Source organism: Boleophthalmus pectinirostris, unplaced genomic scaffold (genome assembly GCF_026225935.1).
Source record: "Boleophthalmus pectinirostris isolate CB_2022bp ecotype Guang Dong unplaced genomic scaffold, ASM2622593v1 HiC_scaffold_10, whole genome shotgun sequence".
NCBI classification, from domain to species: Eukaryota; Metazoa; Chordata; class Actinopteri; order Gobiiformes; family Gobiidae; genus Boleophthalmus; species Boleophthalmus pectinirostris.
The window spans coordinates 24,598,651-24,670,739 of NW_026570971.1; the positions used below are offsets into that span (position 1 = coordinate 24,598,651).

The 72,089-nt window shown below is 37.8% G+C and overlaps 3 protein-coding genes across 6 annotated transcripts; 1 reads left to right on the forward strand and 2 right to left on the reverse strand.

The window, feature by feature from the left end:
* The first annotated feature begins 4,298 nt into the window (after positions 1-4,298).
* On the forward strand, positions 4,299-8,611 carry emx1 (empty spiracles homeobox 1). The gene is made up of 3 exons (XM_020921655.2): positions 4,299-4,669; positions 5,520-5,704; positions 7,503-8,611. The coding sequence occupies exons 1-3, from the start codon at positions 4,333-4,335 to the stop codon at positions 7,668-7,670; spliced, it is 690 nt and encodes a 229-aa protein (XP_020777314.1). The 5' UTR covers positions 4,299-4,332; the 3' UTR covers positions 7,671-8,611.
* Positions 8,612-11,816: 3,205 nt separating this feature from the next.
* Positions 11,817-38,660, reverse strand: sfxn5a (sideroflexin 5a). Of its 2 annotated transcripts, XM_055161179.1 has the most exons (15): positions 38,381-38,660; positions 35,245-35,313; positions 33,493-33,570; positions 33,395-33,421; positions 32,530-32,584; positions 31,327-31,352; positions 31,211-31,264; positions 30,387-30,443; positions 29,262-29,327; positions 27,055-27,145; positions 24,355-24,427; positions 22,101-22,212; positions 21,495-21,580; positions 17,519-17,636; positions 11,817-15,318 (listed from the first exon to the last, which is right to left on the reverse strand). In XM_055161179.1, the coding sequence occupies exons 1-15, from the start codon at positions 38,426-38,428 to the stop codon at positions 15,241-15,243; spliced, it is 1,038 nt and encodes a 345-aa protein (XP_055017154.1). In that variant the 5' UTR covers positions 38,429-38,660; the 3' UTR covers positions 11,817-15,240. The 2 variants fall into 2 exon arrangements, with proteins under 2 accessions (XP_055017154.1, XP_020777312.1); XM_020921653.2 differs by lacking the exon at positions 24,355-24,427 and having other exon boundaries at positions 11,818-15,318; positions 22,101-22,216.
* A 472-nt stretch (positions 38,661-39,132) lies between these two features.
* Positions 39,133-59,969, reverse strand: rab11fip5a (RAB11 family interacting protein 5a (class I)). 3 transcript variants are annotated; one of them, XM_055157176.1, is made up of 7 exons: positions 59,700-59,969; positions 58,986-59,622; positions 48,454-48,965; positions 47,893-48,367; positions 44,227-46,866; positions 42,921-43,059; positions 39,133-41,723 (listed from the first exon to the last, which is right to left on the reverse strand). In XM_055157176.1, exons 2-7 carry the CDS (start codon positions 59,333-59,335, stop codon positions 41,466-41,468), a joined length of 4,374 nt encoding a protein of 1,457 aa, XP_055013151.1. In that variant the 5' UTR covers positions 59,336-59,622; positions 59,700-59,969; the 3' UTR covers positions 39,133-41,465. The 3 variants fall into 3 exon arrangements, with proteins under 3 accessions (XP_055013151.1, XP_055013158.1, XP_055013153.1); XM_055157183.1 differs by lacking the exon at positions 44,227-46,866 and having other exon boundaries at positions 59,700-59,957; XM_055157178.1 differs by lacking the exon at positions 59,700-59,969 and having other exon boundaries at positions 58,986-59,676.
* Between the last annotated feature and the right edge of the window lie 12,120 nt (positions 59,970-72,089).

Genomic DNA, 72,089 nt, shown 5'->3' on the forward strand with positions numbered 1-72,089 from the left:
CGCATGAATGGGCCGCGTTTGGGGCACAAAGGATCCTGACACGGGCTCTGCTGCTGTGAGAAGCCCTCATCCTGGCGTTTGGACAATTTCTCTGAAAAAGAAAAGAAAGGTATCAGAGGAAAGTGCCCCTGCCTTTATAATAAACGGAAATAACACTGCCGGTTCACACGCCGTTAAGCAACGTAAGGCAGGTAGTCTATATCCAGAGGGCGCGAGGCTGTAAGCTAGAGAAAGCTGATGTGGGAGATGTTTCTTCTATTTTTAGTTAATTACTCATTAACCCTTAGACACAAGCAGCAATACAGCTATACACACAACCCAGAATAAACTAATCCTGTATCTACTCGCAAACATGAACCAAACACCAGACACCTTACAGTCTTAATTTGAATAGACTTACCTTCATATGGGCTATAAACCCAGTCAGGTTGTGCATTTTGGACCAGACTCTAGTATCTATGATGCTGGCATATGGGGGTGGGGGGTGGGGAACAAAAAAAACTCACTTTCTTGTAGTTAATTAGCAAGTGTGGTTCGGTGCGTGGGTGTGGGGGATGTTTGTTTATGCGTAGAGGGCGCGCTGGAGGAGCGGGAATCTGTACAGGTGGCTAAGCTACAGCACTTCTCACGCAGGTGGCACAAACGCATAGACGTGCTACTTTCTCCATCTCGTTATAATGGGGTGAATTTTTCCAACTATTTAAGTGGAACAGATTAGCTGAGCACACAACGCTAATGTGAAACAAAATGACCAATTAGTTTATTAATGAATAAAGAGCTCGGAACCAGCCCACTTAAAACAGAACCTCTTAAAGTAGCACCTTTGGACAATGGCCTCAAGAAGCCACCCACGGTATAAGAGTCACGCCATCACGTTAAATACATTTAAAACAGATGATTATATGGACTGTTCAGGCTCCTGCAAATGGAACATTTGAAGAACATGCACAACAACAACAACAACAAGACAGAGGGTGTTTAATGTTTCAGGCTACGTACTGTGAACTGTGACCTCTGAACTACGTTACTGACATGACTACACGTTTAATTTGCATATATGCAGTTGCACAAAGTCACCACTGGAGGAGAGCATTGGCCAACAAGACGGCAATGGCCACAAGGATGCAGCTCAAGAGGGAAAAGTAGGCTATTCTTATTTTAAATTGGTTGCAGCATTCTCTCTGTCAGAAGTATTTTAAACTTATCAGAGTAGTACAAGAAATGTTTCTCAGAGTTAATGTAATATTTGTACAGGGCTACTGATTTAGCCATTGGCCTATGGTATCTGAAGTGCACAATTCAACGTATTGTGCAAGATCTGTAAGGGCCTAGTATGTATCACACTCAAAAGTAATAGAGCACATAGTCTAAATAAGTAAATAAATACAGAATGGAAGGAATGTTAAGCTCTTTGCAGTTTATACTGATTATTACCACAAGAGGGCGCCATTTATTTGAACGTTGACTTAGACTGCTGCTGTTTTGCAAATACCACATAAGGAATAATGACCTATAGATGCACAAAGATACGTTATAAAGATCCTTTAAACATCAAAACCCTATAGAACATGATGAGTGATCGCACAGTGAAGAATATTTGGTACTTCTGATTCTTTGCTGTCTGATTTAACAAGATTATGTTTCAAACAAGTATTTTGTTTGTGCCAAATATGTGCTAGTTTGATTGATGACTGGACACGGATATTTGCCATGTTTCTGCCAGCCTGCCCCAGGGCAGCTGTAAAGGGGACCAGAGCCACTGAGAAGTAAATATTGGACTTGTCTCATGTTATTGCTTAAAGTCTCATAGGTATTTTTATAAACACATTTGTTGCTCTTTGTTTTAATATTGTGAGCGGGTCACCTCTCCACAAATCTGACCTGTAACTTGGCCTGGTGGACCTATCTGTCTCCATGGAGATAGAGAGTAAAGAGTAATGCTACTGGAACATTCCAGGGAATCCATCTCTGTTGAGACTAAAGGGTTGGGGACACTAACAAAAAAGTCACACAGTTCACCTTTAAGTGCGTTTTTCGAAGGTCATAGCATGAATTTCTGATTCAGCTTATAGCCTAGAATAAAATGCAAGTAAAAAGAGCGTGGTCCAATAATTCTATTTAATCACAACGTAGCCCACTGGAAGGGAAATGATAGAAAAAGTAAGACAAAAATCGGGCATCACGTTTCCATTAAAAAAAAAACCAAAGCAATCATCCTTCTGACAACGCCCATGGTTCATGAATTTAATCAAAAAACCTCTGAATCAGTCTACGTGACAATAACAGTTGTGCGTTCAATTCAGCGACATTTAGGGGACTCTACAGGGCCTTAAGTTCCTCATAATAGCGCCATAGAAAGTTAAAGTGGAGGTGTGTTAAGGCAGCCCGAGGGAAAACAGTGCTCCGTTTTGTTGTGGTTCGTGCCGTGCCATTTGTCCATCCATTAACCAGCAGAGATCGGGTCAGTGCGTAAAGGCGCGCGGGATTCATCATTAAACAAACCGTCCTGGCCTCCCCTCGTGTCGCCACAGCGATGCACCGCGGCTTAAACATAAAACCCATCAAACGCGCTGCTGTGGGGACGGACATTCAATTTGACCAGGCAGCTTTTCATTCTCTGCTAAAGGTCGAGTCCAAATGTCCTGTTCCTTATCTCTAATTATGGCAAACACAATTGAATTAAAATAAAACCTATATATGAACAAAAGTTATGGCGCAAATATTTACTTAGTTTTAGTTGGTAATAGTTTCAGGCCAGTTATCAATATTTTAATTCAACAGAAATTAATTTACCTGTTTGTATGGTGTATGAATTAACGAAGGACAGAGTAAAAGTCAAATTCCTCTTGGACTATTTCTGAATAATTCGTAGAAAATCTTTGGAGACGTGTTTCATAGAAGTGTCTGTATTTAGGAGCCTTTAGCCTTAAAAGCCTAATAAACAACTTGTTTTAGCTCATAATTTCCATCGGTAATGATTTTCTAATGCAGCCCGCGCACAAACGACCTTATTAAAGTGGTAATGATTGACTTGGTTAGTGCGCCGTGGGATATAGTCGCAGTTTCCTCCCGCGCGACACAGGCTGCTAAACTCTCAGCTCTCGGAAAAGAGACGGACAAACTCAGTCAGGTGCCTTAAGGACGGTTATTGTTCATGCATAAAGAGCAAAAGCCAGCACGCGCTGGGGCTGTAGGCCGACAGAACATTTTTGTCGTTTTGTCTGATAACTAATTTAAACAGCAGTTTACAAAAGGATAACATCTTTTATTATTTTACCAAATTACCATACGCACTTTTGGACGGCCAAAACCGTGCGTAAAATGCGTAAATGCTCTTAAGGCGAATTCATGGTTTCAGCTTCCAGTTTTCTGGTGCCATTTTTGAAAACGTGCAACTAGCATTCAGAAGTTAATAATATTTAGTTTTGAATTGTTAATTGCCAAAACAACGGCCCTAACTATGATTCATTCTGAAAGAAGGAAGGAGATCAATATCATTAAACTTTAACAGCAATAAGCAATTTGTATAATGCAAGGCATTATTGTATATCGCCAGGCATATAGCGTATATTTTTAATTTGGCGGATAAAAACTAACTTTATTGACTGTTCATCTCCAATAGACTCTTACACAGGATGTGGCACAGTTTATTGTTTGCTATTTATGTTTGAAGAAGCCCTTGTTAATCAGCCTGCTTCTTCTGATGTGTTTAATAAAGTGTTTAATGAGGTGTAAGCGGAGGGTATTGTCTTGTGACGACACCTTTGTGTTAACGTGAGCCCGTATCATTACATAGCATTACGCTGAGGGATTTGGATAAAGGGAAGTAATGACTTATTTTACACCGAAAATAAAATACTTATGAGGCCATATAATAGCCTATAAAATGGCTCCATATGTTCCGTGCATATCTGTTTATTAGTAAAGAATTTAATTTGAGACTATAATATTTCAGTATTATTCGTTGTTGATTGGTAAAATAATACCTTATTACTCACGGTAAGACATATTTTTTATCACATTGCTTTTGTAATTTCTCGAGTATTGCTCGTTCAATGAGCACATGAAAGCTCCCGCAGTGCACCTGTTCCCTCAAATACACAGGCATTAGACGGACGCAGAGGTTTAATGAAGAGAGGCGTGTTTCCACGCTTTGCGCGTGTGGTGGGGCTATTGGCAGCTGCTCCGGTCCAATCAGCTCTCTCCGTGCGCAGCGTCAGGTGTCGTGCACAAAAACAAGCAGTGCGCATCTCGGATTCAAAGGATGTTGAGTTGAAGAGTCTGGGATGGAGGTCTGAGTCCCGGTTTACTGGAGCATTAACAGGAGACGCGATGTTTTCTTCCGCGGGAAAGCGCTGCTTCACCATCGAGTCTTTGGTAGCCAAAGACAGTCCACTGGTGGCAGAGGAGCCTCTGAGGCCCACAGCGTTACCTTACCCCTCTCAGCCCGGGCCAGAGGCGCTTATGGGCGGGTATCAGCCGCCCGCTCCGGCCCGGCCGCTGTACCAGAGCCCGGAGCTGCTGTTCCCGGAGTCTGCGGCCCATCCTCTCGCTGTGGCGCCGCATCAGCACCTGCAGCACCCGCACTTTTTCGGTTCTCAGCACCGTGACCCCCTGCACTTCTACCCTTGGGTCCTACGGAACCGCTTTTTTGGACACCGCTTCCAGGGTGAGTACCGGACACACGCCCCAAACACAGACTAAATATATTAAATATGTAGTATCTGCGTAAAACGGTAAATGTATTTTAAGACTATATCCTTTTAAATATTATTTGCCTATGTTAAAATATAAAACGATGTAAAAGTAAAATTATTAAGAACTATTTTGCGCAATGTGCGCACGCATTTGACAAGTTTGACAAACTTAAAAATAAGTAATACAGCCTCTGAAACATTGCGCAATTTACAAAATAACCTAAACAAGAATCAAACATATTTATATATATGTGAACAAAAACAAAACATATCATGTATAAATGATACTTTGTTCATACTTATTTTATTAACACCAGTAAAATTATTAGGAAATATTACACAATAATGATCCTACGCATGTGTCAAGTGCGCGGCGTGACTGTGATATTATTCACCAACTATAGATAAACAAATATACATGTTTGTGTAAATAAATATGAGGCTATAGACGAGTCACAGACGACTGAACAAGCAACGATGGCGCGCGTAAAATGCCTGTGCCGTGCGTAAAACAAACAAAACAGATTTTTCATTCATATTTTATCAATGTTAGAATTTAACACACATTTAATCGAACTTTAAGTAAACTTTGATAATATAATAATAAATTATAATATATTATTTTTCATTGTTTATTTTTGGTTGCAAAATCTACATTTGCATCATACTGATTATTAACATATTTGGCATAACAACAAAAACATTACACACTTATTTAGTGAAATACCTTCAGGTCACGTGATAAAATTATTTATGCGTGAGCATTCCCCATGTTAATAAAAATACTCGTACCTCGTCTCTGAAGTCCTTTTCTATTTTTAGGTACTGAAGTGTCCCAGGACAGCCTCCTGCTCCACGGTCCGTTCGCCAGAAAACCCAAGCGCATCCGCACGGCCTTCTCCCCCTCTCAGCTGCTGCGCCTCGAGCGTGCCTTCGAGAAGAACCACTATGTGGTGGGCGCCGAGCGGAAGCAGCTGGCCAACAGCCTGAGCCTGTCCGAGACACAGGTGAGCGGAGAGACCCGAGACATGCAGTAGAAATATGTGCAGTAATCTGTGCTATAGAAATGTGTCAAATTTAATCTGTGCAGAGATTCATGCGCAAAATAATACAAGCCAAAGACCAGACCAACCGCGTTAAACATTTTCAAATATCGAGATCATTTAAAAAAAACATAGCAAAAACCTATAATAATAATTTACAAACATATTTCTTATTATAAATAAATTAACTCTAAATGATTAGTAGCCTGTTATGTAATCAATGTAACTGTATTGCTGTTTTTTGAACAAGGATGACGATGATGAGAGATTTATTTGAGCCGTTTTTTTTTTTTTTTTGTTTTTTTTTTCCTTAAACAATTTGGCCAATGCAGGTATTGTTCCATTTAAAAATGTTCAAGCAACGTAAACTACAATCACAAAATCAGTATTAGCTTCAATTCCATAATGCAAATTTACATCTGAAATGTTCCAGGCAGAAGAGTTTAGTCCTAGCAGTAAATCCCTGTCAAACTGACATGTCCATAAAGGATCTTATAGAGCGTGTAACAAAAGAGTGTGTAAACATTATTGATGCACAGTAATAATGAGAGAGCATTATGTCCTTCATTTACACCTAATAGGCAATAAACAGTTTTCCTGAATCAGCAAAAAGAAATGTCTATATTTTTTACTTTGATAAAAGGGTCACAACTGTAGTGTGTGCACAGTGTAACAACAGTTACAGCAATAGTTTCATGGCATCAGATTTGAAATATTTTAGAAGTGTTTGACTTTACAGTCCATGTTAGTACGTAAACCCTTCGCAGCTTTCATATGAAAAGTAACAATTAAAAAACAACTATTAGCTATTACTTTCTTATATTATATCCATATTTCCATTTCAACTTCTCTGCACCTGCCACCAAACCCAATAATATAATCCCCACAACAGTTCACTTTTTGTATTTTGCTGCATAAAATGTGCAAACTTGTAAGCAAAATGTATAAGTAAAAAAAAGAAGAAGAAAAAGAAGAAAATTAATTATTAACAAGGAGAAAAAATTTACTTGCTCAATGGGTTACCTTTTTACCTTTTTAGAGGTTTTCATATAACCACAAAAGTAACTCTAAACAGTGTATATAATACCTAGGGCTGGAAGACATAAAAAAAATAAAATAATAAGAATGGAAATCTACAAAATAGAATGTCAAGTATATTGTCTATAATTAAAACAGTTAAAAATTACAGCAAAAAGAGATAGAAACGTGTAGTGTAATTGCCCAAATAGGAGTACAAAGGGATATTTATGTACTTTTGTGGTTCATTTATGGTCCATTCATGTTTTGTTTGATCCTCAACCAAGACATTTGCAGACACATTTCAGCACATTCTTGGTATCTTGTCGAGATCATCTGAATATTGTTATCAAGAGGGGTGGACAAGAGGAGACACAATTTCCACAAGAACAAGATGCAACATGAGATTTTCACATCATTTCTATCAAATTTGAGTAGTTCAGTTCACAATTTTGGTCTCAACGTTTTTGTTTTACTTTATTTAATACTTTTACAGTCATTTTTGCTTTGCTTTTTGGATCTATGGCTTCACAAGAGGTGGAACCCGACAATACTCAACCTTTTTTGTCCAGTCAAAATGCAAATATATATAAAATATATATATATATATATATATATATATATATATGTCATGTGATAAATTTGTTCAAGTGTGCAAAATCTTGTAGCAGTTTTATCTTCCGAGATCCCTACATTATGCAAAAACTATGTCTTGTTTGTAACACATTTTTCTCCATGTTTTCAGGTCAAAGTTTGGTTCCAAAACAGACGAACCAAATACAAGCGTCAGAAACTGGAGGAGGAGGGTCCCGAGAGTCAACAGAAGAAGAAGGGGAACCACCATATTAATAGATGGCGCATCGCTACCAAACAGTCCAGTTCAGATGATATTGACGTCACATCGGAGGACTAACCCAACTCCAAAACAAAATGGACTAACTTTATTTATTATGTAATATTATTGATGTAAAGACTGATCATCTCCTGAAGAGCTTCTCGCATAGACTTTTACCGAAGATGCGGAGATCTTCAAAAATTGTTTATAGATCCCAATTCAAATGCTTGTTTTTTGAAAGAGCGCATTTGTTTAGTTACATCTACGTTTTTTCCACCTGACTAGATCATTAACACCTCATGTCTTTGCCACATCCGCCATCTGCGAGCTTGCCATCTTAATTTAAAATTGCTTCCAGACGAGAATGACGACTGCTTTTGGGGAACCAGGGGATGCAACATTTTTTGGCTTCAACAATAATGAAAAAATAAGCTCCAATCTTCATTGCAAGGTGACGGAACAGAAGATGCTGAGATTTATGGACTCAGAAAAACAAAACAAAATTGACAAAAAGTTAAATTTAAAGATGAACTGCGCAACCTTCTGGTAAAAGGTGCATGCTTGTCTCCATGGAGATGTTATTGCTTTGCCGAGAATGTTCCACAGTATGACATTAAACATATACATCTAACATTTATTCATTACAGGTGTTTCTATTGCTCAAAAATACAATCATTCCTTTTGTGAATAGGGACGACTCTCCACAGATCTGAGTTGTAATGTAGTGTAGTGCTGTGTTCCAGATAGTTTTAATCTATACTGTGGAACATTCTAGACAAAGCAATAGCATTTCCATGGAGACAAGCAGGTGGGGGACCCTCCACTATGAAATGTTGTGCAGTACACCTTTAAGTCAACAGATATTTTTGTTTTAGGTTTAAGAACAATACCTCTTGGTTTTATCATTTGTTTGCAGACTGCATTGTGCCGTACAAACCCTAAACTATATGAGACTTTTCAAACAGAATGTGTAATAACTTAAATATGTTTTAGAAATAATAAAAAAGTATTTCCCAGGACCCTTAAAGATGTCATTTTAGCACTTATCTTAAAGTTTACATCAAAACAGGTGCAACAATGCTAATGTTAGTTAGGTATAGAAAGCAAAATAATTGACTTTTTGATTATAATTTTGTAATAAATTTGTCCACCTTCTAAATAGTGTAAAAAAATCTATAAAAGATTCACATTAATGGTATCAGTAACATTAGACAGAAAAAAAAAAAAAACATCTGCAAATGTATGTCCAAACATGTCTGTACAGCTTATCCATGGGTTTTAGAATGATGAGAAATTAAGACGATTACCATAGCAATTAACAGTTAAAAGGAAAATATGTCATCATGAGGAAGGGAGCAGAAGCAACAGCAAAGTTTGGATACTATGCTCAAAACTTGCACTACAAATGACAACACACTTTAACCCCTATCAGTATTGCATTTTTAAATCATTCATACAATAATAAAACATTGCCAGTATCACCTTCTGTAATTACACGTATAGTACAAAGAATAAGAGTGAACAATGCGTGGTTTTGGTGCCAATCCACCTTCTTCGCTCATTAAATCTCCCTGTGAGCTCCAGGTGAAATGTGTGAAACAGGCTGCTGTAGACTTTGATTAAAACCACACAATAAGAAACACAGTGATTCTTCAGAGTAACAATGGTTAACTATAGTATGGATCACAGAGGGATAATGTCATATTTAAAAGTTCTCCATTACACAAAATTGACTCTTGTGATCTCAAAGCCATGTTAGAATGTTGTTACTTTATCAAAAACATACCTGGAGATGTGCTTTGTTTCATTCACACATTTCCAAGTAATGCTTTATTATTAGTTTGTCTGCATCTTCAAAGCTCAAAATGTTCAGTTCCACCTTGTGGAACAGCTACCTTTTACCTTTAGTTAAGTAGAGTTGTCGATTCTAGGGTTGAAACCGTCCAAATTATTGTAGTAAAGCTGAAGATTAAAAACACAGCGGGGCACTTCCTGTATTACAACATTATAAGGTGGGGTGTTTTCTGTTTGAGAGAAGCCTCTTAAAATACTCAGTCTAAATATGCAGTGTTTGTGTGTTAGATGTGTGAATGAAACAAAACATTACTCCAGGTATGTTTTTGATGAAGAAACAACATTATAACATAGATATGAAAATAGAGTAATACGGGCCCTTTATAAAGCAAATACTGTATCTCCTGCAGACATCAAAAACTAAAAGACAAGTCATCAAATGTGCTTTATTTCGCCTTGCAAACTATTTTACCCCTCTCTCTGTAACTGCTGCAGTAAGCTTCATCATTTTGGCTTTTGGTTTTTCCTAGTTTAACTATTTAAAACAAAATATTTGATCTATTTTATCTTTTCAATGGGGAAAGTCTTCAAAATTATATAATAAATATATAACAGAAACTGAAAACTCGTGAATAAAATATAATGACCAAAAAACTAGTATTACTCTACCAAATTCTAAATAGCAACCAAGAACTCTGAAAATCCACAATTGACAAAAAAGTGGTGGTGCAGAATCCCCAATATCATTTTTTTTTTGTTTTTTTAGCTGCAAAATATTGCATACAAGAGAAACTGAAACCCATGAAAAATATAAAATGACAAAAAACATGTTCAAGCTCCAGTAACTGCTCTACCAAATCCTACATTGCAAACAACTCAAGGGAATCCTCACTCCTACTCTTTTATTGTGAAGAGTAGATTTTCAAATATCTGTTTTTGAAATTGTTTGAATGATTTCAGCAATGAAATTTTACATATACAGAAACTGAAACCCATGAAAAAAATACAATGACCAAAAACATGTCAAAACTCTAGTAATTGCTCTACTAAATCCTAACAAGTCTGAAAATCCACACTTCTCGACAAAAAAGTGGTGGTGAGGAATGCAGCCACGCAGGTGTCAGGTGCAGCTCTCTAAATTCCTGCAAAAAGTGAAAAGGGGTCCTGAAGGTGTCTGAGGAAAAAAGGGGCTAAAAGTGAAGCTACTATTGCGCGCTGGCCCATTCACCGCCATCTGTCAGGAAGAGCGGAAGGAATTTGTGGTAATGACCCTAAAGCTTCAGAGATGAGCGCTGCGTCTGACCCCGGTGTTGTGTTTTGTAAGCTAAGAGCTGATACACAGGAGCAGGGCGGAAAAGGCTCCAAAATACGTGGTGAGCTGGTCCTTGCGCAGACACTGAGAAAAGCACACAATAAGTTAAACATCTGTGAGCACCAAAGGAAGCAGCTCCACTGTTTTGACTTTCCAGGATATCCTATACTCACTGCAGGTGCAAATATACAAGGTAAAGAGGGGTATTTAGGACAATGAGTTAAAGGTAAGCTGTGTAACTTTACTGGTTGCTTTTCCTGGAATGTTCCACAGTACTGCATTAAAATGTATCCATCAGTTTGAAATGCACTAAAAATCCTCATATAGACAGGTGTTGAAAATTACACTTTTCCCTATACCACAGAAAGAGTGCATATGATACTTCCAGTCAACATGCAATGTCCAGATCAAATCAAATAAATAGATCTCTGTGGAGACGTCTAGATCATAGCCATCACCCCGTCAGGCCAACTTACAGGTCAGATCTGTGGAGAGGTAAGCCCACTCACAATAAGAATGTACAAGTATGTACCTTAAGTATTTTGAGATCTAAAAACATCAACATAAAATAAATGAATTCTGTGCGCAAGAATGACCATTGTTTAGACTGTAAACTATTATGGGATGCTAATAATTTTATCATATTAAACTACATTAAGGGACACTACCCCTTTTTAATACAACTGACTGAACCATTTCAACCATCTCATATCTCTGTAATATTGATTCAAATATGTATTTCAAATTATAATTTACAATGATATTTACATAATTTTCCATTTATTTTACCACGCTAAATAAATTCTAACATATAGTTTTTGAACACGGATTTGACAAAGACTTCACATTAGATGCCCTACCTAATTTCATAGTCAAAGGTGCACGATGTAACTTTTCTGGTAGACAACCCAAGAGTTACTTGTCTCCATGGAAATGTTATTGCTTTACCTCCAATATTTAAAAGGATGGCATTGAACATTTCAGTCTCCACAGACACAAGCAGGAGACACCACCACAGGTCAATCTGCAGGTGAGATCTGCAAGCATACGCAATAAGAATGCATATTTTTAAAAGATTTTTCTAGCCATAAAATTCACATAATCAAATAAATGCATCTTATATAAACTTAATTGCATATTGTGGAACATTATAGGTAAACAATAGCATATCCATGGAAGCAAACCCCTAACCTGAAAAGTTACGCCTTTTAAAATATACAAAAATGATCCAATTATTGATCCGTCTTTTCACATATAGGTGGGCTGAAGCCAGTTTCAGATGCTTTGCTAATGGCAGCACTAACACTTTGAAACACAACCTCTCAACTCATTCACTACGGGCAATTTACAGCTGCCAAAAAGGTCAATACATCCAGACTTCACACATATAAAAGGCTTTGATAGGTCAGAACAAAAATCAATGTTATGTATTTACTGTTAGGTACAAGTGCTAACGACTCCGCCACACATAATAAATAGAACCCTCGTTCATAATTGAATCATTACAAATCAATAACTGCATCTCACATCTCACTCGCTGGTAGGTTTTAGCTCATCCTTTTCAGTATAGGTTGCCATAGCGAACCAGTCTATAATTATTTGGAAGGTTTTTAGGCCAGATGCCCATCCTGCCCCCAAACATATACACATGTAGAATCTGGCATTAGATGAAGTGTCTTGCCCAAGGACACATCATAGACAGTATAGGATAGTAACTAAATTGCATCTTTATTTTAATTTAAATAATTGTGTATATTTGATTACATTCATATTTGCTCTACTAGAGTTGTTTTTGCATTGTATTAAGATACTGTGTATAAGTAATTTTCTTGTGAGTCAATTAAAGGATTAGGTACTTTACTTCTATGTGGTCTTAACTGCTAACACATAACATATTTAGGTCACTATGTTACCTTTTATTGTCTTGAAAATGCTACATTTGCTAGAAACAACGTATTAACATGATTTATAAGTGCAGAGTGCCCTCACAACACAGTCGGCATGCATCCCTCTAATGAAACTAATGCACATCACATCAGGTCTGTCAAGTTGTTGTGTACATGCTTTTGTATTTTTATGGAGAAATGTTGTGTGGGAGCATAAGTGATGTAGGCTTATGGGCTCAGCATTGGGCAGAATCTTATAGTTAACTGTAAGGAGGGTTAGAATAGGGCCCAGGAGAGACTCAAACATGCATGGATGACATTTAAAACCTCTTCAGGCATGAGGGAATGAGCATGATGAGGGAATAACATTATAACATGATAGAAAGTGGTTTTGCATAATACTCCTCTTTAAAGCAACACTGTGAAAGTTTTTGGAGGTAGCACATCAAGTGCAGAATTCCACTGAATTAGAAAGTTAAAACCATACCAACATTTTCCATAGGGCTGTGTATCATTAAGAAATTGCGGATACGATACATACCTCGATACATAGGCCACGATACGATACATATTTGGATACAGTGAACTTTTGATTCGATACGATATATTTCAAATCGATTCAATACAGTTCAACAAAAAATAAAGGCTGAAGCATGGCTGTGATACAAAAAGTCTTTGTTAAACCACTTCTTTTGTAAAGTGAATATGAAACACACATTTTAATCATCAAACCAAGAATATGTCAAATAAAAGTTTCCTTCCTCTAAACAAGTAATAAAATACAAGTTGTAATAAAATAATTTAGTAAAATATACCAAAAAATGCTCTTGGCGATTGGTAAAGCAGCTCACAATATCGATACCGTATCATCACATTAAACAATACGATATATCGATATATATATATCGATATTTCTATATTTTTGCACACCCCTTATTTTCCATTGAGATAGATATGTTATCTACCACATATGTTATAATCCATACTGTGGAATAGGAAAATGTTGTTCAGCCAAAGGAATAGCATTTCCATAGAAACACCACAGAAGAGTCAGGTTTGCAGAGATGCAAGCACATTCACAGTAAGATCGCTCCATGTTTTTCAGTGCAATAACAAACAAACATGCTTTTATCACTTCACCAGCTAACAATTCAAAGGTTATGATATTTTAAGTTAGCGCTCTTGTGTCTGTTTAAACTAATGACGTGGAAATGAAGTCTATGTTTAAAGCTCTGATGATCTGAGTCGGCAGTTACCGTGAGAATCCAGTGAGTGTCTCTCCAGAGGAACAACGCAGAGGAAGCAACAGCATTCAAACCAGAGGTGCGGATCTGACACAGGCATCAATGAGCAGTCGATGCAATTAGTTTTAGCTGTGATGGAGCTTTTTGGAGTTTTCGACCATGTTATAATGTTCTCTCATCAAAAATATGCCTGAAGAAGTTTTATTTATTTAATTTAAATGTATTATAATTTATTTCAATTTCAATTTTCATTCTTTTATTTTCTTTGTTTGCATATATTTTTATACATTTTATGTATTTTATATATATACATTTGTGTGTGTGTAAAAATTTGACACAATTACGTATCAGACAAAGTGGTTTTATATGTCATCCATGCATGTATAAAAAATTTTGCCATCTTTCCAAGGCATTATTCAAACCCTGCTTACAGTTAGCAGTACAAGTCTGTTCAATGATCCCGATGTCAATTTTCCATAAATATACAAAAGCTGAAGCATGATACAAAACAATACACAACACCAGTGAATATAGCATTTTCAAAACAATAAAAGATAAAGATGGTGTTCTAAATATGTAATGTGTTAACAATTAATACCCCAGATAAGTGTAATACCCCCTTTTTAAAGTGTTTGTATGGCCTAAAGAAAAGGCCTAAATGCTTACCTGGGTTCAGATCATAAAAAGGCTATATATTTGATTTAGTATACAGTATTGCACTATTGTATACTAACTTTCAGTTGTTTTTGGAAATTTGGATTAAGAAAAAGCGATGTCAAAATATTTTTAGTTGTATTATATTTTTTAAAACAGTATAGAAAGCGGCTCATAATAAATAATAAATCATATCCTTGTATTGCTCAAATACTGTATGTATTAAAATAAATATGTATTTTAAAACAACAGTAATAAGTTGCAAGTAAAATTACATTACATAAAGTAATACAAGTCTAATGTTAAAGGTACACTGCTCAACTTTTCTGGTGGAGGGTATTTGTCACCATGGAGATGTTACTGCTTTGTCTGGAATGTTCCATGGTATGACTTTAAACATTTAGCATTTATTCATTACGCATGTTTCTTTTGCTCAAAAATACAATAACTCCTTCTGAATAAGGGCGACTCTCCACAGATCTGAAATGTAATGTAGCGTACTCCTTTAACCCGCTTGTCTCCCTCGTAATAGATAGGTTTAATTTATATTGTGGAACATTCTAAACAAAGCAATAACATCCCCATGGAAACAAGCAGGTAGTGGAACCACCACCAGAAAAGTTGTCCAGTGTACTTCATATTCCAGCAAATAGTTCCCTTAGTGTTTGCCCCCTCACCATGACTAAAACACCATCAGAACCTGGATAAATACTTCTTCAAGACTTGAGTGGATTCTCCCAATTTGAGGTTTTCTTGTATTAAAGTCCTTTGTTGTAGTACACAGTCTTACTGTCTGCTGCTTTGGCAATCTCTGGCTCCAGTTTTTCCACAGAAATCTGAGGAAGTTCAAGCAGAAAGGGCATTCAGAGTAAAGAGTGAAGTATTACACTCTCCCTACAACCAGAAGGTCCAATGTCCGATGCTTATGAAGCAATAGTGGACAATATGCTAAATATATACACACTAGTATACCACTAGACTGTGAGTGGTTAAATCTGCCTTTCACTCAATGTGTGTAACAGAGGCCTGAGTTTGATTTGAGCGACTTCCTGTATGGAGTCTACATGTTCTTCAAGTTATAACTGTTATGTATTAGCAGTAGGATTTGTTGTAGTAGTAGTAGCAGCAGTAGCAGTAGCAGCAGGAGCAGTAACAGCAGGAGCAGTAACAGCAGGAGCAGTAACAGTAACAGTAGTAGTAGTAGTAGTAGCAGTAGCAGCAGTAATAGTACTCAAGAAAAGTAGTAGCAACCTTACTTTATTTAGGCATATTTAGATTTGAGAACAGTTATCGTGAGTATGGTCAGATATACCAGCTACTTGCTATTTGAGTCAGTTTCCCTTGTTACTAAATAATGCTTTAAGTCTGTAATGTTCCGTATTTACCACTAATGTGCAAAAGCGTCCAATTTGGCAGGTCTGAGTCTAATTTGAGGTTTGCAAACTCCTAATATTTGAACCAGAGACAGATGGCTCCTGGCGACGGCTGTATCTTAATCAAAAAGCTTGTGCTAGGTGTGAAATGGGGAAATGGGACAAATCTGAGTAGGCGTAGGGGGGTCCGGGAGAGGCGGGGGCACCGTGTTGCATTTTCGGTAGTATTTTTTTATCTCCACGCCTATATTGGATCAAGTGCAAAAACAGGATCTGAGTGAGAAAAACAACTAAGGCCCCTCCATGCATAATAGGCAGGCTGGTTTTCGCAGGACTGTTGGCGGCGCATATGTTTTGAAGTTTTTTGCCATATGGTTGACTAAGTTATTTCCAGTGGTAATTAAATCCTAAACATTTTAAAGCCAGAAAAGCTTGGATCATGTCAGCTTGTGTCATTTGGCAAGGAAAGGAGAAAGAGGAGTGAAAAACAACAGAAAATTCAACCAAAGGCGAGACTTAATAAGCAGATTGATAGACGTTACAGGGATACAGGAAGTGGGGTGTGATCGGGTTAAGATCCTTGGATAGAAGCAGGTCCCAAAGGCCTTATTAAGAAAGAGGCGCAGTTTAAGTCAATGGGTGTAAATGAAAGAGGTCGGCCATTTTGGGTGATCAGTGGGTGAATGGGGGATTTGGCAGATCACGCCGGGATGTTTTAATAGAGATTAGAAACAAGACATTAGCACTGGTGTCATTAACTGAGCGATTACTAGTATTTCGGTTCATAAAAAGATACAAAGAGTCTAACTTTTGACTCTAAAAGCATTTATAAGTAAAATGAAAGCAGTGCCACTGTGCTAAAATAAGAAAAAAGGTCTATTTAAAGGCACATTATGAGAATTACAAGTTCTTTAGACTTTCGCTTTTCAAATGTAAATTAGCAAACAGTAATTAGGGAACAAATTATGGTATTAAGACTATAGACTTAATGGCTTCAAGCTTAGATCAGCTACTGTCAGTATTTACTAAGCTAAAAATGACACTGGCACTTCAAACTAGTTAAAGGTCCTATATTATGCAAAATCAGCTCTTTAATGTTATAATGCTTCCTCAAAAACATACCTGGATTGGAATTGTCTTACTTTTTTCTACTTTTTTCACACATGTTTGAGTAATCCTTTATTTTGTCTACATCTCAAAAGCTAAAAATGCTTTGTTCCAACTTGTGATGTCATGCTACCTTTTATCGTTAGTTCAGCAAAGATTGGCAAATCCAAGGCTGAAATTATCTAAATGTTTCCAGTGAAGGTGCATAGAGGTTAAAAACACAGTGGAGCACTTCCTGTATTACCACATGACATCACAAAGTGGAAGAGAGTTCAGTTTGAGGGAAGAACTCAGCCTAAACATGCAGGGGATGTGACTGAAACAAAACACAACTGCAGGTATATTTTTGATGAGGAAAAAACATTATAACATTTCAGAAAACAGAGCAATATATGCCCATTAATGGATTAATCTTGAATTGCCAAAATGGAGAATTAGGGTACTGTGTGTTATAACAGAACTTGTAAAGTCCAACTAGATCATGAACCTTTCATTATGAGGTGATTATGGTGTTTCTATTTGTGCACTGACGTATAAGGTACACTGGTGTTTTTACCTGTGAGGTCTGAGGGAAGAGGCTGATGGCGAGGGGCAGAGCGAAGGCAAATGAGGCCAGACAGACCAGAGCGTGGATGGGCAGCACCAGTCTGGGGTTTCCCTGCAGGAGCGGCAGTCTGCAGGGGCACACAGGGACAGGGACAGGATCAGAGGAAATTAAAATAGCCCACTGACTCAAAGTGTGCAGTAATCCAGATTTGGCAAACTTTCTATGTCAGATACAATCCCTGAAACAGTGCTTTTTGTCCATAAACTGTTATCTCTGCTTACGATTGTCAGGAAAAGCACTAGGACAAGTTTAACTGTTTTCACTGGCTTACTGGTTCAGTATAAAGTAGTATGAAAATCTCCCTTTTATAATTAACATAATGATATTTCAGAATTTAGAATTAGAAAAAAATTGTGCTCAGTTTTTACCTCATAACTGGTTAGTTCACAGCAAGTTTTCAAAGTCTGTAAATACATTTTTTGTTCTATGGGAAAAATGAATGGGAAATTTTCTACCTGAACCTGAGAAATGGCGCGACAAGCTCCATTACATTTACAATAAAATCCACCTAAGCCTTTTCATTTAACAAGCTATGCCATGGAATATTTAATCAACCAAAAATCTAAATTTCTGGTACTCAAATACATTACCCTGATTTCTTCTTATCAAACCTCATACTCCACCTCACTACAGACAGGTCCCATATCCATCTATATTATCCATTATATCATTTTATCATGACGTTCATATTGGATAGTATGTTTGGGACAGTGAACACAGCGGGAACGTCTCCTGCTTCAGTCACGCCTCTCCCCCTAACGAGGAGCGCGCTGGCTAATGAGAGAGCTAATTAACACATACGACTGCCATGCTTTAATTAGACCCTATACACACACACACACACTATTGCATACGCCCAACAGACAAGCAAAAGTCAATGGTACAAAGTTGTAATCTATGAGACACAAGTGCAGCGCCTTCAAAAACCAGGTGACGATTTACCGAATTATTCCCTGCTTGAATTTGTCTATGGGCCATTTCAAGGTCTACTTCAGGTTTAACTGTTTCTGAGAGTGTGATGGCTTAAACTTGGCCTCCTGTCGAGAAGCTAATTCATCAACATCCCAATGACTCACCAGACAATGGAGACACTCATTACTAGTGCAATGTCAGAGCAGGTATTCAATAAGAAGATATTCAATTAGTTTATAAGGCTAATCATCCTTTAAAGATCCTATAGTACACAAAATTGACTCTTGTGAGCTTTAATCTATGTTAGAATATTGTTTCCACATCAAAAACACACCTGGAGTAGCGTTTTGTTTCATTCACACTTATCTGAGTAACCCTACATCTCCAAAACTCAAATGCTCTGTTCCAACTTGTGATGTCATGAAGCTGTAATTTTCAAGTTAGCAGCTATATTTTACCTTTTGTCCAGTAGAGATTGGCAATTCCAGGGCTGATATTATCCAAGTGATTCTAGTGATGGTGTATGGAGTTTGAAAACACAGTGGAGCATGTGTATTACCACACGACATCACAACGTGGAACACTGTTTTCTGTTTGAGAGAAGAACTCAGCCTAAATATGCAGGATTTGTGTTAAACATGTGTGAATGAAACAAAAAAAAAAGTTTTTTGAAGGGAAAACAACATTATAACTTAAATCAGAAAAATAATATGGGCTCTTTAAATTTGAGTAAAAGTAATAGATTTTGTTCAAGAGGATTTTTATTATGCATTCTTTCTTTCTGTTGTTAAATATTTTTGTAATTATTAACCAATTTACATTTGTATGTTTAAAATATAGATCAGTACTATAAAAGATAATACTACACTAAACAACATCATGTTTTCCTTGCTAAATAGTTTACATAAGTCCAGTTCTGGCTACCCTAAACCCCAAACCCAGCTGTTCTTAGTGAGTTACGCCTCTCTCAGCGCGCCCATAAATCATAGAGGGGCCGTCCTGCTCCCTCTCTCTCCTCTTGTTCCTGCTCCATTGAAATCCAGTGGAGGTGAGCAGACATAGGGACACCTCACCTGTGCCTCCCTCTCACATAAACCACCAGGAATCCAAAACACACCTGGACAGAGGACATGGAGGCATACCACAGACAAAGTGAAGGTATCCATGAAAACACAAGATGCTGCCGTCATTAAAGATACATTAGAGGTTTATCAGGCCAAACTGAGGAGAGGGGGTAAAGTTCACTAACAATGTGGGGGTGTAGTATTTAAAAATGGATTCATGTTTCTAAAGTTATGAGTTGCTTTTATATGCTGGTTATTTTCCACTGGAAGTACAAGAGGGTCAGGGAGAAGTGGATATAGGTTGTGTTCATGTGAAATCACAGCATTCAAGAATCCCTATAGTTTAAAACTGAGATGAAGGATGGGTCAGAATTCTTTGGTGGAATTTGGTGTTTATAGGCACCCCCATCTGAAATGATGAAATATAGCCACACATTGTCTGAAATTGTTCTTGGGGTAAGACAAATACTTATTGTTATTGAATAAATACTTTATCTTTATAGATCATGTATTTTATAGCAATATTTCTGTTGTCAAATACAAATGAAAAGTGAATTGTGAAAATGGTGAAATGTCAGTAACTCAATCTTGGTATGACTGGGGAATAAAAACCATCCCAAACCAGGTCAAAAGCAGGTCTAAAGTAGGTCTATCTAAACCAGGTCTAAACCCAGACTAAACCAGAACTCATCAAGGACTACAACTCAGAGGAAGAGGATAATGTTTTGCCTCCACAGTCCACAGTCCACACCTGCATATGTGTATTTAGTTTCACATGTCTAATAATGCATTAATTATCAAGTCTGTAATAATAATAATTTTGACTTTTGCACAACATGAATAGTTTACTAATTGTACTTTGGTTAATTGGGATATTTAAAAATACTCTAATTTGATGACAGCAGCTTGGAAAATACTCTTAATTTTATTACAGTCATTACTGCATTAATTGTGTTTCTTTGTACCGGGAAAAAATGTGAAGCAGATTAGAAAAACTGATTAGAAAACAATGAGTTATTTAAATCATTGGCATATCGAGTGAAAACACCTGGAGTTTTGCATAATGTTCTTAATACACCAGCTGAGGTGTTTATGAGAGAAGTTTGATCAAGTTACAATAAAAAGAAAGTATGCAAGGAAAGTGTTTAATTAGCCAGTCGCACATAATAATAGGAAACATCAGGGGAAGGCCATCAATAATTACATTTGCCCTATTTGGAGATATTAGGTATGTTAATAGATCACATCACACTAGAGACTCCAGTCAATCAAGTCTTCAGATTCAAATGGAAATCAAGCAGCTTCAGTGACTGTAGTGTACACTGTTGTAGAAATGTTGGTGAATAATTCCTTTATAAGACAACAGAGCAATGTAAAGTTAAGGGCTAAAGGTCCCATATTACACAAAATTGAGCTTTAGGCCATGTAAGAATGTTATTACCTCCTCAAAAACAAACCTGTAGTTGTGTTTTGTTTCATTCACAGATGTGAGTAATCCTTTATTATTAATATGTCTGTCTCTAAAGCTCAAAAAGCTCTGCTCCACTTTGTGATGTCATGTGGTGGTAGTTCTCAAGCTACCTTTTACCTTTAGTTCAGTAGAGATTGGCATTTAAGGGCTATAATCTTTCAAATTATTCTAGTAAAGATGTATGTGAATATAAATGTTTGTTACCACATGACATCACAAGGTGGAACAAAGTGTTTTCTGTTTGACTTAGCCTAAATATGCAATTTAAATAAGCAAAATATTTGTGTGTTAAACATGTGAGAATAAAACAAAACACAACTCCAGGTGTTTTCTTTTTTTTATGAGAAACAATATTGTAACATAGATCAGAAAATAGTGTAATATGGGCCCTTTAAATAAACATTTTCTATTTTTTGTATGAGGAACAAAATTCAGTAAAAATAAAGTCAATTTTGCCTCATTCGTGGTGTAATCTTACTTTTCCAGGTTTGCCATGATCATGGGAGGTAGAACCAAGATGGGCATTGGCATGACGATTCGGGTAAGAGCTGTTTCCAGAAGTGCCTAAAAATGACAGAAATACTAAAATCAGTTTTACAAAATATTAAAACTTTAAAAACAGCTTCCAGCTAAAACTCCTCTATCTCATCTCAGCCACTACCATGCCCTCCTATAAACCTCTTTGGTTTTCTCATCAATTACTGGCCTTCAAATGGTCCATGTCATGCTAGTTTCTGATCTATGTGTCTTTATCACAAACATACATGGAGCTGTGTTTTGTGTCATTCACACATATTTAACACACAGACACTGCGTATTTAGGCTGAGTTCTTCTCTCAAACATGTCATATGGTAATAAAGGAACTGTGTTTTTAAAGTCCATACACATTCACTAGAATCATTTGGATGATTTGAGCCCAGGAATTGCCATCTCTACTGGGTAAAAACTAGCAGTTAACTTGAAAATTACCACTACATGACAACAAAAGGTGGAACAGACAATTTTGAGCTTTGGAGATGTGGACAGGCTAAAAATATCAGGGTTACTCGAACACGTCATTACAAAGACATCAGAGGAACCTACATATTTGGCAGCGACTTTAGATGTTCCGACCACATTCCCGTCCTCATTCACGACACTGATCCCCTCAGACAGCTCCCACTGCCTCATGAGCACCACATTACACAGGTTTGCACTGGCTGTGGAGAGAGACAGAAGAGAGGAGGAAGAGAGGAGGAAGGAGAAGGAGGAAGGGAGGAAAAGAAGGAAGGAGAGAAGAGGGAGGGAGAGTGTGAGAGATGAGAAGGAGGGAAGGAGAGTGGGGGGTGAAAGAAAGTAAAGAATGAGGAAGAGAGAAAGAAAAGGGAGAGGGAAGGAAAGGGTGAGAGGGTGAGAGGGAGGGAGGGAGGGAGGGAGGAAGAGAGATGGGTATAGAGAGTGAGAAAGAGAGAGACAGGAGAGAGAGTGAGGGAAGACATGAGGAAGTGAGAAAGGTAGGGGGAGAGAAGGATGCAGAGGAAGAGAGAGAGAGATGGGTTGAAAAGGAGAGGGAATACAGAGCAAGAAAGAGGCAGAGAGTGAGAAAGAGAGTGAGAAAGAGAGGACAAAGTGAGAGAGTGCATTGAGGAATCTGACATATTTTTATTATTTCACAAATGAGGGAAGTGTCTTGTTCTCCCTACGGCGCTGGTGAACACATCAGGAGTCTCTGAGGAAAAACCCCGGGGGGATGGGGGTGGGGAGCAGGTAACTAAGGCTGGGACTGAAGCTGGAGAATAATACAAAAATATGCAAAGGTGCAGTCTCTGATGTGGGATGATCAGGATAATATCATCATAATAGTAATAATTAGACATTTACAAAGCTACAGAGTACTACAGTGTTTTACAGTTATACAGTGTCTTACTATTTTAGCTCTATTTTATTACTGGACTTTTTCCATAATGTGGTTTGGACACACTAACATAAAAATTTAAATTTTTTTGATTTTGATGAAAAATAAGCACTAAATTACTATAAGAAATTTTCCTCCAATTGTGTTTTTTCAGTCTTGCCTTGGTATAGAAATATTTGAATTTCTAATATTATGACAACATTAACATTAATTGGCAGATAATAGCAGTATTTTCTTTTTAGTTTTTAGCATTTAACGTTCCTCGATTTCCCAGTGAAAAGTGGGCTCATACATGTACATGAAGTAACATGACAGTCCCCAGAGCCTCAGACTCACAGCTGTCATCAACAGTGTATGTAAAAGATGTGATTAGAACAGATGATATGAAATCGAGAAAAACATGTTTGAATATGTATGGTTTTCCCTGCAGTACCCGTTACAAATGTATGAAGCTTTTTCACATATATGGATTAATATGTATTATTTCAATTAGGGCTGTCACAGTATTTTATATTAATTCTTAGGGTTAAGGTTGTGAGATTTGAGACATGTTATAATGTTGTTACCTCATAAAAAACATACCTTGAGTTGTGTTACGTTTTATTCACACAGGTTTGAGTAACTCTGCATTATTAGTCTGTCTAAGATCAAAATGCTCTCTTCCACCTTGTGATGTCATGAAGTAGTTTTAAAGTTAACAGCTACCTTTTATCTTTTGTTCAGTAGCAATTTGCAATTCCAGGGCTGAAATTATCCAAATGATTTTAGCAAAGGTGTATGAAGTTTAAAAACACAGTAGAGCACCTCCTGTATTACCACATGACATCAGAAGATGGAACAGAGTATTTTCTGCTTGATAGAAGAACTCAGCCTAAACTCAGCAGGATTTGTGCATTAAACATATGTGAATGAAACAAACAACTCCAGATATGAGTGAAAATTCTCTTGATATGATGACACAATCCCAAAATCTTGTGCTGCAAGATTAACTGCAATTAAAATGAATCTGAAAGGATGCAATTAGCAAATCGCAATTGCAAAGGTTGCAAAATATCCTGTCTTATTTTACATAAAAATTGCTAATCCTGTAGTGTAGATCTGCACAAACATGTCCTAAAATGTGATTCTTATTAGTTTGTCAGTTCATATTTTTGTCTTCTTGTCATATCTTTTTGTCAATTCTTTTGGACGTGTTTAAAATGTGAACTTTGAACTTCTGGTTCACTTCAAAGGTACACTTTGTAACATTTCTAGTGAAGGGTCTGCCACCTGCTTATCTCCATGGAAATGTTATTGCTTTGTCTAGAATGTTCCACATATTGTTTAAACCCATTTATCAAGAGGGAGGCTATTCACAGAAGGAATTATTGTAATTTTGAGCAGAGACACCTGTAATGAATAAATACTAGATTGATATGTTTAATGTCATACCATGGAACATACCAGGCAACGCAATAACATCTCCATGGAGACAAGTAGATAGCGGACCTTCCACCAGAAAAGTCGCACAGGACACCTATAAAACACAAATTGCAAATCTAATCATAATCGCAATTTCTACTCCGTTTTTTCATTACTACAAAAATCTCCATATACACTGTACAAAATATTGAAAACACTAAAGTAAATGAGCAGCACTATCAAGGGGGTCAAATGAGTACAAAATGCTTTCATATTCATAATAATAAAATGTCCTCATGTGATTTTATGTTGCGTTTGTGAAGGTGACTGACTATACCTTGTGAAATGAACACAAATGTACGCTAATGCAGACAAACCTTTTCTCCTTGACTCATTTTAGCGAGTTTAGTGTTAGCCCCCCGAGCCTTTTTAATTTAAGACAATAGCGGCCGCTTCTTATCTCCTATACGCGCTACGGGCTGGCAAATTCAATTGAGCAAATCACTTTTTGTACCTAAGAGCAATGTTGTTTTTTTTTCAAACAGACCAATTAACAGAAAGGACACTGGGGGATTTTGGCCGGAAAAATATAAACTAAATTATATGAGACATCGACAAAGCTGCTTGCAATTATAAAATAGCTTAATTATAAATCGAGCTAATTATTAAAAAACCTGTTTGGGTACAATATGAAGTGTAATTATTTGAATTAATTGCGTTACATATGCGTTTTAATTGTAAGCTAATAACGAGTTGTGTATTTATGGAAATGAATCTAAGAACTTAACGCATAATTAGTTTCTAAATATCACAAATAAAAGACAACATTTCTAAAGACAATTAGCCCTGAATGAGTATTTTTACATTTTATTTATAGTTTTGTCGCCTCCAGGTACAGTCTTTAGTGAGTGACAGGCCATTTCTTGATTACGTTATTACAAATCTAACCCTTAAGTAAGCAAACAACATTAAAAAGGTGCAAAATTCAAACGCCACTTTGATTTCCACTCGCTCCAATTAGCTGTTTTAATTACCTTTAGATATGGTTTGAGTCTAAGCAACAACTGACAATACACACACAAACAGAGAATGAGCAGGTGAAATATGGGCCACTGACTTATACGTAGACGCCACTTTAGGCATAATTATCCAATTTGTTTGAGGCTGCACCGTCCTAACGAGAAGCCAATTACCAGGCAAAGGCTGCTCTGTACAAACCTGTTGATTTAATTAGAAGAATACGAAGAGAAAGGGAGGGGTGCAGGCTAAAAACAATTTAATTATGAGCAGCTTGGGGCTTTGGGCACAGAGCTACACCCAAGGGGCCTATGTGTGTTTGTGGGGCATACATTTAACAAAGCAGCATTCATAACATGTCTATAAACCACTATAGAAGTTTTTAAAAAATTACCATTGCATGTAATTGTGAGAATTTGTGGCAGAGGGCAAACAGCTTGGAATTAAAAGCATCAAAGTGTAATACCACTAATGGCCACTAGATGTTGGCTCCAAATGAATAAAAGTGGTCCCAAGGGTGCCTCTGGTCTCATTGACAGTATTGTGACTCCAATAATTGGCTGGTGGTGTTTGTAAATGAACTGTCAGATCTGTTAGAGTTTGCTGTGGTGATGGTGACTGTCTTGGGATACATGGTGTTTAGACAAAATGGGGATAAACAGCCAACACAGAACACAAAACAAGTCAAAGTGTATGAAGAGAAAATACTAATACTAATACTAATACTAACTATTAATATACAGTACTACCAAAACAGTACAGTACCAAAATGTTTTGGCATTTTAACAATATTAATCTGCATTAAATATTATGGTTGTATCGAATGTAGTGATGTCAACAGACACCCAGTAATTAATAATATACTTTGCCATGAAATATCCAAAAGGTAAATTCACAAATGTTGAACCTAATCATTTCTATTACTGATTAGACCTAAGAACTCACTGTATCACAACCAAAATGTCTTTGACTTTTGTACTGGTTATGAAGCAACATGAAACCGGGTCAAATTACAACCAGGATGCACCAAATACTGAGATTAGTTTGTGTTTAATTTCTGTGTTTGACCAGAGACAGCCTGGGTACACACAGAGTTGATAATTACCTCAAATTTTTTTAAAGTCACTGTCAAGCACTGTCTGAATAAATTATTGTAGTAGTAACCTAGTAAGCTGTTTTTTGAGTCAAAGATATTATTTTTTTGTAGTTGCCGATGCAGATTAAACGTGCACTATGTAACTTTTCTGGTTGAGGATGCACCAACTGTTTGTCTCATCGAGTTGCTATTGCTTTTCCAGGAGTGTTAGACCATATACACAGACATTAAACAGATTTTATACTGTGAAACACATGCATTGTCACTGTGAACGAGGTTGTATTTTCATAGATCTTACCTGTAATTTGGACTACTGTCATCACCTGCTTGTCTCCATGGAGGTAAATAAGTTTAATGCCATTTCAGGCAAAACAATAACATCATGGAGACAAACAGGTAAAAAAACCTTTACCAAAAATCATTCTTTTTTTTTTTACAGCATAGTAAAATGTTCTTGGGAGATATAATGACTTAACAATTTCCCACTGTATTTCCCACTCATGGCATAGTACATTTGTCAAATCTTTAAAGTGTGAGAATGTCGTCCTGAGATAATCTGTGGACAAAGGCCTCTGCAGATCAAACCGGGTCTAATCCCAGGTCTGTGGAGTGAGGCTGTTTGAACTCACCCACTGCTGGGAAGGGGATGAACCGCTGTACCAGAACTCTGCTGCTGGGGCTGAAACCTTTGGCTCTCTGGATTAAAACGTTCAAACCAACCTGAAGGAAAGGAGAAAGCCATTTTAAACTAGACCCTATGAATAAAGAGTTAAACCTTCATATGAGAAATCCTATAGCAAATGAACATTGACAATACCAGTGTAATATACAAATTGACCTTTAAAAAATATAAGTGATTAAAGGTGCACTATGTAACTTTTTCTGGTGGGGTGTCCATTGCCTGCTTGTCTCTTTACTTCTGCATTAACTAAATTACAGGTGTTTTTATTGCCTTGAAAAACATACATTCTAACTGTAAATAAGCCTGCCTCTCCACAGATCTGACCTATAACTTGGCCTGGCAGCATCACCTCCTCCTGTTATATAATAACTGAACCACTGCTGTACTTTAATAAACCTTACTTTGAGATATTGGTTTGCTAAGAATCATCCACAGACCTTAAATCTGTCATGGAGACAACAGGAGAAGCCACCAGTCCAATTACAGTAAAGATTTGTGGAGAGGCGACTGCGTTTACAGTAAGAAAAAAGCATGTTTGTTAAAGTTTTTTGAATAAACCCCCCCCCCCGAAAGTCAAGAAATGAATAACAAAGAAGTTTAATGTCATAATGTGGAACATTACAAGTAAAGCACTAAAAAAAGCGTCGACTGAAATGGCCAAATTGATCATAGACATTAAATTTAACAGCAATTTAAGTAATTCTAACACTATAACGTCAATGGCATCACATTGCGTTGTGACGCAGGCCTACAATTAATGTTCCAAGCCTTATTAATAAGTATGATGGCTCTGCCAAAGTTTTGCATTTACAAATCCACTATACTGACCATTGGTCTGTGGTCCTCTGCTTCAAATACGTTTCTGTGAAAAAAGTTTGGACACCCCTGGTGTAGATGAACAGATGGTAGTCCTCCAGCTGGAAGAGTTATATAATGCCCCTTTAAACAACCTCTTGACTACAATCAGAATCTGTCAGAGGTAATATCTTGTATATGAGATAATATGAGAAACACTGACGCAGTTTGTAAGAGCATTGTCCATTGTACGTTGGCAGGAGAAGTGGTGCATCCTTTGAGCCAATCAGGGCTCGTCACACATTCAAAGCAGCAGTGAAAGGCTATATGTGCTCAGATATCACACCACCGTCACCTCTGCCCTCAGCTCTTCTCAGGACAGCGGGGGGTCGTCACCATAGCGGCCGTTTAATTGGAGATCTCCGCCCCCCCCCACCGGCCCGTGACGCCCCACAGACCCCCGCCATGTTCTACAGCGGGACAGGTAATTGGCTCAGTATGAGGCACTAAGGAGCGTGTGGGGCAGGTGGACCATGGCCAGGGCTCTTTGACATTTAGGGCTTTGATGGGACAAAGGTAAGAAAAGGCCCACGCTCAAAAGAGGTCTCTAATTAAATCATTACACTCAAGCTGGGCATTCAAACACAGATTAAAGACACAAGGAAATACCTGTTATTATTGATCCTACGCCTCAGTGCATGCGTTATAGAACACAGAGGAGTTTGGAGTGGTACCATTGCACAGACTTTTTAGGTTTTGTTCAATTAAAATTGAAATATTAATAACCGTATAGTAAAGAACACTTCCAGTCAAAAGTTTGGACATATCCTTCTTTCCGTGAATTTTTTCAACTACGAATAAATACACTTGTATATATGCGTATGTATGTATATATATATATATACATTTTCAACTCCTCAAGCTACATAATTCCATATATCTTGCTTCATTTATTTGAGGTCCGTTGTGTGTATATAATTATAGAAAGTAGTAAAAATAAGAGAGGTGTGTCCAAACGTTTGACTGGTAGTGTATCTACTAGGGTGTCAGAATTTTAAACCCTAAACTGCTTTTTTAAAATCACACAAATAGGACAAATCTTGACCTTTCCTGAATAGTATTTGATCTAACTAGATAAGGCCACTTGGTAATATAAAAAGGGCTTATTTTGTGTTGGAAATTTTGTTGAGACTTTTCTTTAGTATCAAAATTGAGTTACACTTATATGTATGTTCAAGTACAAATAGTACAATAGGTGGTGATTGTACTAGTATTTGTTAATATACATCACACAAGCAAACTAATTTGCCACCGAGTGAGAAGATCCTGGGTTCGACTACCTTTTCTTTGGACACTTACAGCTATGGACACAGCACTGGTCACTGCTCCAAGGTATCCATACACAAACGCTGAGGTTGGATTTGGCTGAAAAGAGATGGTTGATATTAGTCCTTTGTTGTTGTTTTTTGTGAATTATCTGCCAACTACACAGACATTATACATGAATCTATTAGGGCAGTTTGGTCTCATCACCTCTCAGCTTAATAAATGAATCATAAATCATACACAGTAAAAAGGCAGTCATTGCAATTAAAACAATATAAAACATACAATATATATCAGGATAAACATGGAACATTTGCATATGTACAGACCTAAAGGTATAGATTTAAATTCATTACTTACTTTTATTGGATATTGTGATAATGTTTTCCAAAGACTAAAACATTAGTTCATTGGGTTAAGATAATAAGATGACAAAAACAGATTTTCATTTTAACGGTGCACTGTGTAACCTTTTTGGTGGAGGGTTTGTTTCCTGCTTATTTCTATGGAAATGTTATTGCTTTGCCTAAAATGTTCTACAGTAAGGCATTAATTTAACTATAACTATGGAGACAAAAATGACTAGGCCAAATTACAGGTAAGGTCTGTGGAGAGATGACAACGCTTAGCATAATAATTAATGTCTATCTGGTATTAAAATACCTGCAATTGAATAAATGCAAGATATATCAGTTTAATTGACATATAAAACAATTACATCCCCATGAAGACAAAGCAATAGCAAACCATTAACCACAAAAGTTACAAAGTGTACCATTTAATTTTTGCACTGTGCTAGTTTTCACTAAAATGATTTGGATGATTTCAGCTCTAAAATTGCCCACCTCTACTGAAATAAGGTAAAAGGAAGCTGTTAACTTGGAAACTACCACTTCAAACTCCAGCATTTTGAGCTGGAGAGCTTTGGAGAAGTTGACAGACTAATAATAAAAGATTACTCAAAGATGTGTGAATGAAACAAAACACAGCTCCAGGTATGTTTTTGATGAGAGAACAACGTTACAACATGGCTTAAAGCTTACAAAAGTCCATTTTGTGTAATAAAAGACCTTTGAGTGTGTTGAATAGTTTTCATTCTATTTTATGCTGTCCTAGTTTGTGTGTGGACTCCCTGTGTAGGGGTGAGTTAGCAGGTACCTGGGAGGCGTTGCGATTGCTGTAGTTCACACAGGCATTATGGCTCTGGTTCAGCCACTGTCACAGAGCAGAGTGTGAAGAGCTCGTCAATACGTTTGAGAGAGGTAATGGGATTAACAGTGGGCATCTTATGGTCAGTACAACAAACCACTGACCGGTCATGAGGCCAGGGGAAAACTAGGACAAAGACACAGCTTTTTACGTATGCAGAGGAATAATGAACAATGGGATGAAAAGATGTCAAAGAAGTTCTCTCATATCACCCAGCAAAGTCTACTCAGTCTGCTGTAATGTGATTCGACTCTACTCCTATAAAAATAAAATAACACAAAACACAAAATGAAATACCAAGTCTTTACCAAGTTTTTAGCTGTGCCAGTGATTTGATCAAGAACAAAGACCACCACCTACCTAGCCCAAAATAACAATATAACATAATGCAATGAGGCTAATTGTAATATACAATATGTAATTAACCTAAAAATAATACACTAGTCATTCCCAAAGTGGGTCCTGAGGGGCCGTCCAAAGGTTGTTCACACAACAAGCAAGAAAAAAATTGAGTTTTGAAATCTGTGCTTCACATATGTTTGGTTACATTTAGTACTTTATTATTTATGCATTAACCCTGTATGTATAATTATATCATTTTAATATGTATTTCTAAAGGTAAAACATGCAATTTTATATTAAATGTAATCACAATTACTATTCTTTGCAATGCAGACTTTGGGAAATGCAGTAGTATAGTAACATGCAGTGCATATATAGCATGCTTATTACATTTTTAAAATTATGACGATGATATGGTGTAAATACAATACCTGCCAGAAGATGGTGGACATGAGCGTTTGATTTGGTAAAAGGAGTCCCACAACCTGGAGAATGAATAAATAAATCAACTGGCACGCTCTTACTCAAAGCGTAAAATTAAACTTACCACAGGCGTGCCAAAGGGGACGAAACCTGGGAATATCAATAGAGTAACTTATAATATGTTGTTAGTCAAAATAACCCTTAAAGGTGCTCTGTGTAACTTTTCTGATGGGGGTCTGTCACCTGAGAAGTCTTCAATGAAACTCTTAGCCTACAATGTTTCACAGTATGGCATTAAATCTACATACCTAGCATTTACTCAAATACAAGTGATTTTATTGCTAAAAAGTATCTGGAAAAACTGTGAGGTCGTCTCTCCATAGATCTGACCTGTAATATGGCCTGGTGGTGCCATCTGCTTGAAGACAGAAATTTCTAAATGATTCTAGGCAAAACAACAACATCTCCATAGAGACATGTACAGATGATGAATCCTGCACCGGAAAAGTTACACAGTGCACCTTTTTTTTTTTTTTTTTTTTTTTTTTTTTTTTTTTTTTACACAGTAATGAATTAGTATTACACAGTAATGAATATTAAAATTTCAATATGTAACTGAATCATATAACTTATTACAATTATTTATTAATCACATGGTAAGAAAGAGGTATAGCAAAATGTGTTTTCTTCATTCATCTGACACAGCCTTCAATGCCACTGTATTGACTTGAAAGATCCAAGTCTTGAGTACCTATTATAATAATAATAACTTTATTTACATAGCACTTTACTTTTTCAGTTACAAAGGGCTTTACATACAGTTAAATTAGAAGGCATAAGGCACAGATTAAAAACAGTACAATACAGAATAAAAATAACTGTAAGGATGAAGATTAGCCTATTGTGCATGGTTTTATGAGGGGTAAAATGTCTCTGTGTCTCTGCATGTTCTAATTAAATTACACAAAATGTCACATAAGGTCTGGCCGTTCAACCTTTTGCTAATTCATGTTTAAAAACTTCTCCCAGACTCTTCTTTAGTTTAATTGATACTGTCCACTCCTGGAAGTCACACCTTTGGTCCTCTGAGTCTGATGTGGACTTGATGTTGCTCCTAACATTTGTGCCTTTATGACAGCGGACTCAGCTCACTTAAAAGGTGTTTTAGATTCAACCAAAATACTTTCTGTTTTTCAGCTCTGAGGACTTAAGGACGTCTGTGTCTCGGTGGGGGAGAGGCTCTAATCAGTTTCCAGCAGAGAATGACCTTTACAGCTACAGACAACCTGAAGAGCCCCACAGATCAATGACAGTAACGAGAGCCTACCTGACATGCGGAAGGGCATCAGGATCTTCTCCCCTGTGTCCGGGTGGATGATCGCCTGATAGAACAGAAGAGACTAACTTAAAATTTAAAGGTCCTGTAATACAAAAAATTGACTTTATTGTCAGTGTGTCTGCATCTCCAAAGTTCAGAAAGCTCAGTTCCACCTTGTGATATCATTTAGTGGTAATTTTCAAGTTAACAGCGACCTTTTACCTTTAGTTCAGTATAGAATAGCAATTTCAGGGCTGAAATTATCCATATCATTCTAGTGAAGGTGTATAGAGTTTAAAAACACAGTGAAGCACTTTCTGTATTTCCACATGACATCACAAGGTGGAACAGAGTCTTTTCCTTTCAACAGAAAAACTCAGCCTAAATATGCAGGGCTTGTGTGTTAAACGTGTGAATGAAATAAAACCCAACTCCAGGTATGTTTTTTGACGAGGAAACAACATTATAGTATAGATCAGAAAATAGAGTAAAGTGGACCCTTTAAAGGTGCACTATGGAACTTTTCGAGTGGAGGATCATCACCTGCATGGAGATGTTTTTGTTCAGCTTGAAATGTTCTACACTGAGACACTACACTACAAACTGACAAACTCTACATGGAGACAAGTATGTGGCACCACCAGGCCAAGTTACAGGTTAGGGTTCTAAATTAGATATTTGTGTGTTTCCACCTTCCCTTACTTATGTGAATCTTTAAAATGCGCATTCAAAATAAGGTGATGGAAACACAACTAATGTTAGCGAAGTCTAATGCCATACTGTGGAACATTCCCTGCAAACTAATAATTCCAAGGAGAGGTGTAAGACTTATGAATGTAGATGAGAGATAAAGATAGATGAAAATAAGACCAACCTGTTTTATCTTCTGGGCTTTCCATAACTGTAAAACATCACACACAGGATTGGCAATAAATAATAGTTGATCTATAATTCAGATTTTGTTTGTTATACCTTTTCATTTGTGACTCCAGGAGGCAGGGTTCCTTCTTTAAACCGTTGGAGGAGGTCAATGCTTTCCTTCAGACGCTTCTGATAAACACATTTTATTTTATTTCTCATTATTATCATGCTTCAAATACTACCTCTTTTGTCTAAACAGCCCCTTATGTTTGAACACATTGTACTTGGAAGCCATCTTGTGATAATTGCGTTCCACTAAAAAGTTCCACGCTGCTTTCCAGTTGACAAATGAGCTTCCTAAAAGGTAATGATGGCGATATTTCTGTGCTATGATCGCCAACTAATGCAGGGGAAAATACAAGATCATGTGGCCCAATTTGTACTAATTAGCTTTCAGCGACTTGAGTGTGAGAGTACAATCATAGGAGGTCATTACAGGCAAGTCGAGGCTGCACCCGTCCCACCAGGAGTCCACCCCCTCCTCCTCTCCTCCTCCTCCCCTCCTCCTCTCTTCTTCTGCTTCTTCTCCCCATCCCAAGAGCTAGTGGTGCTATTACTGTCACGAAAGGGCCCGCTAACAGGTTCATTAACCACTGCACCGGAGCAATGATGACATAAAGGGAAATTACCACAACAAAACCGCGAGCTGGAAGAACCAAAGTGTTGTGAAGAGGGTAGCAGAGGTCATGGGATTGAGGCGAAGTTAGATAAAAAAAAATACAGAAATTAGACAAATCAATAGTGTCAGTTAATGCGAAGGGTCAATTGTTTTGTTGTGATTAGTTGAAAAAGGGTTAGGGTTAGGGTTAGGGTTGAATTAAAGGTCCTATATTACACAAAACTGATTCTTCTTAGCTTTAAGCCATGTTAAAATGTTGTTACCTCATCAAAACATATGTCTGGAGCTGTGTTTTGTTTCATTCACACATGTTTGGATAATCCTGCATTATTAGTCCAGCTCTCCAAAGCTCAAAACACTCTGTTCCATCTTTTGATGTAGTGGTAGTTTTCAAGTTGGCAGCTACCTTTTACTTTTAGTTCAGTAGAGACTGGCAATTCCAGGGTTGAAATTATTCAAATGATTCTAGTGAAGGTGTATGAAGTTTAAAAACATAGTGGATTACCACATGACATCACAAGATGGAACAAAGTGTTTTCTATGTAAGAGAAGAACTCATCTAAATATGCAGAGTTTATGTGTTAAACATGTGTGAATTAAACAAAACACAACTCCACGTATGTTTTTGGTGAGCAGACGTAACACAGATCAGAAAACAGCATAGTTATATGGTTTTTTAAACGAGTATTTCTAAGTGTAAAAGTCCAAACACAGTTTATATGAAAATTAACTACCTACAATTAGGGGTGTATATTGACAAAAACAAATATCTTGATATCTTTTTGGATTATCCCAATAATAATCATCAGACAGTATTTTACTTTTTTTTTTTTTTTAAGTTTTACATTTTATTTTGTATCCGGAATCTGCTCAAATGGGTCTGAAAGTGTCTGAGTTAAGGTTCAAGAATTGCACAAAATGAGAATGAACCAAAAATTATCCACAAAAGTGGAGACATATCACTTATACTAGACACTTAGCTTGAATTTATCTTTAAATCAGTTATTTTTGCTTACATTTTTTATCTATCTCACACCTATGTGTCAATTTGCTAATGTGGGAGACAATAGTGCCCATTAAACACATAAACACATGCTGTATATCTTTTGCACTATTAAAAAATGTAAAAGGAAAAGATTAGTGTAAACACTGAGCGCTACAATATCTGACCTATCTAAACTCACCTCACTGACAAACAAAGTGCTGGGGTCAATCACATCCAAGAAGTGTCGGAAGCGGCCAAAAAATGTACTCTGAGGAAAAAAATTGCATAGATTTTAATTATATATATATTTTACTATATACCATTAATAATGTATCTACTAAATATGAAGTGAAGAAAACTAAACTGTGTCAGGCCTCTACAGTGTTCACATGATCAAAAACTACAATATGAAGCAAATTGCTACTGAGGGCCTTGTGGAACCATTGTCTGCGTTACAATGAGAATTGAATCTAAAATTTAAAAATCAACCACAACTGCCCTGGGGTAGAGTGACAAGTGAGGTTGTCAATCTGAGCCCTCCTACGCCTCTCTCCCCTCTGACTCAAATAGAGGCAAAGTAGGTTAAGTGTCTTGCCCAAGGACAAAACAACTTACACTGGTTTAAGCTGGGATTGCACCACACCTTAGGCCTGTCACGATAACAAATTTTGAAGTGCGATACATTGCTGGAGAAAATATAGACACACGATAATATTGAAACTAATTTATACTACTGACACAATAAATTTAAAGCAGGATAATCCCCTGAAAACATATTCTAAATGTACAATATTGTTAAAAAAAAAAAAAAAAAACATGAGCTGCGATAAAGAAGAAGGACACTAATTTGTTTGTATCAATAATCAGTCATAGAATTTACTTGTTCAACCTTCAACAACCAGAAAAGCACCACACGCTTTGACAAAACTTTACAAAAACGAGTAGACCTAGAGCCGTGCCAGAGTGTGCCAATTGATTTATTTATTTTGACCATGTCAAAAACAAACATGACCATTTACACATAAAAACATAAAAAAAATAAGGGAATGAGAAACAGTGTGTATTTGCTCTGAATCAACAAACGAAGTACCAAACTATTACTTATCTCCAGTAAAATAAGTTATATATTTTGTTCTGAATGATAAGAGAATTTTGGAGAGATGTCTTCCACATTTGAGAGACACGTGATACAAATTGTGGTTGGACCAAATTGTGGTTGGTTTGTGCAGTGGATTTTCAAAGTCTAAAAAAAATCCCACTAGCACAAAGAAAACGTACATATGACATGTATTGTGACATTTCCTTGGAGAATAAAGTTACATGAGATGGGATTTTGTTGCTCTCCTCGTATACAACACAGCTCCGAGAAGGCTGGTTTATTACTTAGGCTAAAAAAGCAGGCATGAATAGGAGGGTCACTTCACAACACAACCAACTCAGGGCTGGGTATCATTAAGAAGTTGCCGATACAATACATACCTCAATACACAGACTACATGATGCCTTTTTTGATACAGTGCACTTTTGAGACAATACAATGCAATATTTCAAATCGATTTAATACAGTTCATTGAAAAAAAGGCAAAATCATGACCCAGAGACCCCCCTGCACATGTCACATAACTAAATTAAACAGCGGAAGTGAGCTGCAATATGCTACAATAAAATATATTGTTCCAGCATTAAGTGGCTCACCATAGTAGTTATAGTGACAGGTATTTTCACTTAGTCACTTTATATTTCATAATAAAAGTTTGAGAGATATAGAGATAAATATACCTGTTAAGTTTCAATAAGTCTCACTTTTGAAAAACTCACAGGTGGATAACATGTGACTCCAGTTCGATGCCGTAAACCAAATGAAATTGAGGATTTTTATCGCGTTTCTCCAGCTGTTACCACTGAGTAAACGCCTGTATTAGCTTGAGCCAGCTGTTTTACACACCAGGTGGAGTCAGCTCATTACCAAGCCACAAACTGTTTCTGATACAAGTCTTTTAGGGACTCCGACTCACTCACACCATTCTCAATTAAATCCTATAATGACTGTGCCAGAAATACTCCTCGTCTACGCTCATTTAAACCCACAGCATAAGGAATAAAATCTGAAATATATTATCGACACCACAGAGGCTGGCTTATCGGACCTTAATTATGCGAACTGCTAATTTGGATGGAAATCTGGTCTGTGATTCACTGCAGAGCCTTGTGACTTCCGAAACATATGGACAACTGATAAAATGTGGCGTGGGGGTTTAATCTGTTAATTCAATTATTTATCTGCCATTTGAGTTTGACAAAATGATCAGAGGAGAGAAGATTGTTAAGAAGTTAAAAGGCTGCTTATAGATGTATTTTGGGCATCTGAAGGTTTATGTGATTCACTTAAAGGCAGTGGCATATGTATTATTAATTGGTCATTATTTAATTTATTCATTAGGCTAGTGTTAATATATTGCTTATGCTATTCTTTTTAGCAGTTGTGGGTGAATGTCAGCAAGGGCTTTACACAGGGTATAACACTGACAGTGCTTAAAGGCTCACTACGTAACTTTTCTAGTGGAGGGTCACCTATGTGCTCGTCTCCATGGAGATGTTTTTGCTTTGCCTGAAAAGTTCCACACTAACTAGCTTTACACGTTCTGATACTTACACATACTCTCTATGGAGACAAGAGGTCAATAGGTCAAGTTACAAGTGAGATCTGTGGAGAGGTGATACTGGTCACAAAAAGAATGGATGCTTTCAAGGTTTACATCTGTAACTGAATAAATTCAATAATGAACTACTATGGGGCATTACAGGCAAAGCAATAACATCTCTGTGAAAACAAGCAGTGTCATACTGCACTAAAAAACGTATATAGGCGGCTTTAAATCACAGGGCTGACACACTTAAATCGGTCATATTTACTGTAAGCGAATTAAACAGAATATTTTGGGACTCAGGTAACCACTATTTAGTCATGGCATTTTATAAACCTGCTACCACCTTGTAGATAGATATCTAGCAAGCACAGATTTACATAAAGCATAATGAAACAGAATTATCAAATGCCTCTCATACTTGGTGCTTTATTGTCAGTGGATAGCACTAAAGATGTTAATATTAAAAACATGACTTTGTAGGGCTTATAGTATACACAGATACGTTGAACTGTTTATTTAGGTTAAATTATTTGAGTGCATTTATTAAAATGTCGAAAAACGTGTTAGACAGTTGTAGAGTGCCTGGTGCCGTCTGCAGGAAGCTACAATTGTGGCTTTCTGCTTTGTATTTACTTGCTCTGAAAGTTGCCCGTCCTGCGCAATATGCCGTTGTAAGTTAATAAATACCTGGTCGAAGCGTGGCTTGCCCAACTGGAACACTGGGTACTCGGACATGCTGCAGGTCCTAGAGTAGAACTTTTTCACGTTTGGTTTGCGGAGCTGTCACGGTCAGCCCGGTTCAGGCTAAATGTAGTTTTTCTCTCGGTCGGAGAGACAAGCCCGCTGCCGTGAGAATCCATAAGTCAAACTGCATTTCCCAGAAGACAACGCTGTGATATTGTTTTGAGGGTGGAGTCGAGAAAAAAAAATAGTTTTGCAATTATCAGATTGAACAATTACTGTAGGCTGTAACTATGAACCATGGATCTATTAAAATAACAATGAACTATATAGCTATGAACTGCCATAGTGTGGACATTTAGGAGGTAATGTAGCCCCCTGGTGGAGACTTTGATCATTACTATCACAATGTTTATACATAATTAATAAACAAGGCCATGTCTAAAGTATCATTTTCAAAAATGAGAAATAGCAATGATAGAAGATTTATTTATTTTTTAACCTTTTTTTTTTTTTGAGAGATGATTATTGCAACTACATTTGGATCTGCCTTAATAGTTGGCAGCATAACAAATTCCTTTTTCTAAACAATCCATTTATTGCAACATATTATCTGAATAATCTAAATTGTATTAAGAATAATTAAGGAACCAGATTTTGTTGGGCTGATCTGTATTTGCCTAAAATAAGTTCACTCAGCATTCATTCTGAAGTCCACGTTTGATACCAACACCTGATATGAAGAGTAAAGCCAATGATACGGTGAGCAAGAAACACAAAATATTCTTTATTAAATATACAAAATTTGTGAAACAGAATTGCATCACGTTTGTAAACTTTCCAGTCTTACACGCTACCTTTGAGCACATTCGAACAGTTACTCAGTCAGGACAAATACAATCAAACTTTAACTTAAAACTGCTTTAAAATGGAAGACATGGAGACAAACTTTATTCTATAAGTGCCACATTAAAACACGCCTCTACAACTGGTCTAGGGTAAAACCAAGATGGAGGACACTCTATGCTCAGTGGCTCAATGTTAATTGTGGAAGCCCAGAGCAAGTCATAAGTGCAGTAGTATTCTGTGATAATCTAACTTTACTGATACTGACAAAGGTACAGGTATCCACAAATGCTGTTAAATGTGGTTTAGTAATCTGTATACTTTTATGGTTACTCACTCTGCTCCCAAGATTAAGTTTTAAGACTATATTTGGCATTTCACAGTAACATCTGCTCATCGTCTACTGTTATGCATAATTTTGTGCAGTGTTTTAATACAATGTTGAAAGAATAATAATAAATGAGCAAATGCCCTTTTCTTTTAATGGTAAAATGACTTGGCTAAGCAGAAATAAGGCAGCATTTGGTGTATATGCTATTAATTTAGGGAACAGAGTGGGAAGTTGATAAGTTGATCATAAGTGTGCGCAAAGCATGGCATTGGAAAACATGTGATGGTTGCTTGCTAGGGATGGTACAAGATCTCATAGTACAAGATCTCACGAGACCAAATTGACCCAAGACTATGCACAAATGAGAAAAATGTTTACATTTGGACTGTACAAAAAAAGCAGGACTAGAATGGAAACAAAATTATGGAGTCTTTTTTTTTATGTAAGGCCAAACATGGAAACTGAAATGCTAAATTTATATATTGTTAAAATCTCATCTCGTCTCATTCTCATGGACCAAATCTCGTCTAGTCTTGTGAAAATTGTGCCTCATCCCATCCGTACTGCTTGTGATACTGATAAAAACACCAGATAAAAACACTCTGAACTGTAGGTAGACACATCAGTGCAGGAAAATAAAGGAATGAATAAGAAATGAACAGGAGAAACTGCCTTTTCACTGTAGAAGACACTTTTGAAGGCGCTACAATCAGGTCCCAGTGATGCGGTTGAACAATTCGGTTTGTCCATCCACCAAAAACGAGTCAAAGCACTTGGTATTTGATTAAAAGAGATGGTTCAGTGTCAGTCCAAAACATCCAGTATATATGATGCAGAGAAAAAAAGCAAGGTAAAGCTGTTTCTAGCTTTATCTTGACTTAATTTGTAAAACAGTGTAAAACTAAACAAAAAAATGTATGTAAAAATGAGTTAGCCTTGGCGGTGATGTTTTCTGCAAAATTTACAACAACAAAAATGTATTTACTCAAAACTACTACAAAATTAATGTGTTAATTAAATAATAACTGTAATAATAATCCCTCAGAAATGCCTTTTAGTCTTTTAGAATGAATTGAAATAGACTTCTTCATTTTTCACTTCATTCAAACATAAAGTTCAGATGTAGGCTATTATTATTTTTGTTTTTAAGTCTGTAAGTTTATAAGTTTGTGAATTCAAATTGGGCTCACTATTTAGTTTCTATAGAAGTCTAAGCTCAGGAGGTAAGGAATGTAACTGACATATGGCACTATGGGGCAGGTGTTAGGATTAGGAGCCTCTGTTTTATATATTAAATTGTTCTGTTGCTTTTAGAACCATCTTTAAATGCACAGACTCATTTGATGAGGAATACTGTAAATATAAAACCGAGAAACTAAAGTGCACTAGAACTAAATGGCTAAAAGTATTTGCATAATTTATATGTAAGATTAAACAACATATTTGGCAAACGCATTTATTAAAAATTTGTAAAAAGGGCTATTTATTTGAAAATAATAATAAAAAAAAAACATTACTGATTGTCACTGGGGCACTGACACATAACTAAATGAGGAGTGACAATGCCTTTCATATAGTGGGGGTGTTTTGGATTGAGACTTCCCATGTTCTGTGATCAAAGTGGTGAAGATGAGAGGATCATTTCTACAATCAGAGTCCTAAATGAAAGCGTCTGGGTCTTGAAGCCCCTCGGTGAGAGCCCAAAACCGACCTGAATTCGACCTGAGGACCTGCGGCATTCTTCACACGACCTTCACGTGACCTTCAGACCGCTCGACCATGTGTTTTGTTCAGAGGAGCATGCTGTCTGGAAACCTCGCAGTGCCTGTGTAACTGTATCAAAAGGACAGCCGAGCAGTGAAAAGACTAAAGAGCCATTGTGGAACTTTTATAGTGAACAAAGCCAGACCGCGGTCACTTGAACTTGGAGCGTACTTGCAGAAGAGTGGGTTTCTGCTCCATGATTCTCACCAGCAGAGTGTCAATGTAATCCTCCAAATCTCTGACCTGTGGCTTCAGCTTCTTCAGCTCTGTCTCTCGTTTGGCCAAAAGGATTTTCTGTCGCTCAAACTCCGCCTTCTGATTCTGGAGCTCCGCCTCCCGCTGCACCAGCAGAGACACCAGTTCACTGTGCGTCAGATGGTAGTAGGAGCCTGCGCCCTCCGTCAGAGACTGAGGGACAAACAGAGACGGAATTAAACATACAGGCGTGACACATAAGATAAGGGGGGTTTACCCAAAAATATTGCATTTATTCTTTAAATGCACTCACAAAGAAAAAACTGTGAAAACAGTCATAGATTTAATAACCTTGTCAAAACTATCAAAAATCAGATACTAAATTCATTCTAAAACTAGTAATGAGACTAGATACTCATTTGAGCAGATATCGATACTAAAAACGTCATATTCACAGGACAGAAATTAACCTTTCCTGAATGGCTTTATAACAGACTAGTATATTCGCACGGACCACTATGTAACCTACCTGGACAACTGCACAGTTATAAACTCACATGGTAATATAACAGAAAGTACTGTTGTTTAATGTTGAAAATTATATTCTATCGTCTAAAGAAAGATGTTTATATTTATTTTTCATAGTTTTTTATTATGATCGTGGCATCATAGCGGTATCAGAATCGGTAATGAGTATAGAGTCTATTTCTTACAAAATCGTAAGCATCGTGCCAATACTAAGGTATTCATTTGTGCAATTACACCTATGAGAATAAACAGGCTCCGTAATTAGTACATTCCATTTGTAAGCATTTAATTAAATGTCACCTATTATTATCTCTACTTTTAGATACATTTATTTTAATGAAGTCAATCATTTCACTACATTTTTACAATCTAACTAAAATGAGAGATGAGATCTTCTGACAAATGACTCATGTGTGTAATGTATGAGTAATATGTACCATTTTCTACCAACTACTAAAAGTGATATAAATACATAAAACTAAGTGGTTTTACAGACCAATGGAAGCAAACATGAATTAAAAAAGGTAAAGCTTTAAAGGTGCGTTGTCTAACATTTCTGGTGGATGGTCCATCAAATGCTTTTATACATAAAAATATTATTACTTTGTCTGGAATGTTTCACAGTATGGTATTAAACCTTTCTATCTTCATGGAGACCAAACCAGACCAAGTTACAGGTCAGATCTGTGGAGAGGGAACCTATTTTCAGAATGCCTATTTTTGTCTGCATTTTTTGAGCTATAAAACCACGTTTAAATGAATAAATGCAAGATAGAGCTGTTTAATGTCATACCGTGGAACATTCCATGCAGAGCAATGACATATCCACACAAATAAGCAGGTGACGTTAATTTCTCAGTGATATTTGATCTTTATTATTACCTTCCTTTTGTCACTTTCCTCGCTGCTCTGGCTGCTCTTTCCTGGGCTTCTGAACTTGAACTTCTCAAGCATCGACCGGCCCTCCGTCCTCTTCTCGTCGCCTGCCGTGGCAGTGGTCAGGGGCTTCACTGGGTGTGGACTAAAGATCACCAATACAAAATGCACAGTTAGACATGAACCTGTAGCACTAGACTTTATACAAAGAAGGAAGAGAAGGACCCAGTCTGGCTGCCACACAGGAGGTCTGATCTAACATATTTCGGCTTTGAAACTGGTGTTATTAATAAGAATAATTAAGTGAGACAATAACAGAATAGAATGAATTAATAACATAAAAAATGTACAATATATGACAAGCTAAATCCAATCCAATAGTTTTTAAGTAATGTATGTAATGAAATTGGCATTAAAATGTTGTGCTATACCCCCAACCACAAGAACAACAGGAAAGATGGTTTCCTGTGTCAAAGACCTACATTTAATATGCATGAACAAGTACTACAAGACTGCAGTTTAGCCAGGTTTTGTTGTACAGTTTTAGATGTATGTGTCAGATCCTCCGGTGTGAAGTCAGATATTGAAAGTACAGATTAACCTCTGAAATTCCCCTGAAAGTTCATTTTAGAAACTGGAAGAAGAAGAAGTTAGACAGGTGTAAGATTCCTCATTAATGGAAACAATGGTGAAAATTGAAATTAAATTAAGTCAAAATTGAAAGCCTTAATTGCCTGCTTTTGTGCAATCAAACATGTTAAAAGTGTTATTACCCCGAGGTGAAAAGGAAATGCTATTGGCGACACAACAACACCTTTTGTTCCCACTGCACACGGCCTCGATCCGGGCTGAGAACTCCGTAAATGACTGAGGTTGTGTGAGAAAGCTGAGGGGGAGGGAGAGTGGGGCTTATTGTGTGTGTGTGTATGTATGTGTGTGTATGTATGTGTGTATGTATGTGTGCGTGTATGTGTGCGTGTGTGTGTGTGCGCGTATGTGTGTGTGTGTGCGTGTGTGTGTGTGTTGTGTGCGCGCGCGTGTGGTGGAGGGCGTGTGGCAAGATTCAGGACAAAATAATAACTGCTAATTGGCCCGAGGCTCAGTTTTCCCTCTCGTTTCCACGGAGCCAGGACACACACGACACCTGCGGCGCGGTCCTGTTAGCACCTGTACGTGAGATCAAAGAGAGGAACCCCACGAGAGCAGGCGGCAATCAAGTCAAGCAGAGTAGAAGAAAGCAGGATAGAGACAAATCTGGAAGAAGAGGGGAAAAAGTGCTCCCCAAAGCGTTTCTGAGCATGTGCGGCCTCACCTGACGAGCTGATTGGCTGCCTCGTGCCGCTGCTGTTGAGTGGGCGACCCCGGCAAGGCTGCGTCGGCGACAGGAGGAGAGGGACAGAGCGCTAGAGGGGAGCTACTGCACTGAGGAGTTAGAGAGGGAGTGAAGGGAGAGCAGAGAAGCAGGTCTGGTTGGGGTTTAGAGGAGGTTAACTCAGGGTCACTTCCGAATGCAGATGGTTGTAGCTCGCTAAAGGCCGGGACTAGGAAGTGTTCGGATTGGGAACGCTGCAGAGTAGCGTGTTCTGCTTTCAGACTCTCATGCTTTGGTAGAGTAACACTTTGTAAACCAGAAATATCCACAGGTGTAAAACTTGTCTCAAACATGTTGTCAAATGCTAGGTCCTGATGTTGTGAATATACATCATTGGCTTCCCGTTTGTGACTGAAACTGAAGTCATCCACAGCTGTGACGTTTGACTCAAAGATTATGTCACTATCAAATAAATCTCTGCTTATATCATCGAGTACTTCCTCTTTCGAACTCTGTAAATCGAAGGTTCCAGTTGTGTAATCCGACTCGATCTTGGCACCCACCCAATCGTCAAAAAAACCTCCATTGGGATTGTTTGAAAACACGTCTTCTACAATTAAGTCTTGGTTGAGTGTAGAGACTGGGTCGCTTTGTAAAATAAAGTCTTTCGTGGCTGTGAAATTAGACTCAAACTTTTCTCCTTTCACATTACCAAATAACCCATTGTTACCATTTGATAATACAGCGTCCACCGGAACTTCCTGGTTTGGACTTTGCAAATTGATTTCCAGTTGTGTAAATCTTGACTCAAATGCATTAAAATCAGACTCAAATCCTCCATTTTGCCCAACTGTTTTGTCATTTGAATATTTGTTATTAAAGAAGTCCTCGGTGCCTGTAGCTGTATTACTAGTCTCCTGGATGTTAATTTGCTTGACAAAGAATATTCCATCTATATCCTTCGTAACCGCCTCTTTGGGACTTTGTAAACTGAAGTTGTCCATTGCTGTGAAATTTGTCTCAAAAGCTGGATTAAAATCACCAAAAACTCCTCCATCTTGTCTTGCAGATTGCAAATCATTGTCATTTCTGGTATTGAAGAAGTTGTCCAGGTCTGTCGCTGTATGATTTTCCATTTGAATACTATTTTGCTCCAGACAAAGTGTTGTTGAGTTTGCAGATTTTTCCGAGTGTCCCGAAGTTGCATGTGTCAGACAAGTTTGATATTCCTGGGAATCTGCACTCACGTACAAGCTCTGTGCAAAGCTGGTCCTGTCTGAGGCGTTTGTGTGAAACAGGGAGGTGTCAGGACTCGGACTTACGCTGCTTGTGTTTGGAAAATCAGTGAAAAGTGCCACGGGGACAGGGGAAAGCTGATCTGGTCCTGCCACATTTGTGCTTTCAAAGGGACAGGAGAGTGAGTAGGACAGCCCAGGGGAGGAGGTTGTGACAAAAACTGGAGGGATAGGAGAAAATTCACTTTCAGAAGCATCTATATTTGGCTCTGGGTCAGGATTTGGGTGACAATTCTCAATTTCAGTCCCTATATTGGTAACAGAAGGTGTACTTTCTGGTTGTGAGCTACTTGCGATTGCTTCCTTGCTGTAGTCCTCAATGACAGTTTGTTGGTCTATAGACATCTCCTCTGACTTGTCTGTGAACTCCTCTTCAGACTCAAACGTTTTTGAAGTTATATCTGTACTTCTTTTCTCAAAGCTGCTTTCAAAATTGTGTAATTCAGTTTCCTCTGAAGACTCAATTTTGTCTGATGCAGAACAGGAAGAGAAGCAGGAGAGGCCGTCTTCCTCTGCTGAGCTACCAAGGCCTGAGGATGAAGGGTCAGGTGAACTGCTGTTGAACTTTTGACCTGGACTTTCACCATTAACGTCATTAAAGGCATCAGTGTTTAATATTTGTTGAGTTTCAGTAGAAGGTTTATTGTCATATTCCATGCTGTTTTCTGGGATAGTGTCTAGTAGTTTAGTGAAAAAGTGATGTGTGTCCTTAGTGTCGAAACTTGTAAAAATGTGCATAGGTTGAAATTTTAGACAGTCATTAGTGGTTATCTCAGCGTCAGACTTAAGTGGCATTGTTTCTTTATTAATACAGTTTAATGGAGGATCACTGTAGGGTGTGTTATTCTGTGTTGTGGACTCATGGGTCAGATGGTCTGGAGACTGGAGCCTGCCAGCTGCAAACTCGTCAAAGGAATGGTCCAGTTCTGAATCCAGCCCTGGTTCTGAGGTGAAAGGATTGGGGATCTTCTTGTGTAGTTTTGTTTGTTCGTCATTTTCGGCATGTGCTATTCTAGATAAGTCTATGCTCAAGCCCTCTGTGCCGGACCTCACGTCGACCTCTGGGAACAGCGTGGTTATAGGAGGACGAGCGCTGGAGAGAGGCAGAGGAGGCGGTGAAGCATTCAGGGGCTTAGTGCAGGGCATGTCTTTATAGAAAGGGTTGTGCAGAGTGGTGAAGAAGGGGTTGGAGCGGGACAGGGATGGAGGTGAGGGCTGTGAGGGGCTAAAGGGGTTAGTGAGGGACCCAGAGGAATCTACAGAGCTGCCCCTGGAAAGAGGGGGCGAGAGAGGGGGTGAGTGAAGGGGTGAGTGAGGGTCTGTGGGTGACACTACCCCGCTGTGGCTGTGAAAGGAAGCAGTCCTCCGGATTAGTGACCATCACAAACTTGGGTAGATTTAAGAGATTAACAATCTTCTTGACCCAAATTTTCAAAAATGCTGATCTTATTGTTAACAGTTTAGAATCTTTTGACCAATATTTACAATGGCAGACTAGACCACTACTTTAACAAACTGCACAGCACAGCAGAGTGAATCATTGTGAATTGATTGATCATTCTACATATTTTTCTACATATTTTACAAAAATCCAGAGCTGACAGAGAATTTAAAAAGCACCATCTGTGTCTCTGTTTTCAACTCTTGCTGCAGCTGGTCTGGCTGATTACTTGGCGCTACCTGTGCCAACTTGGCATTTTCCCCAAGAATCTCTGAACACATCAATATGTAAGCCCTGGGTATGTATACAGAGGAGGCCAGAGGAATTGAGTGAACAATCGTCCAGAGGAGCTGACCTGGCCTCACTCACAAGGTGCTTATGAAGCCAATACATCCCTGCAGCAGACTATAAGAAATACAGCTCTGTGCTACATGTACACAGAGCTGATGTTTGCACAGATGAGATGAACTATACATTGTTTATTATTATTATTTTAATAAGAATTATATAAATTTAACCCAAATGTTTAAGTGTCAAGTGACTCAGGGACCCATCATTGAAATTAAGGGAATTACACAACAACATGTAACATGTAACAAGATCCATCTTAATATTCAAATAACATTACAAAGCCATAACAATAATGGTCAATACAAGTGAGATATAGATATAGATATAGATATCTATCTATCTATCTATCTATCTATCTATCTATCTATCTATATCTATATATCTATATATATCTATATATATCTATATACATCTATATACAGGTATTTTTATTTCTGTTTCAGATAGTTATAAACAGCAGAAGTCACCTGAGAGATAATAGAATATAAATAAGGTATATATAAAATGTAGTCAATATTATTTCATACTGTGGCTCTTCTAACAGAGATACTGACTGAGAGGCCTCTGTGTAAATCTCACCTGGGTTTGTTGTGCGAGTCCTTGGATCCAAACCAGCCTTTGTGCCTGTCCTCTGTTGGGGCAGGTGGAGACTGGTCTTTGCTCTGTTTCTGGCGGTCTCCCTCCACAGCGCCTAAACTGTCCTCCTCAGGGTCTCCCTGCATGGGCCCGCTCTGCTCCAGCGCTGCAGCGATTGCCGCCTTCTCTTCTGCATCGGGTTTGTCGAAGGACCAGCGACGCCCGTCTCCCAGGATGCCCAGGGGCAGGTCTCTGTCCCGCGGGCTGAGGTTTTGGAGGGACATGGACAGGGGCAAAGGCTTCAACAGTCCCAGGCCGAGCGGCGCTGCTTTTCCTGAGTCCAGCGGCTGGATGCTGAGAGAATGGCTTCCGTTAACGCACACTTTGGGCTGAGGCACTGCGATGGTGATCTCACCGGCCTCATCCCCAAACTCACATTTGGGAGAGGACAACTTTGGCGACGTGTTTGCTGTGTGCTCTGGAGAAACAGAGAATGTGTACACAAATGTAACATGCATTTCCATATGCAGTAACTGGCATGCATATTAGCAGCATATAGCGTACCTGGGCTGTTGTCTGCAGTCAGGTTGCTGCTGTTGCTGGGGGAGTTGGACAAATCAGACACCACCACACTGATGCCGGCGGTGGGGCTGAGGCTGCCCCCTCTGGAGGACGACTCGCTGCTTTCGGAGCCCAGGGACGTGCTGGAGCGAGTGTCTGAGGACTTACGCAGCTTCCCTCTCAAGAAGAAGGTTCTCATTTTACTCCTCCGGACCTCTCCACCCTCATCATCCTCGTAGTACTCCTCTCCTCCACCATCACTAGGCAACCTCTGTCGCATGCGCACCAGCGAGCCATATCCGCCGGGCAATATGGCCGACGAGGAGTCCTCTTCACTGGAGCGCCTCTTGCCCTTAATGCGCTCCTTTAGTTTAAAAAAGGTGGATACGCCCTTGTCCTTCATGACCAGGTCGTACATACTGGCCGTTAGATTGTTTCTGGTGAACTGCACAGTGACTTGGATGTCTCCTCGCTCCTTTTCCTTCTTCCCTGTCTTTGAATTCAGTCTGTACCACCTGCAGAAGATATACAAATGTTTTTAGCTGGACAAAATGTATGATGAAAATAGATAATGTCATAATATTAAGTAATAGCACATTCAGAGTGCTTGTATGACGCATTTAAGTGAAAGGCTGTACTGTTGTAAAGAATGGGGCTAAGCTGGGGAATACTGTCCTAGTAATGCCATAACACCACATGTGTTTGTGTGTGTGTGGGGGGTAGCACAACTCCTCAGGGGCCTTGTGTTTTGTTCAGACAGACAGTGAGCACAGACAATAACTTGGAACAATGCAGAGTTTTTATTTAGCCACAACTGCCCGAAAGAGCGTTAAATGCAGGTGACCCAGATGGTGAATGCCTTTCTTGTAGAGACGCAGAGCAGTTCTTGGAAACGGAGTTCACCAGCCTGAGCCTGCATAGCATGACTCATGGGAAAGTCTCATCTGTTTGAATTAAATGAGAGAAAAAGCCCCTGTTAACAAGTGTTTGTTACACCAACAAGAAATGATCAGCTCAGGGAGGCGAAACATATGGCTTTATTTGTTTCATTTCCTCTGCAACTGGGCCATTACATCTCACACCTTAACCAAAACGCATTTCTCTTTTTTTTTGAATATCCGAGTGGTACAAATAATCACAATACAGTCACCCTGGTCAGTTTCAGTTTCCATGTGATATTTTTTTATTGTATGCACCAAGTACCAACAATTAAAAGGGTTACCTTACTGTGAAGTTAATGTAGATGCACTATTGTGAGTATTATGACAGAGTATTATGACCAACATGTACAACATAACAAATTTTGAAGCACGATATATTGCTACAGAGAAATACTGAAATAAATGATAATATTGAAACTACTTTATGCCACTGACACAATAACAATAAGGCAAGATAATCCCAGTGAATCATTTTTAAATGGAGAGCATCAGTGAAAAGGCCTGAGCTGCAACATATAATTGGCAAAATTAACCAATACTGAGCTATAGAAGTTAGTTATTTAATCCTCTACAGCGCAAATCTTATTTTTTGGATAATTTTATATATTTTTCCAACTTTCATACATTGAATGATAAGCCGAAGTAGTAATTATCATGTCAGGTCGACCAACATGTGATGACAGATTTATAACAAAAACCAGTAGAGATTAAACCCTCCTGCACGGACTCGTCTCATCCACCACTACAAGAGCACACTGGATTATGCAGTGCAGGCGGTTATGCAATCAGACTATCCCACACTCTGGCCACAACCCAGTATATTCAGCAGCACAGAGTTACAATTTAATCATTATATTTAAATCTTGTCCTGGGATCTATACTGACCAAAGATTCAGATCATTCCCTTTACTGTAGCAGGTTCTGGTGTGAAGGCATCCAAAAATAACAGTGTTTTCTTACTTCACACGGCTGTAGGTGTGGACTAAGGTTACACTCTGACGGAGCAACAATAGCCTCCTGACACCGGCTACACCCTGTGGCCAAGGAGGGGTGCACATTCCTCAGACAGATGGCTAAGAGTGTTTATCAATGCTGAACCACACCAGTAATACAAATGAACCAAGACTTTGATATTGCATTTCTGAAACATGTCATTGATTTTGTCACTTCTAATATGAAATGAAAATAAAGATGAATGTAGCATGTATCTGCCAATAGCTTCAAGACAAATACCTGCCATACAGTATTATTTACTTTGCAGTGACATAACGCTAGGAGTGTTCTACATGTAACTGTATGGTGGAATGTTCAGCTGTTACTGTGGTGACAAAATACATGCATTAGCAAACTCTGTAAAAAAAAAAGTTTTAAGATGAAGCAGAAGGTATGATGTTCTACAAAAAGATAAGAGTTACTGACTGAAAAACTGTGACTACAATGTAAATTGAGATGGACTTTGAGTCAGTTCTTTGTGGCTAGATTGTGTTAAAACAAAGCTTAGATTAAATTCCTACCTGATTAACAGAGCTTCAGATAGAGCAGAGCTCACAGTTAATATCACATGCTCAGGGAATGTTGATGACATCAGTTGCAAAGAATCAATTTAACTAGTTCCTTTTTCATAGTATTAACTTTTTAAAATTTTACTTTAACTTTGTTAAATACATTCCTCCTAGCATCTTTATGATTTATTATTTACATCTTTATTATTATAAAATTAGTTCTAGACGGCACATAATGGTGTTATTTTGACCCTGGACTACAATATCTGTACTGGGCCAAGACAAATTTTATGATTACATGGAATAAAAAAACAGATACAACACTTTTAACAAAGAAACTTAATACATCATATTAATATTTTCATATTTATTACAAAAATGTAAAAATGTAATACAATTGGAGTTTGAACGCGATTTCTTATACTACCGTTTAACAGAGCATGTTTAGTGTTGTTTTTCGGTTTTTGCCACATCTATTTCTGAAGACCTTATTCTGTCACATAAGCACTATCTATGTTCATACAAAGGTTGAACTAGATCTAAGTCTGAAACGTTAACTTGACTCAAATAAGAAACTGCAACACTGCAAAAGCAGCAGAGGCAGAGGCAGCCTACATTTAAGCCCACGTACCAGAGGAGAGAGAGTACAGCCTGTTACTGAAGAGGACCCACTTTCCCAAACACAGAAACCTGCGCTTAAAACAAGGCCAAATCTACTAACCCAACTTAGTCTCCTTTCTTTCATTCTTTCCTTCTAAAATAAAAGACGCTAGATGTTAACTCATATGTCATATGTTTTCAGTGGAAATCTGTGCTTACATAAATGTCATATAAACAATTCGCATTCTGCAGCATAACTCCTCTATCTACTTCCCAATCTCCAAAACAGGAACTCACAACACTCCACCCCGTCCCCTCATGACACCATCTTTTCCAGCTCAGATATTCAGTCTTTATTCTGGTCTTTTAAAAGTATACAGTCCCTACTCCAGCATCTATATGATCCCCAGAAGAAACCACCCTTCAAGGCAGTAGAGAGCAGAAATTACAAGTAGGCTATCAACCTATTTTCTACAGCTCTGCTCAGTCTCCAAGGAGCTCTAAGTGTCTGTGTGGTATCTGAGCAAGACAAAAGGGACTCTTTGACATAAAACTACCCACAGGCCAAACATGTGAGGAATGTAGCATGTACATTTCTACAGTGTGTATGCAATCTTTATCTTTATGGATTGTTCACTTTAAAAACGAATCTACTGTCTCATGCCCAGTAGTAAGAATTTAACACAACACAAAAATCTAGAGAGCACAGAAAGGTGTCACTGCTGATAATAATAATTTGAGAAAACACAAGATCACTATAAGATTAAATGTCATGTACAGCTATTTTAAACTTAGATGCAACACAAACAAACATTTATGCAAGCATTTACAACTGAACATGTAATGCAGGCTATTGTGGTCCTAATTGCATAATATTGCCTGGTCCATAGAGCTACACTGCCACTCCCATGTAAACAAATGAATATTAAAGACAATGGATGATGCAGACATGATATTCTTGTAAGGAATTAAAGATCTTGCACTGTGCGCTGTGATGACTACTAAGTATTAAATAAAGACGTCAAAGTCAGCAAGGACAGAAATAAACAGTACAGTCACAATACTAAAAGAACATTTTTCATTAGACAAGAGTGTAATTTTCCCACACAAAATAATGGTAATTTCTTTAATATTTCCAGGAAGCCACATACTAGTTCTGTTAAATATCAAGACAATTCTAAAACTATTTCGAAAAGATAAAATTTTGATCAATACTGCTTCAAATCACTAATTTGATACTAGTTTTAGTACTTGTTTTTGTCAGCTACACTAATCTAGATACACCAAAGGCAAACATTACAGGTAAGATGGTGACTGTGGTATCTATGGTATACACTAGAGATCAAATGCTACGGGTTTTTTTATGGCCGATACAGAGAAACCAATGGCGATTAAGCTTTGCTAATATTTTTGGGCTGATTTAGATTTTTTTCCCCTCCAAATTATATCATTTAAATGTATTAAGAACTCACCCACAGCCCTTTTTTCCCACCACAATCCCATAAGAGCTGTAGTTACATTTTCAGCAGTTATCTATTTGCACTAGTGTTCAAATAAAGCTTTAGGGCTTTTTGAGCTGCAGGTCACCCAAAACAAAATATCAACCTGTGCTGGAGTGCTAAGGCCAATAGCTGATACGTGAAAAAGTCCAATTCTCAACCCAATATATCAGATATAGCGGTCTATCTAGTCTACACCAATACCAGACATACCAGCAGTTCTGTATCATATTGGAGTACTGGACTTGTCCCATTGTGTTTCCAGGGCATGAGCATAGTTAGCTTCAGCAGGACAGGGAGGAGGCACGTGGCGAGGGCTGTGGTGATGTTTGGGGACGGTCCAGATTCCTGCTCTTTGACACAAGTAACAGACAGGCCACAAGACCAAAACCACATTCCACATCTGGACGCTATGCGCTCCAGCCTCACCACTGACTTCCCATGAAATGCTTTCACACAACCGGGCATTGTGAGAGAGAACCACACATCCTCCAGCGCAGGTTAGCCAAAAGCACAACAGGATTCCTCTAGTGAGTTACAAAAACATTACAGTTTAATGTTTTGGAGGGTAGACAAGTTTGCACACACAAGCTTAATCCTCGTGACAATGAAAAAAAAAAACACTATTCTGTCTTCTCAATATAACCATAAAAGCATTTTCTATTGACAGTAAGGGTTGCACATTACAATCAAGTCATAATTGCAATTTGAGTAGTTGCAATTATTGAGGTAACAGAATTCCCACAGAAAGCACAGATCTTTCTAAAACCGTGGAGCCTTAATTGACAAGTTATACAACTGTCAATTAAAATGACACCCAACTTGTCGTATCTAGTAACATTTAATAGAAAAAAAAGCCAAATAAACACCTACCTTCCTGTTATTGTAACAAAGAGATGCCTGGGAGATTGTGCAGTATGCAGCTCAGTTGAATCTAATGTGATAATCTGTTGCATTTCCCCTGAATGGTCCAAGAGGCTGATCCTGGATGTTACTGTTATGTAACTTTAATGAAGAGACGAGTTTCAGCTGGACACACTGCACATTGCACAGAGCAATGCCTGCACAAAGGGAATTTATTCAGCAAATGGATGAAAAAATGTCTTCAGTCCTTTAATTCTATAAATCTTAAATGTGGGGTTGGTAGAACATTAAAAACTGCAATAATGGGGCGGCACCAAAATCAAGACAGCACAATGTATAAAATAAATAATAATCCCAGTCCATGTTAAATTTAAATGTTCCAAAGATTTATTACATTATTTCAACCTTCCATCATTGCTCCAAGTAAGGGCTAGGCCATATCAAATTGCTGGTGCGTGGTGATATGAAATTTGGAATATTTGGAATTTTAAGATAAAATTGTTCATGCACTGCAGCTGATTTTCCTCTCATCAGTGGAGGAAGGCTGACATTGAAATTGTGGCTAATTGCTACAGCACAACTCACAACAACTTAAACACTGACTGTGGAGGCTCTGCAGAGGTTAAAAACCAATAAAGATAAGATATGATTAGTTATAGCAAGGTAAGTAGCCCAAAACAAGTACAAACATAATAAAAGCCACATATAAGCAGCCATAGTTAAACTGTTAATGATATTGCCACTACAAAGATTAGATTCTTTTGAAAAATCATACTGGCATCTGCAATGTCATAAATAAGATCATCAAAATCTTATATCAGAACTGAAAAAAAAAAAAAGAATCATATTGACAACCACTGAATCACAACATCCCCCAACTGAAGGGTGTTCCCCTACGTTACATATATGATTCATAAACATTCAGTGTCATTTTGAAATGTAGGTCACAGTATGACACATCAGAGGTGCCAGTGCAAAAATGCATGGCATCTGGTACATTTAGTATAAACAAAAATATATAAATTTGTCATTGTTGTGTCATGGAGTAAATATATATATGAACAGTAAAGTTATGGCTTTTTCTGTATGCGGTGGTCCACTGAACTGGAAATACCAAAGGGAAAGCACGCGACGCCCACCTTTAAAGAAATCTGACACTGCATCTGTACTGCTAATGTAGACGCATCACTGCATCCTCCCATGCCAGGCAGGTTCACCATTCATATATTACTCAGGCAAACAGAACAACATGAATACTGTCATTAAATATATATAATATATATAATAAATATAACATATATTATATACATATATCTCAACACCTGCAATGTGCAGTAAAGGTTATTCCAAGACTTTACATTTTGAACCATCAAAAAGCTAAAAGTATGCAAGCTAAATAACAGATAATCTTAGATTTATGATGTATTAAACCTGTGCTTTGACCCATCTCTGACAGTTAAATAGTCAAAATAGTTAAGTGAAAGGTTTTGGCCGCTGGAAAAGATTTATATAGAAATATGCGACTAAATACAAAAGGTCCTCTCTATAAAACTACACCTTTTTATTATAAATTTATTAAATGTGTAACTTATTATAGGTCTAATTGTATTGCTTTTGACTGAGTGTACTGGCATTGCTTATTTATTTTTTTTATTTGTTTTTATGACTTACACTGAATATTTTTCCAGGGTATAGCCATACACATTTCTAAAATGCCAATGGTGGCTAAGTCCAGAGAGGGGGTTAGTTTGCTTTAAAAAGGCAGCACCAAAGATACAAGTTATAGATACAAGTTATAAAGGATTACTTCCAATGCTACGAATACAGACCTACTGACAACAGTCACAAAACAAAACATCAATCAAAGTTAGAGATGAGCAGCTCTGTAAAAGACCTATAAAAGAAAATTGTCAACTAAAAGCACATATTCGCCAACTAAGCGTATATTTAGCATTTTCACTATATCAGCTATATTTTCCTATAGGTGACCCTGAATTGTCGTTTTACCTTTTAGTCCAGTCCATACTCGGTCTAGTGCCGCTCCTGACCGGCCCAGATTCACTGAATGCCACATGGAGATACAAAATGTACCAAGACACTGAACTGCTGACACATCCTCTGTACAAACACGGCCTCACCTTCAAGTGACCAGCTCCAGGCTCCCAGCTCGGCCGGAGGAGGGGACTGCTGTCAGCTCAGGTTTAGAGGTTTACAGGTGCACCAGTGTCAAAACCACACTGGGCAGTTTCATATCCTACTGGCACACAAAGATAGACTGCCATATTGTATTCTTAATGTAACTTTTTTGTTCTGTGGTGGAGGGTTCGCCATTGTTTTGTTTCCATCTGGATGTTATTTCTGTCTATGATGCTCCCATAGACTAAATGGACATAGCTAACCCTCTAGTCGCCACGTACCAAATAGGAAGTGACCATTGGGCACACTTCTAGCTCCATCAACTCTGGTTCCAATTCCCTTTGTACTGAAAAACCTTGTCCCTGTCTCCGTAACTACTACTGTCAGGCTCCTCACTTTGGTCTTAAAATGTTTGCATTAACCCGATCTACATGATCCTGTTGTTTTTATTTCACTATGATGCTATTGCTACTCACTATTTCTAACATGAAACTTTCGCCCCATAACTGTTAGTCTTGTGAGCTTCATCTGACTGGAACCGACCTCTATGGATGACACATGACACATTCTCTTAGTCCACTTCTTCATACAGTCTATGGATGTTCCACAGTATGACATTATCCTTGCATTTATTTTACAGGTGTTATCACTGTTAAAAGATACATTGAAAAATAATTCTGTAAGCATGGTCACCTTTCCACAGATCTGACTTGTTACTTGGCCTGAGTACGTCACCTATTTGTTTCCTTGGAGATAGTTTCATGCTATACTATGGAACATTCCATGCAAATCAGTAACATCCTCATGAGACAAAACAGGTGCCCAGTCCTCCACCAGAAAATTTGCATAGAGTTAAGTGCACGTTTATAGCATACCCGTAGCCACAAGAATGATGTTGATGTGCTTAACTGAAATGCAGTTGCAAAATAACAACCCCGGCCATGTAAGGGGAAGGAAGAATGACTTTTATCAAGAATTACAAATACAACTACCTCAAAACACAGGGTCAGTACCAGAACTGTAACAGCATAGATGCTACAAGACCAAAACTTGAAGCCTTGTATGCACCACAAGTACATAGACCCTTGCCTTGTTGCAAACTTATATTGGTGTTTACGGTGTTTATGGGCAATGGATATGTCCAATCCACCCAAAGTCAAAAAAAGTGCTCAAACAATCCACAACACAATATCATCATAGTCATCTGAAAACTATGAAGCTGGTGCATCCTTTTACTGTCGTTATCATAGCAACAGCTAAATTCAACAAGTTTGAGCTTGTTCTCCATATTCATTTCCCAAGCCACAAAAGAAGGGCTATTTTTAATTCTACTTCTGGAAGGAAAACAATTGAAACTGGTGCCTCAGTATACTTTGCAATGCTCTTTTTGCCATACATAGAAGAAAACAGGCACTTTCATCGTCTTCAAATACTTTAAAATAGTTTAGCTTTTAACTCAAAGTGGTCAAAGAAGTGTTTCCCATTAACAGAGGAGCCTATGGTGGCCTCCCAGAGTCTAAAAACTAGGCAAGCAAAAAAAAAAAAAAAAAAAAAAAAAGTAAAACAAATGATACTTTATGCTTGTAGAGTTATCATAAACATACAGATGCATCCAATTTAAATTTATTTTGTTTTAATCTGTAATCAGTTTTTTGTTCAGTAGAGCATATACATTCAGTAGAATTTACATGTATATACATTTATTCACCAAAATATTGTATTAAAATGATGAATTATTAGTTATTATGAATTATTATTAAAATTGTGTGGCGCGCTTGTACCACCAGAGTCTTAAGATTAACACTGCAAAGTATGTATGTTAGTGTACTATGCTACGTGCTTCAACTGCTTTTATTTTTCAATGACTTTAGAAACATGCAATGAGATTGAAAATACTATGGTACAAAAAGCAATGTGGTTTGTGTAGCTGTTACTTTGCAAGCTAGAGTCTGCAAAGACAACAGCAGAGGTCTAAATGCAGATGGTTGTGGAGAGAGTTCAGGCATTCTAGCTGTAAAATTAGACAAGGTTAGTCCTGTATACTGTGTAATCAAATAGAAGAGGGAACAAAAACTCATGTTACTGCATGATACAGGCTGTCCTAAATAATGCTTATCGCTTCATCTCAACTATGTAAAACGATTCCTTTTTTAAACCAGATTCTTGTCATGTAGTTTTAAACCACCCGTGTATTTCATCACACATGCACACTAATACTATTACTTTGCAGTGTTTCCCATTAATAGGGGAGGCTATGGTGACCTCCCATAGTCAAATTTTCACTCCTATAGTTTAAAAATTATCTGAACAAAAAAAATAAAAAATTATTCAATCAATGGATCATATCAAAACATAAATCAGAAAAGTGATATTACATTTATGCTAGTCTCCATATTCAACTTTATCACACTGTGTATTCTAAAGGGTGGGACCATTTCATACAATACTACTGACACGTTGCTCTAATTTGATTTTTTTAAAAGTATACAATCTGTCACACAAGTTTGATGCAACTTTAAACATCACGAGCGGTCCAGCTGCAGACCGGAGAACAACATGTTGTTCTAAAAATACTCAGGAGCTTTCAAATCATAAAACTGTTAGATAATCCCTGGAATTGGGACGGGTTGTAATCCTCACTCAACTACGTCACATCTTTGCTATTAGGAAAACAAACACAGCAGGGAGCTACTACTACTCTTGTGGGCAGTGGAGGGGTGGAAGAAGTTTCTAGAGATGCCAGTTACTTTTCAGAAGTAGTATATGTTTTTGTTTGGTATGAGGTGTGCAGTGTTCCAGAGTTAAGTTATGGGAGGAGAGGGAGAGGGTGTGTCTGCAGGGCCTGGATGCAGCACCAGAGATTTGACAGCTGTGTTTAGTTCCTAGAGCAGAACTAGCCTGACGGAGCAGAGCGAATTCAATGGGACAAACCAGTGCATGATAAAGCATGATCATTCAGTATACTTCATACACATCACGCAACTGTTACTTACTCGTTTTTCACGCCCCTGCTCGCTGTAAACACCATATCCAGAGGGATCACTGCCTGTCCCAAGAACACATCTAGCCCAATGAGAGCCCGGTGCATGACGGTGAGGACCAGCTCGCTGCCGCTCTCCAAGGCACCTGGCTGCAGTTCAAACGTGCACTCCTCCCTCCACTCCGGCTCGGTTGTCTTCTCCGCCACGCAGGTTGAGTATTTCTCCTTCCCCAGCTGGATGATAGTGTATACATCGCTGGTGCCATTCTTGCCCTTGCCCCGCAGTCCTCTGCCTTTGAGCACCGTCACCTGAACATGTGTCGGTACCCATTTTTGGTCGTCCTCCGGGTTTAGCGAGGACATGTCCACCTCCAGACAGACAGACTGACCTGCCTGCCTGTCTGCGCCGAGGAGAGGTGGTGCTGCCGTCCGCCGCTTCCTCCCTGGTTCGCGTAGTCACATCAGCTCCAGGGAAGTCGGGCGGTGCCGCATTATGGCTGTCGTGTCTCCACTCGTAAGTTGCCGGTAGCTCCGTGCACTCGCTGTCTCTGCCGCAGCGGTAGTAGCAGCAGCAGCGTCCGTCCCCTGCCTCTCTCGCCCCGCCGTACGGGCCTCTCTGCGGGCAGCGACGTCACGCCTTTACCCTCCTTCTGCAGGACAAGGAAGTTCAGCAGCACCGCTCTAGCACATGGCTGTATGCACACTCCAATCACTACAATACACTTACCAGGCTGTGGAGGAATGCACGTGTTTCTGCCCACGGGATGCCTCCAGCCACATAAACAGCTGCAAATTAGACGAACTGACAAAGAACGATACAAAAACAAACAGAAAAAAGAGAAATGCCTGAATTTAAAGGTCCTCCGGTAACACAAAGGGCTTTATTCTCAACGTAAATACAATTTAAAAGTTGTTGTTCGTTATCATCCGTTTGACATTTCTTTCGTGGTAGAGGCAGCCGTATCCATGCTGTTAGCTAACGGTGGCTCATTTCTGGAGTTATGAGGATTCGGAGGATTCTGGGTAAAATGCTAACAAACACAAAATGCTAACAAAAAGTCCGTTATTGTAATACAGTGCAAACTTTTGAGAATCTCAACAGTCAGTGAGATTATTACACAGATGGTAACATCTTTTCAAAATAACTAATTTAATATACATCAGTTGGTGCCGCTCTAGACCCAACTCTTGTTGCCATAGTAACAAAGCATCACTTTTTACAAACGTTAGGCTATTTATTTTTACCTGGGGAAAAAAAGTTATTTATTTTGTCTTTTTTTTTTTTTTTTTTTTTTTTTCAACAAAAAATCTTTTAGTTTGTTCTTTTTAGTCTTTTAGTCTTTAATCTAAAACAAAAGCATTTAGGCAATTTGATTTTAGGTGTTCAATAAAAAAATAAAACAAGCACGCTATGTATTTAATTGACCTTGGCTATCAAATGGAGACCTGTGTAGCATGTTTTGGGTTGATGGGGGAAACCCATCCAGACACAGGGAGAAGCATGCAAACTTCACACAGAAAGGCCCGGGTAACCCAAGTCAGACTTAGACAAAATTTATTGATCCAGAAGGGAAATTATTTGGACACAGTAGCTCACACAGCACAATAGATTATAATATCAAAGAGCAAGAATATAAATGGCAGTGATACATTCAAAATAAGTAGCAAAAATGACAAGAGACTGGTGTCAAATATAGCATAATTATATACAAGTATATGTACATGCAAGTAAAAATTAAAAATATAGAAATATCATAGGCTAATACAAATATATCTCTCCACTAAGCTTATATAAGAGAATAACTTTATAACAAACATAGCCTATTCAGTGCAATGGGTTTAAGGGGTTGTCTGCAATTGAATCTATTGAATCTCAGAACGAGCCAGCTGTTGTAGTCTGGGTCTGTCTGACATCAACATATAGGCTCTATGTGTTACCATATGTTTTCCCACATACGGATCAGTTGCTATAGTGTCCTTGTTAGTAGCCTACTCATGTCATTTCTAAGATGTTTCTGAGACTATACTTTATCATCTACATGTATCACTTGTGTTATGGTCCCATTGTATCGTAACTGTAAAGATTAAATAGCTCCTTTGCCAGTTCCCTTTCTCTGTACTTATTTGACCTTGGGCTGTGGGCAGTCTCCTTTGACTGAGTTACAGCTTGGACTGTTGGCTGCTTCAGACATTGGAATAGACCACTCTCAACTCTGATACTGAGGGCTGATGGAATACAGCACACAATATGAACAAATCAATAGTGTTCTTTTGACCTTGATTGATTAGAGGTTATGTGTAATGACATCATCAATCTGATAATCCATGTTTCAGTACAAATCAGTAACTAGTAAAAGAGAAATCATTTAATGTCAGATTTCATAGCAGACCTCAAGCCAGAAGGTTAGGCCTACAGTTTGACCTTGTAAAATAAATAATAATAATAATAATAATAATAATAATAATAATAATAATAAAAGATTATATTTATAATAATTGTATCAACCATATTTAAACTTGTGTTGCTTGTAGGCAATGTAAAATAAATGTAACCTCCTAGACACAAAGTAGTCTTGAACTTTGTAGATTTAAAAAATGTAGATTCAAGACCAAGATCTTCACTTTTAACTTTTAAGCATGAGAAGAAGTGAGAAGTGTGATCACTATTATGGGTGTCATTTTACACTATCTGTAAGTGTGAAGTGTTAATGAAAATATGTCCAAAGCAGGGAAAACGAAACTTCACACGCTGGCCATTTTGCACGCTCTAATTTGGGGTAATTTAATAGTTTGTGTTTAATTGTGTGTGTGTGTGTGTGTGTGTGTGTGTGTGTGTGTGTGTGCGTGTGTGTGTGTGTGTGTGTGTGTGTGTAGATACTTTGCAAGGGTGTTCAACATGTTTCTCTACTGGCGGAATGTTCAACAGTTACCATGGTGACATAATGCACGCACTAGCAAAGGCTGTCAAAAAGTTTTAAGATTGTCTGAAAACTGCAGAAAAAATACAAAATGCTCTAAAGTGTGTTAAAATAAAGCTCAGATTAACAGAGCTTCAGACAGAGCAGTGCCCACAGTTAGCCTCACACACCCAGGGAATGTTGATGACATCAGCTGCAAAGTATCGATTAAAGGTGCACATTGTAACTTTTCTAGTGATGGTTCCCCAAACATTTTTTTCCTAGAAATATTGCTTTGCTTGCGATGTTCCAGTATGGCATTAAACCTATCTATATCAATGGAGAGACTGTTGCTAAGCCAAATTACAGATAAGTTCTATGGAGAGGCAACCCAACCAATGTATGTTTTTCAAGATGTAATAAAAACACTGTAACATTATAAGCTCAGCTAGAGAGTTTAATGCCATACTGTAGAATATTTCGTACAAAGGAATAACTTCTCCATAGAGACTAGCAGGTGAGGTGACATACTCCCCACCAATAAAAGTTACACAGTGTGCCTTTAAAAGCACAAGTGAATATTTCTAGTATAAGTTTGACATCCTCCATCTAAGCGACATTTTTCATGTTTTGGCCAAATAATTTTAGATAGCCAGTTCGTCTCCATAGGGGTTTATACTGTGATAATTTTAGAGGAGCTACTAATTAGCTTTGAGAATAAATGAGTTTTGGACCAGCTTTAAATGTGGAGAAAATAGTTTTAATAAATACTACAATCTGTGCTTCATAGATTTAGTCAGAAGCACAAAAATATTTAAGCCTCTGCCAAAGTCATTTTTGGCCGTGTAGTGATGGGGTAGTGCCAGTTCTAATGGGCAGGTCTGGTTGGTAACAGTCCAGACTTCAGAAACTACTATATCAGTCAAATCAACAGGCTGTTCACTGAATCACACTTGTTAGTAATGAAAGATTAGCTATAACTCTGATTATAATCTTTATGTTTATTATTAAAGGGCCCATATTATGCTATTTTCTGATTTATGCTATAATGTTGTTTCCTCATCACAAACATACCAGGAGTTGTGTTTTGTTTGGTTCACACAAACTCCATACACCTTCATTAGAGCCATTTGGATAATTTAATCCCTGGAATTGCCAATGTTTTCTGAACAAAAGGTAAAAGGTATCTGTTGACATGAAAACTACCGCTTAATGACATCACAAGCTGAAACAGAGCATTTTGAGCTTTGGAGAATTATACTGACAATAATTAATGAGACAAAAGACAAAACAAAACACAGGTATGTTTTTGATGAGGTAACAGCATTATAATATATAGCTTAAAACTCACAAGCTTAATATAGGATCTAATGACGTGAACTCCACCCAAAACCATATTGAAAATAGAGCTGTTAAACTGGGCAGAACCTGGAGGACTAAAGAATTGGGTGACGGTGGAGGAGGGGCGGGGTCTGGAGGTACAATGAACAGAGTGATTAGTAAAACAAATATCCACATTTCAACCTCCGCCCCTGCAGCAAGGTGTTTACATCAGAAATGCCTCTCTGTAATCAGGGCAGTCTTGTGTCATGTCACCAAGTACCTGAAATTGAAGGAGCCACTGGAGCCAGGACACACCCATTTTTATAAATTTTTGACCACAGACTTGCAAACTAACCTAGTTTGTACTAAAATTGACAAAAAGGACTAGAGACAGTAGACCATGCTATTAAAACATCTGAGCCTGGAATAGCCTTACATTGAACTGAAAAGAAATATTGATTAGTGTTTTAATTTTAGGGTTATCACATACATATAATCTCCCCCACAAAACTGTGCATAACAAAAGTTTTATTTCTTAGGCTGTCCACGTGAATAGATGTAAAGAAAAAGTATTCAAAATAAAGGGAGAGTATTTCATAATCTAAACATATAAGTAAAAATTGTAATATAAGCCTTCAGTGCTGCCATGTTGTTGAGTCTGTACAGTGGGCAAAGACGTCAGATATTTTAACATTGTTAAACACATATTGTTTTACTTGTATGTGGGATACAGAGATGAAATAATTTCAGATTTGAAAGAAAAGTGGAAGTAATGTACTATTTGAATACAAATGGCTAGTAGATTTACATCCCTGATAAAAAATGTATATAAATATCAATAAACAAGATTATATAAGCTTCATAATACACCAATAATGTACAAATATACAATTTATATTATAATTACTAAAATATACACCAATATACAATATAGGGGGAAGACATTGTGAGGCAAAGCTTAGAGGGTACTCAAGATAGAAAAAAGATAGGGAACCACTGCCTTAAAGGTTAGGGCTCTTTCCCATTAATTATTATGTAAAGATACGGGAGGAGCTGTCATTTTCTGTGTAACATAGTCATCAATGCAAACAAAACCCAGTATTCAGAATCATGTCAGAGTGACGTGGATTACACCATAAGAATCCTTGAGCTCTGCCCATGCAAATCAAAGCAGAGGGAGCATGCAGGAGTGCCAGGTTCCGCCTTAGAGACTCCATAAGGGCCTGGTGGAATTTAATGGACACTCGGAAATCTGATAACTGCTAAAAATGCTTGAGTTTTATGCCTCTTGTTATCTTTCACTCTTCCTTTGATAGGCCCCTATTAGCTCACACGAGCTGTCTGTCTGGGTCTGAAGAATTGTGAGCGAGTGGAGGACACTGAAGACTGTAAGGGGTAAAGACTGTAGCGCCCTCTGTTGACCACTGTAGGAAAAACAATGAAACTGCAAATGAATATGAGATGGAACGGGCTAGAAAAAAAGAGTTAATGGTTTAAAGTATGTGATCATGGCATAGAATAAAATATATTACAGATTACAGAGCATATTTATAAAAGAACAGGCAGGGTAAACATTACTCAAACTTTTGCCATGAGACTATAATTTCAGCAATAATTGACAAATAGCATTTAATATAACAATATACCTGTACAAGCATCAATAAAACAGAATAGTTTAATTTAGTAGTACTTATATTTTAAACATGTACTCTATTTTAAAGATCAGCTGTTTTAACTGGGGCGCCATTAATTCACTTCACTCTGTTAGAGCTGTTTGAAATTATCTATAGTCCATAGGCCTGACTTTTTGGCACATATATATATATATATATATATATATATATATATATATATATATATATATATATATATATATATATATATACATTTATTTAAATCTTTCATAACACATACACTCTCAAAGATATTATAAACAGTAAATAGTAATATTCTTTACATAAAAAGATGTCTTCAGAACAAGCATTTTCAAAATTGTTTCTTACACTTTAGTCTAGATATGAGCAGACTATTACCAATTCATATCCTAAAGCTTTTTCCATAGCAGCACTAATAATCTGTAACCTACAACCACTGCCTTCCCTAATCACACTAGAGAAACCCCTATTTGAGCTTCATAAAGTCATCTAACAGGCTTCAAATGAGGCTCTGAAATGTTTAGCAATATTTTTCACAATCTTAATCTGTCTAATTAAGTTATTATCTCTGCCAATCACAGGAGAGACCAGGCGTCACTGAGCTCATATTATCTTCAAAGAGAAATACCACACTAATATAATCTATTTCTAGTTTAGAGCTGCCAATTACCTCCTCAGATTCATATCTCTGTCCGACAGGTGTTACATAACTTAATCCATGGAGCTATATGGACCGACACACTTTGGGACAATAAGAAACAGCTGTCATCATAGAGGATCCACCAAGACTGACACAAACTAGATTTGGGTCCTGGTCCAAGTCCACAGTGCAAATGGCCTACTTAGAGTTTAAACTGTGCAATTAGAAATCTAATCATATCTCATAATGAAATGCCTGCGTTCTTAGAGCTGGACTCACATCAACCCAGAGATGGACCACAGCTGCCACTGCCTGTAAACGCCACACTGCAGCAAATGCAGCAAATGATACTCTGATAATTATCTGTTTATGATTGGAGATGAGATATAGAGGGCCATGCAAATAATTATGTGTTTTAATTGCAAAAATACCTAGATGTACAAAACTGTGAATATGTCACTTTTTCCTTTCAAAATAATAATCCTTGAATTCAGATTTAAGAGTGCTGATAAGCAATTTTTTCATGTCACCACTGAACCATAGCAAAGGATCATGGTCTTCCTTTCCCTCTTAGTTCCCTCTATTGCGGCACCAAAACAATTAATGTAAACAAAAAGACTTATTTTTAAAAAATATTTTGTGATGGGACATGATATTATTGTGAGACTTTTGACAATACAAAATCACAGTACTTCAGTTATTGTCACATCCCTACTCTCCAACATAGAAGTTCCATAGTGCATCTTTAAAATGTCTTTAATTCTTCATGGTGGAGCAGTGCCTCACAGCAAAGAGTTCCCAGGTTAGTTTGTGGGGCCTGCAGTTATGCTTTGATTTTCCCTATTGAAAAACAACAAAACATGAAGTCAGGTTGGCACTCATTCAAATAAACTGTGTTACTTTACATATCAAGTAACATAGAGAATCTTACAAAAGTCACACATGCTTTGACAAACTTTTTTTCATTCCTAAAATGTCCTTCTCTTTCCAACTTTCATGTCCTACTATTTGGCTCTCTAAAATCTCATAATGAGCCCTGAGACCCTGCAGATATTTGATCTTCTGTTCAGCCTAAATATTTGGTCTTACACAAAGCCCAGTAACACCTCTTTTACCAGTATTAACTTCTGCACTGACAGCTGCTGCTCACGCGGATCCACCGACACAGGAGTGAGACTATGGGACTGTGGTGATGGACAGATCAACTTTTGATGCCACGAGTAGAGGCTCTATATTAGCCTAATTATTATCTCTATTAGGCTATGTCTGTTTTATCTATTGAGTAAACCTCATAGGCCTGTACAATAGGCTTTAGACATATGGATATGGATTTGGGGAAGAATGTGCACATGTCATGTTGGAGCTACGGGGCTGCAGAATTCACCTAAAGCTGAAGTCCATTTTCACCAAGGCCTAAAATAGCTCTTAAAATAATCAAAATGTGCTGAAACCTTATTAAGGCTTACTAACTCAATTTGCCCTGATGATTAGTCCATTAAAACCAGTTGGTAGTAACAGTCTGTAACAAACCGCGACACCAGATGATGAGGATGCGCCATATTTTGCGGTTTGTTTGTGGTCTGGTGCTGAAACAGGCGCAGCTCGGTCTCAGGGGACACGGGATTTTCCACTGCCGCTAAAACCGAGTGTTTTGCCGCGAGACGCTGCTTGAAGAGGCTACAGAGGAGATGAACTGAACATATTTAGATTAGACCAATGACCTTATGGAAAATTCACCACTCACACGTAACTTAGGCTAATGCCATGGCACAAGAATTGTCATTCTGCCTGTCCTTTCACATATGAGATACACCGTGACCAAGTTTAACCTGCAAAATAAACCTTATGTATTGTTTTCCATTAATACTTCTACAATTTTCCTAAACCTAAATAGTAGGTCTCGGTGTTTCCCACAACCCGTGAAGCCAGTCGCTCTGATTGCCGCGGACCCGGTGCTTTTGCGCGCTCACTGACGCAGACAGCTGGCGGAGCGCGTGTTTGTCTTCACGGAGCCTTAATGCGGTGTCGGTTTCACGGCTCTGGGGACGTGCTCTGCCCCCTTTGTGCCGCTTAACCGCGGACTTACCGCTCTTTGTCCAGTTTATTTTTTAATTATCCGCTAAACTGTGACGGGGGCGGTGTGGGAACGAGACCAGCGCCTGTCAATCATCTATAAACGAGACGGACGTCTTTTTCAAGTATAGAATTATGTCTATAGGAGCTTGTGTTAAAGCTTAAGTAGGTTTGGCACTCCCTCCTCCAAAATATTGATGTTAATCATCATCAGAAAATCCACAATTCTTTACGTTTTGTTTTAACATTTGAATTGCACTTAAACTAAAAAAAGATATTGCACAGGCCTAGCTTTATTACATTGCCGGTTTCTTTTCAATTTATAGAAAACTAACTTTCACAAAGCATTCAAATCAATAGCTGTAATTTAGGAGAATAAAATTTGCACATCTTCTCAGTTTGTGACAGAACCAAAGTACCTCAGTAGCTCACGAGTTCCCCCTTTAGACTCAAAGTGGTATGACAGAGTCAGAAAACAGGCAGTAATAGTAAGTAACAGTAAGGAAATTCCCTGCCGGGATACAATATGCCATTCAAATTCAAGCTTAGGACATATATGTAATTTTATATTGTTCAATAGGAGTTTTATTTGTTTCAGTTCAGTACTTACTATAAAATACCATCACTTAAAGTTAATAATGCGATAAACATCCAGATATAAGTTTTATATTTAGGTTTCATATTGTGATCTGCTTAACATCCCTATCACTAACTACCAGCTATAGCTACATCAAACCTGCAAAATTCTCCCCTCATATACCTTTAATCCTCTCTAAATGACAAACTCAGTCCAAATTAGTGCCCATGTCTCCTCACTCGTGGTCCAAACAAAGACATCACAGACTGTCCCTGTCCCTCCTGCTGCTGCTATTTGTGCTGAATATTAAGTGACTGGGGTTGATTTGTCCTTGGTTTGTCCTGCTCTAGTACTTCCTCTCTAGGCGTCGCGTCCCCCACGAAGAGGCTAATCTGCTCTCCACGGGGTCCCAATGCAGACCACTGGTGTTGTTCAAACTATTGTCTACAGACTCTGCAGGATGAGCCCCCATCTTCTATTGTGACCAGGACTTCAAAAACACATAGGGATCAGTGAGCTGGGTATAGGGCGCCACTTGATCTTATAGGTCAGAATTGGGTGTTTAGACTAGTCTTTATGTACATTAAGAAGGCAATTAAACATCAATTGTCCACTTAGATTATGCACTGTCAAGTCTTTCTCTTCCGTGTTACCAAATTCATAGAAAATAACTTTTTGGTTATGGGTTCATCACCTACTTGTTTCTATGGGTATGTCATTGCTCTGCTTTAAAAGTTCCACAGTATGACATTAAACAGGTGTGCCTTACATTTATTCAATTACAGGTGGTTTTACTGCTCAAAAATACCTACAAAAACAGGCATTCTGACTATGAGCAGGATTGCCTCTCCACAGATCTGACCTGTAACTTGGTTGGGTTTGGTCTCTGTGATGATAGAACGGTTTAATGCCATACTTTGAAATATTCCAGACAAAGGAATAACATCTGCATAAAGAAAAGCGTTTGATGGGCCCTCCACCAAAAAAGTTACACAATGCACCTTTAATAGAAGTATTTTTGACAACAAAAGTCTGCTAACAATCTCTTGCATTTTTGGCAATTTGTGGATATGGTTGATGCTCTAATAGATAATGTCAACATTAATGAGGTTTTAATCTTGTTTTTACATAGTTCATTCATCATCAGTGCACTCAGAGTAGTTATTAGATAGATTTATTAAATATTTGGCCTGTCCTGCATTTGAGCCTTGAGTGCTGATAATTTCTGTTTTCACCCACCCCTATCTCTGCCCACTGTTGTGTACTTGTGCTAAAAAGAAATCATAATCCATGTCATACCTGTAGGGTTCAAAAGTGTCAAAAACACATCTCATTTATTTATTTATTTACTTATTAGAATTAGGATAGTACATTAAGATCTGCTGCTTGATATGGTGAAATGATTTTAGCCATCACTGCAATTACTCACGTGAATTCTTCTGGCAACATAAATATCCTCTATTTATTATAATGCTTGCCCGCAGCAGCTGAAGGAGGCATCCTCACAGGCTTTTGTTATGTATAGCCGCTAATGGAGACAATGAAAACAAACATTAGATTATAAGGCTTCTGAAACCTCCAGTTTGCATTACATGAAAGACTTTTAAATCTGCTTCCTCTTTTATTTTAGAAATATTTTTCCAGAATGTATGTGAAGTTGGTTGCCACAGAATATTAGAGTTGGTTTATAAATCTGTCAGATGAACCATGGACTATCCTCTCCATTAATCCATCCTTTTTATAACATTTTTATTGGAAACATAGGAACCTAAAAGACTACGCACTGACACTGCAGCACCTCATTTACAGTCCCCTTTCTAATATATGTTTGAGACTGACAGAAAAACTACACTACCTTGCAGATAGAATCAAATTAAAATCAAATAGAATTTCACTGATGCCATTAATTAATTCAGAATATAGTTTATTCTGCATTGTTCCTTTCCATGTTTTATTAATTTGGATTAATTTGGTACATTTGCGACTATTCAGATAATGTAGAAATGTATTACATTACTTTTGATCAAAGTCCATGCTAAAATGAATGACTTCAGCATTGTAGTTTTCAAAATAGTCCAAATCAAATTAATAGTTTTTGTATATATACTATACTCTATACAACTGTACAACAGATCCTTATATAAAAGATAACCCATGTCAGGTCAATCTCTACATAATCTATGCATTCACCTTTTGTATATAGCTGAGATATATTTGTATTACTATACTTTTTCCTGTTTATAATTTTTACTTGACATTTATATTATTATGCCTTATTTGACAGAAGTCTCTTGCTATTTTTACTACTTATTTTGAATTTATATTACTACCATGTACATTTTCGTGTTTATTATTATAATATATTGAGATGTGTGAGCTGTGTCCAAATCATTTCCCTTGTGGATCAATAAAGTTTGTTTAAATGTAAGTCTAATATTTCTTATTGGTGGTTTTCAGATTCTAAAATGTGATGATGTCCTATTCCATACAGGGGGAAGAGACAGTTTTCCCTATTGATTACATTGTACTTTGCCATGAAATATCCAAAAGGTAAATTCACAAATGTTAAACCTGATTATTTATTTTAGTGACTAGACCCAAGAACTCGCTGTATTACAAAAGAAATCAACATTTTAACAGGATGAATTTTAGCTGCCCCATCTGTATTAAATATTATTAGCCCATAGAAAGCTGTGATGTCATCTTAAACCCAGCTATATAGGCCCATTACTAAATTTGACATTTTATCAGTAGTTGTTAGCAGGGGGCTTGTACCTCCTGTTGTCTTGCTCTAACGTAGCGTAACAAAAGAGCAAAAGCAGATGTAAGAGGAACGAGTTTAACGCTGTCCTGTTTGAAGTCCCCAGGGAGCATGCCCAGTGTGTAAGCCCTCTGTCCCTCTCTGTTTGGGGTTGCCCTGGTACCACTAATTCCCATGAGGACCTTTTTTTATAAAGTCTGGATTTGTAAGCGGCTCTCGTTGACCCCCTGCAGGTCACCAGGGCAGGTCTGTGCTGGAACTGTCCTGACAATGGACCACACTTTATCTGACGCTATTATCTTCCGTATATGGGGAGGGGGAGGAGATTGAAGGATTTTTTTTTCTGCATTCAAATGATAGAAGACATTTTTCTTTTCACTATAGGGGCAGGATTCACCATTTCATACATTGGACAGTTGCAGAAAGGTGCAGTACAGTGTTAATAATAGATAATGTTACAACAACAATCTGTCTCATAACCAAAGCCTTTAATAAGTAAAAGTACTCATTATTCTAAGTTTATTCTAAGTATAAGGAGGTCAAGTTGTATGGTTAACCAATTATTTTTGTCATTGTTGCATATTAATAAAATTGTCATAAGATTGGTGCTGAAACTAGTTTTGCTTTGAGTGTTTGAATCTAGATATCTTTGGTACAGACAAAGCTGAGAAAAAATTATGCAAAATGATTTTTATTTATTTTATTTATTTTTTTATTTTTTTTGACTGCCAGTATTTTATTTATACATTGCCAAATATAGTATATTCCTATATATGGGTTTCAAAGTGATTTAAAAAATTCAAAACACAATATCCTTGGTTTTGAATGGTGAAAAGTCCTAGTATAAAAAGTATAAATAATATACAGTACGTTGTGACATTTTGCTATAACTAATACAGGCATTTCACATCCCCTTCACTTGTCCTTATATTGTGTCTGGGACGTCCTGGCGTGCCCATAGACTCTAACTGCTTCTTAACTGTCACGGTCAAACCCCCTGGACCTGACTATGGACAGAGGAGTCAGGATTAAGATGGTCTGTTTGCTTTGGGGGGCCCTCTGTAACCTTCACCCTGCCCCATGAACTGACGGGGCCACACACATTGACCGCTACTACACAACACAATACAGACAAAGAACATGGTCAAAACCCTTTCTATATTCATTCATGTTCATGTCATTCTCTCAGCA

Excerpts from the sequence above, each read along its gene's own strand:
- emx1 (XM_020921655.2), top strand. The coding sequence starts at position 4,333 with ATGTTTTCTTCCGCGGGAAAGCGCTGCTTCACCATCGAGTCTTTGGTA. Across the intron at positions 4,670-5,519 it reads TTTTGGACACCGCTTCCAGG|GTACTGAAGTGTCCCAGGAC; the intron begins GTGAGTACCGGA and ends TTCTATTTTTAG. Across the intron at positions 5,705-7,502 it reads TGAGCCTGTCCGAGACACAG|GTCAAAGTTTGGTTCCAAAA; the intron begins GTGAGCGGAGAG and ends CCATGTTTTCAG.
- rab11fip5a (XM_055157176.1), bottom strand. The coding sequence starts at position 59,335 with ATGTCCTCGCTAAACCCGGAGGACGACCAAAAATGGGTACCGACACAT. Across the intron at positions 46,867-47,892 it reads GACTCGCACAACAAACCCAG|CCACAGCGGGGTAGTGTCAC; the intron begins GTGAGATTTACA and ends TTCCTTTCACAG. Across the intron at positions 41,724-42,920 it reads AGGAAAGTGACAAAAGGAAG|TCTCTGACGGAGGGCGCAGG; the intron begins GTAATAATAAAG and ends TTTGTCCCTCAG.
- sfxn5a (XM_055161179.1), bottom strand. The coding sequence starts at position 38,428 with ATGTCCGAGTACCCAGTGTTCCAGTTGGGCAAGCCACGCTTCGACCAG. Across the intron at positions 33,571-35,244 it reads GCACTTTGTTTGTCAGTGAG|AAGCGTCTGAAGGAAAGCAT; the intron begins GTGAGTTTAGAT and ends TGTGTTTATCAG. Across the intron at positions 27,146-29,261 it reads CCAGTGCTGTGTCCATAGCT|GTTGGTTTGAACGTTTTAAT; the intron begins GTAAGTGTCCAA and ends CCTTTCCTTCAG.